Raw genomic sequence first — 72,089 nt, forward strand, 5'->3', positions numbered from 1 at the left:
AGGTTAAACAAAAACCACTCTCCCTTTACACCTATACAAGCAGCAGGCAATGAATGCTACAAGGTCTCAGGTCAGTTTCCACAGCAGTTACCTCTAAAGGTTTCCTAAATGTGCATGAATGTCAGTAGGTATTTGTTGCCAAAATGTTCAAGTGTGATGAGGCATTGAGGCGCTTGAATGTCCTGATTGTGTTTCAGTGAAGTGAATAGCAGAGCTGCATGTTGTCTTAGTCTGTCTACATGAAATGTATAGTTTCTCGGAAGCAACTGAGATACACGACCTTGTCCATTTTTATACTCAGTAATTTTTTTTTCAGCATATAGAAAAGATAACTTTAATAATGATCAAATAGTGCTCCCACTTTTACAATTGGCTTTCCAACATTAAATGTGTACTGAAAGAGCAAGAGAAGTTAATGAAACAGTGAGTGCTTCTGCTGCACGCAGAGCCCTGCTGAGTGGACAGATGGTTGTGAGGATGGTGGCGGAGGGGAGGGTTTGGTGTTGTAAATATGTTTGTAGTGGAGGAGCATGTGTAGACAGGAGTGTGACTTGGTGCTTTGCATTGTGAAAACCAATATTTCATTTCAGTCAGGAAACCTAAAAAAAAAAAAAAAGAAAAAAAAAGAAAACCTTTATTACAATTCAAATCAATCAAAAATATGTATAGATGGCCAAATCATAATGGAGTTACGTCAGTGCACTTTACATATAGAGCAGTTCTAGACCAAACACAGACACAACGAAGGAGGTGGTGCAGAGCTGGGGTGAGAGGCAGCAGTAAAGCAGTCTAAAGTGATGGACTGAATATGTAGGAAGGGACTGGTCTTCTGGTGAAGGGCTGGACTGACATGCGATCAGCTGATATGGGCAGGCTGAATTGGGCTGGACCACCCGCGAGCCAGAGCTGAATAGAGTTCGACTACATGGCCTGCCTGAACTAACACAATGCCCAATTGATCGCAGTGAGAGCTGCCGTATGCTGGGAAATATAGCAAGAAAAAAAAAAAAGAAAGGAACAGAAACCATCATGACTGACAGTAGAGCATCCTTCACAGGCACGGAGATAAATTCAGGAAGGACTTTTGGCACAGAAAGGATTTGGGCATACAGTTCCATCAGCGAAAAGGCTAAAATGATGTTTGTTGACATGAGTGCTGGTGTAAGAGTATGACAGACCATGAACCTGTTAATTCCAAACAATCATGGTTTGAATGCCCTGGCACATCTGAGTGCTGCTGAGCATACTTTCTAAGGCCATTGTCCAAAAGTCTGTGGACGACAAAAAGGGTCACCTCAGAATACTGATGAACTACAGTCACACTGAGGGAGAGATGTGTGTTATAAATAATGGGTGTTAGCACCCAGGGAAAGCCTGTAGCAGAGCGAAGGTGGCTGAATGTCTCACAGGGAGCTCACCTCCATTGGTGATTTAAGTGTGGATGTGCAGCTCTTAATTTCACACTCATTTACTATTCAACCACGAGTACAGTAGGGAGCAAAACAAAAACCTCCTTGCGCCTGCCCTTCAAACACCAGCCATCTCTGTAAGAATTCACAGCACAGGAAGCTCCCAATGTTGCCCTCTTATGCCTCTATTAGCAATACAAAACCTCTTAATCACACACACACTTGTCCTGCAATGGGACAACCACACTAAAGAGAGTTAATCAGTTATGTCTTGTTTGGGTTGCAAATGATGTATGTGGGATTTTGATACTTGCTTGTATTATTTCAGTGATTATGATCGCCACAAGGAGAGCAGAAGGTGCAGACCAGATCAAAAATGGCATCAAACTCTCGGCCTGGTTAATCACGAATTTGTATAATGTCCTAATGCAGATTTAATTGCTTCTACCTGGTGGAGAAGCACAGGGAAGGTGAAGTGGGCGTTTTGTACAGAGCCGCCTCCATCCATGGTTCCACAGATTGTTATTTTATGCACTAATATAAGGAATAGGGGAAAAAAAGCTTGAATGGTATAGCCTTGAAATTTTGAGCCTGAAACTGTGAGGGAAATGTCCATGAGAGTTTCTGTAGCTCTATAACAACATCCTCCCCAGTTTTATTCAGGGAAGCAGATTTGTTATGACAGAATGTCAAAGAAAAAGGTAAACTCTGATGTATTTCTGCAGCATTTCCATTCAACAAAGGATGGATGGCACAAGGGGACCCCAGTTATCGATGTATTGTTTAATTATGTATCTATTGCACAACCAATTAACATCCACCTCACTTGTGACACCTGAATGTACATCGTACTTATTAAAGCCATTCTGCACGCTATCATTCTTTGCACATTACCAGTCTGCTGCTGTAGACTTCACAGACTATACCGTGACATACTGTGTTTTCTTAGTTATTGTGTTACCTTAGGAATTCCTCTTGCTTTTTCATCTTTTCTTCTCTCACTGTGTTTAGTTTAACAATAGTAATATTTTTTTCTCACTGTGTTAATAATATGATCCCCTCTTTCTTAAACCTTTCACTTTTCCTTAATTTATCTTGTTAGATTTCATTTATTATTGGTTGCACTGTACAAATTTTTTGTTCTTGTAGCAATGCCGGGTCCTGAGTCAAATCTCATTCTCATGTCATGTAAATGCGACTGGAATGACGATAAAAGCTCCTTGAATCCTAAAGTTTGTTACCAGGTAGCAGGAGTACCATTCATGCCTAGTGAGTCCTTCAAGTTCAAGCCTGGCTTGTGGCTCTTTGCCGCATGTCATCCTCTTTCTCCCACCAGATTTCCTGTTTCTCTTGCCATGATGTATAAAGTAAAAGGGAGCCTGAAAAAAACCAGCTGAAATAAATACGACTGAAGAAATGGATGAAGCTATAAAGGCCCAGGCTGACTCCTGGGCTACAGCAAGTGTATCCCCTGCCGATCACTCTGCAGTTCAGGTCAATATTATTATTATTTTTCAATTTGCTATTGATGATACCTGTTGTCCACATAACCAAGTCCCCTTTGCTGACGAACAGGGAGAAGTCTGTGATGTTGGATGGCAGTGACAAACAGAACTGGTGTTCTGTTATGATATAAAAGATGTATCACAGTATGTAGTGTTATACTATTGCAAAAGAACAAGGAACCTAACAATCCTCAGTGCCAAGAAAAGAGGTGAGTGCCCATTACCAGGCAGGCCAACGGCAAGTAAAGTCCGTACCCACAGCAGTGACTAATTGTTTGTTATGTCAGTGCTTGTCGTGCCCATTTGCCTTTAATGGAGTGTAGTGAGGTGATCCATCAGACTGTCGAGCAAGCCCCATGTCAGTTGAAGTGGCTGCGTGTCAGTGGGGCCAGCGTGCAGTGCAGATGTGATTTACTGCCCTGCTTGTTGCACCGTGTTGTGCCTTGCCTCTTAGCCACGCATTGCAGCCCACTCCCCTCTTGGACTCTTCTCCTCTTTTCCATGCCTCTCACCCCAGATTGATTACTAGCGCAACTAGCTCATGACACTCGCCATCTTCTGGCAACCTTTTAGTGCTGTTTTATAGATGGTTAGTGCACCTCATTTGGTTATTTATACATCTGTAAGTGGGCATGAAATATAGATTTGTCTTGATGGGTGTCAACATTGGCGTTATGGAAGCAGAGCTCAGTGACACCTCGTTATTTTAATGGTGTGAGATGAAGAGGCCGCATGACAGGAGCAATTTTCAAACATGGCTAAATGATACTGTTTTTATTTTCAGTTAATGTTTGCACTCATATTTTACTCAAAGCAACAGGCCTATTTCTTGCTACGTTTCGCTGGTGCTGAAGGATAGAGGTGACTGCGGATGGAAGGGAACATACTACCCCTCCCACTCGCACTCACACACATCCTCATATTCTACGCCACATATTCTGTGTGAATGTCAAGGTGGTACAGAGAGGGAAGAATCCTTAACAGTAACATGATGTGTGACCTGTCATCCACACACGTACACACACATGCTTATTTTTCACTCCATTCACAGGCAGGGTCTCATAGGTAATTAGGTGCTGGCACCCACTCAGCACGATGTGCTGGTTAATTGAATAGTTAACACATCAGAAGCAGGCCTGTGCAGATCGGAGGTGACACCTGTCAGAAAGCCGTTCTCTGCCGACCTAGGACATTTCCTTCTCTGCCTGATACATATGTCATCTCTGTGGAAATACCAAATTAGGGCCAGGCAGCTGAGTGAGTGCAGTGCAGCAGGTGTGCAGATAGCTCGGGGGTGGAAGAAGGCAGGTGCCTCTCTGCTCTGTCCTTCAAGAGGATTTGTAAAGCTTGGGGCACCTATTTTCCCTTTACCTTGGGCCATTTCCATGGCTTTGTGACAGGAAAGTGACAGCACTGTGTGTTTTTCTGTGTGTGCATGCGCATGCCTTCAGCAGGCTCTCTCTCAGGCCCCGGAGCAGTGTGCTCGAGGCATCTACGAGTACAGTCTGCATCATGTAGAGGTGTCCAGATTTAACCAGCTCGGGGACAGCTGTCTGGTAAGTAGACTGGCATTCACAAAAAAAAAATGGATGCTTTACCAAAATGTACTTTTCATTTCCACATTGTAAAATTATACGAGCCTACATACGTTTACTTTTCCTGACTGAGTGCTAGCATTTTTGGCTAGAGTGTGAGGAGCTGTACTTTCAGGGGTTAAGAGATTGGCTGTAAACAAAAAATCCTGTTAGGGGCCAGAGTAGTCAGCAGGAGATAACAGCTCTGGAGCAGAAGGTTACCACACCAGAGCAAGACCTGGGCACGAGCACTGAGAGGGAGCAGCTTCCAGCTGGGCCATTTACTACATCTATGGTTAGAAGGCATTTCCTACATTAAGCTAAAACATACACTCTCACACACTTCACTCATTATGTCCGCTCATCTCCTCCACAGCAAAGTACTAGATGGACCACTGCATGTTGCAGAGGTGGATCTCTTAAAAGCAGAAATCCTGTACAGAGGCTTTGTAAGCATAGCAGCAAACAGTTGGAAGCCAACACGTGTAGGGAAACAGTAAAGCATTGCCCTGAAATTGGTATTGGTTTAGTTTATACCTATCATCACCTCACTATCACCTTTACAAACACATAATTTTATCCCCATCTTACATCCATTATCATTCTTCACTCTCAGAAAAGAAATGTCCTGAATCTGCTGAAGGCGTTTTTTTATGAAAAAGTCCTTAGATGTATTTCCTTTTTTTTATTTATTTATTATCTTCTTATGATGATGTTATGTTGTTATAAATGTGACAGTGTCAGGTCAACCACAAATCTATTGCTGCTTTCAATATGTAGCTATACAATGTGGCAGCTGCCTCTGAGACTCACCTACAAGGAAATTTACCATAAGTTTACAGCTCTAGATTCAATCTCTCTGAAGAAAACCATTTGGCCTCATTAGCATATCAAAAGAATCCTAACGTATTGATGCACATCGCAAAAAGAAGAGAAAAGTAATATAAAATAAACAGGACTAAAGGCTTTGAATTATCACTTAGAAACAGGAGCAGTCAAGCAAAATACTGTGCCATTTTAAAACAGGAAGTGTACTTGGTTGTGGCCTGAGATATTTTCCTGAATACTTTAACTGTGGCAGGTGTCCCCAGGGAAAAGTGCACTGCAGAGGCACATGTCTTTGTGTGAAAGTCCATTACGCATATATACGTCGGTTTATGCACAAGTTTCATTTTCGTTGTCAGTTTTTGTCCATGTACAGTGCATTAACAAATATTCAGGCCCCTATAGTTTGTTAATTTATATATTTTTTTCTGAATGCAATGTATCCATCCATATATATATATATATATATATATATATATATATATATATATATATGCTGCAGTGTTATGCATTTAATGGTGTCCTTGTGAAAAACACCAGGAAATCATCAGACTGTGGAAATGGAGCTGAGGCTGACAGACACAACAAGTGACTGAAAGATGATTTAGGACTGCAGCTTTGGTGTCCTGTGTCCTCTAATTCCCTTTACCTGTCCTGTTCTTGCCATTCCTCACCATCCATCTCGAATGTGTGTGGGCCAAGCGGTCAATAGGCAAATCATCTCAGGTCAGGGCCTCGTGTGAAATCAGATGTTTAAGTGGCCAGCTGAAGTGGGACTGGAGCATCTTAACCAGCACCTTGCCAAAGGTCTCGTGTTCACTCAGCCACCAGGGCTGCCGTGAGTGCACTCGCCACCTGCCAATAGGCATTAGTGAGGATTTAGTAATTAAGTGATAGGCTGAGGACTAAATTGGGTGTTTGCGGGCTGGCGAGCCACCCCGAGGTCCCTACAGCCATGCAGATAGGGGATTCTAATTGCCAGGAATATTGATCAACCTGGCACAGGGAATTCACTTGCCATCGATTAGCTGTTACTGCATCTCACTTGTCAATGGAAGAAGGAGGTGAGCATTGGAAGGGCTATGGGATTTTCCCAAAGTACCCTTCATCACCACAACCACTAGTTCCTGACATGGATGCGTATAGTCAGAGTCAGTGACGCAGCATGTTTTGATGAAAGCGACCTCTAAAGTTCCTCCATCATCCTCCCGTATTAATGTGAACCAGTTTTACTTTCTTATAGGCCGTTGAGAGGTGAAACTAGGGACAGGAAAAGGGCATTCCAGACGGATGGAATCACCAGCTGTGTTTTTATGTACCTGCAAAACTTCACCCTCCATGCAACCCCATATTTCTCCCTCCATTGCGCTGTTTCCTTTTCCTTAAAACTTGGCCCTGTGAGTAAGGGCTCTGATCCATGGCAGTGGGCTTAGTTCAGTGAGAGATGGAACTTAGCCCGCCCTCTGATATTTCATTATTTTCTCCAACTTGCAATAAATAGACCCTGGTGTTCTTACACACACAAGATTTGTGATTCCTGCTCTATGCTTTGGTGATATATCGCCTCAAAACAAACAGTAAAAAGCTTGTTCAATGTTAAAGTTTGCTTGGTCTAACTGAAACTGTCATTCATCCACAAGTTAATCAAGGGTTAGGGTTCAATTTCGATTTTAATAGCTTATAGGAGGCAGTAAGGTTGAAGTTAGGGTTTAGAGCTTCATAAATAGAAAGTTTGTGATCAAGCTTAAGCTTCATTTTAACCTTATTAATATTTCTTGGGAAGAAGAAAAAGGAGAGTAGCATAAAACATATAAACAAATACAAGATGGAATAGTTTGGTCAATCTCCAGAATATCAGACAGTTTTGACGAGTACAGTATCACTCCCACAGATTTCCTATGTGTGTCATTTGAATAGCTGAAACCGTTTTGTAGTTTTTTCTGGTTGTTTGCCTCAGTTTAGTTTTTCGTCGCCATTCTAGATCGTGTTTTATAAATGTGCTAAAATTAATTGCGGACACATAAGCAGCGATCAGCTTTTCTGCACAGCAGTCTTTAACCTGAGTCGTTAGAGCCTATTACAAAACATCAATATATTGATTGAAGTAAGTGTCTCCATGCGCTGCTCTGTAAACACCCACTGGTTCACATGTGCATGGTATATCTGCCTGAATCTTATCAGGTTTAAAATCTTTTCATTTTCGATTCACTCAATCATGCCACTGCTGACTTATGAGTTACTCCAACAGTATTTGTTGATCTGATACCTAATAAGAGCTAATGCTAACCACAAACTTTTGGTTACTATTGCAATATAATGAAGTCCACTTTTTCATTTCATCTAAGTACAATGCCATATACATTATTGATTGCTACTGAGACCTTGAAAGAGAAATTTTTCCACCTAATATAATGATCTCTGGGGCCTTGGTGTCAGCTTCACTCCACTGAACTGAAACATGTTGCAACAGGTTAGGAGGAGCAGACAAATAATTCAATCAAGACAGCTCACATCTAGGTCAAAAGTAACTTACAGAAGCGCTAGTAAATGTAAAAATTTTCTTTTCCTGTATCATATTATTTTATTTAAGAGATGGGTAAGACACTCATGCTCTGCCACATCCATTATACATAGTATAAATAAACAGCCTGTTTGGTGGTTTTTCAGCTTCCTGGTGAGAAAGCGATCTTGCCAGAGTTTATATTTATGACATCTGCTCACACCAGACTGCAAGGTTAGCCTCTTGATTTGAATCAATTATCCAATCTGAGTGTCTGAACTAGGCAGTTTCCAAGGTCATTTTGCCATTTCTGAAGGGGGATTGTTCCCCCATGCTTGTCCTCTGATTGAAGCCTAGCTACAACCGTTTATACACCACTCAGAGTCACCCTCCAGCCATGCTCTCAAATTGAATTAGTTTCAGTCTGAATTTGTGTTTCAAAACTAGTAATTATTTTTTAACCCCAGAGGAAGCCAAGAGAAATGAGTCAGATCTTCACAAGTCATGAAATTTGATGATATATGATTTCACACCAACCAAAGGGACACAAGCCTGAAGCACAGCAATTTACCAACCATTCATCTGTTAGCAAATTAAATCACACCACATTTGACATCTTTTAGAAAGTTAGATAAATCTGATTAAAAAGTTTCTCTCTCAATTACCATGTGAAATTAATCTCCTTAATCCCAATTTGATCTCTTTCATGCATATAAGGGGTATCTTTCATCTGCCCACCTATGTGCTTTAAATCTCCACCACAGAGTTAAGATGGAACGTGACTGTCAAACTTAGTCCTACGTGAAACTCTAGCCCCCATGCAGCTGTATGAGATGAGAGCACTGATTGGAGGAGATGAGGACAGAGGGGCATAACTGACAGCCATTCATTTTCTAGATTTGAGGCAATCTGCAGGAGTATTTAATGGAGCTGCAGAGGGCTGTCCAGGAGCAGGTATGGTCCAGCTGCAGCTGTACAATGAAGAGCAAGAGCACAAAATGCATTTCCATCCTAATTTTTTTTGTATCACTTGATTCAATATGAAAAGGGAAATAACACTTTCACAACAACTGTCCACAACAAAAATGTATGTGATGAAGTGATTGAAGTCATTCAGAAACACAGGGGGTTAGGGTTCTGTGCCAGTTTACATTTCTGTGTTTGTGATGTGATGGTGCATATACTCTGGTTGCAGTTAGCTGACTTAGACTCTGAGTTTTCCTTCAACTGGGAGAGAAAATGGGCAGATAAAGTCAAGTTTCTGCTCTTGTTGAATAAAGGTAGGAAATGTCCTCAGGTCTTACTCTATCAGTGACCTGACCGTTGGTCTGCCCCTGTGTAACACGAACAAAATAAGATAATTCTGTTAGAACATGGATACTCGGAAAAACTTGTATTGTTTAAAGTTGTACGCTCCGTAATATAAAGAAAAATATGAAGATATGTGCTGGCCATTAATCTGTGAGTTTTATTGTGTGTGAGTTGCAGCAATTTTTCTGTGTCTTGTGTCCCGTCCACTCAGGAGTTTGGGTGTGTCCAGCTGACAGAGGAGAGGGAGGGGGAGCAGAAGAGAACTAACCAGCAAACTTGGTGAGCTGCAGATTCATAAAATTGACTTTGTGTCCCCCCCTAAAACTCCTTTCACCATCTGAGCAACCAGGACCAAATTTGATACTGATCAGGCTTAGTTACACACCAGCTACAACCTCTCGAAGCAGCCGTTTTTCTGAGAGCCATGAGCAAAGCTTTGATGAGAATGATCTTCAATAGGAAGGAAAAGGAGCATCATCTCCTCTCTGTACAGTGGTATTAGTTTAAGATAGCCGGCGCTGGGAAGGGGTACAATGGAAGCCACTTTGCAGAACATTCTGGTCATTAGCGTGGATAGCACAGCCTCTCTCAAGTAGAGTCATAACCTCTGGAGGTGACTCTGTACTCTAATTGTGCACTACAGGCGAGATCAGATTCTGTTGTCAAGAAATGGAAAGACTAGAGTTGCCCTCTCTACGTATCCCTAAAGCTGATTAGATAATGAGGTCTTTTCATGGACTGAAGGCCTTATTTAATGCTTCTGATATTACCAGCCAGAAAGTGCAGTTTTCTCCCCCCCATTTTAGCCACTTGAAGACCTCAGTATTGTGGACCTTGTGTTTTGTTCGTTATACATATTTGTTTTGCTCTGGAGCCCTTAGAATACACATTGTTACTTGCTCTTTGCTGTAGAGTGTCATTTATTTTACCAATGTGTGTGACGGTGCATGCATGATCACATACATGTGTATACTTGGCCTGGCATCAGCCTCCTTAAGGTGCTGTCAGTGTCACATGGTAACAGCAGCACTGCAGCCTCTTAATTGGTTCGGGAAAAACATCCTTGTTGTTTTGCGGTCAGTAAACTCTGCCAGAGAAAATGAAGTCCAAGCTGCTGCCACCTCTTCAACCCCCACATAGGAAGCCTAACAAAAAAATAATGATTATGTGCCGTGTATATTTGTGCGTTCGCTGTCTGTTTTCACTTTTTGCTTTTAGAAATAATTGCTGCTGGTTGTGTGGCTGCATCAGAGGAAGGGCATTAATGATTTCTCTTTGACCGTGTGGAAACACTGCGCTGCAGAGGGCAGGAGGGGAGCAACTCATTTTCTAGAACTAAACATGTGAGCATCTGTGTGTGTACATTTGTGCCTGAATGTGTTTGTGTTTGGTAATTTATTTTTAGTAGTTTCCTCACTTTGTCATGAAATACATATTGTATGCAGTCTACAATAATTACTCTAGCGGTGTGTGCGGAGATGTGTGAGCCTCTGAATGACTTTAATACATGGGCGTGTGTCTCTGTGGGTGCTTGCGTGTGTGTGTGTACAGCGTATGTGCGTGGTTGTCCTTTTGCTCGGATTAGGTGGTGAATGCAGTGAGAGGATGATCAGACTGGGAGCACACCAGGGTTGCTCTGCGATCACACAGGGATTATGGTGCATTTGGAGCTGTAGTGCATTCCAGGGCTGCCTCCAGTCAGGCTCATCTCCGCCACGCTCCCCTCACACACACCACTTTAATTGCCTTTGCTTCTTTCATTACTTTTATTGCCTCTCCTCTGCATTGCGTGCTCCCTGGACTTGTGGAAAGGTCATTGTGATGGCGGTGGTGTGCTCACACCCTCCGTCTCCCTGACTAGCAGGAAATGGCTGTGGAGCTCAAGCTCAGCAATCAAGTGACTCAACAGAGTAGCCGCTGAAAGGCTGCGCATGCATTTTCATCTCATCTTCTATAATGTATCACTTCAGACCAAGGCAATGAAATGAGACTACACTAGAATTATGTTAGCAAAGGCCGCTAAATGTCTGTTTTTCAGAAGAAAGGGGGTTTTCATTAGATGGCAAGTTTAGACATTGATCGTTACTTTGACCAACTATTTGCGAACAAGGGTGCTGAGAACAATGCTAAGTAAGGCAATGCATTGTCATTATTAAATATATCTTCATGACCTGACAAAGGGAGGAACTGGGCAGACGGTGTCCAGGGCATTGGCAATATTGTGGGTCGGAGGCAGCAAGGAGGTTGCGGTCCTTGGATGAGGGACATGTTTGTGCCTTATTGCATTGCCTAAACAAAATACTAAGGAAAATAGAGGTCTTAGAGGTGGTCGCATCCTCAAATTACTTCCCCTTTTGTCTTCCCTGGTGAATTAAAGTCCACGTGTTCAAAACCATCCTGAAGATCTGCACTCTCCTGATCGGTACACATATAAACCATCACCTGGTTTAATACATGTACTATACGCTGATTTTCCAATTTTACCACTATTTGTTCAATTTAATGATACAAGAGATTTCTCCATTTTGCGAGAAAAACTTATCATTATTCTCTAGCCAATTTCTTTGTGGTTTGTCTCCCTGCACCGTTGCATGGCTGAGTTTCAGTGTGGTAAAGTGCAGCTGCCTTTGTGTGCAATGCGACAGGACCAAGTCATTTAAATAAAGCAAGTGATAGTTTCTCCCAGGAACAGCTATAACTTGAAGGTAATTCAGGTCAAGCAATATCACATGCATGGCCCTCATCAATCCAGTAGCAGAAGTAGTCATCTAAATGTTACCCTCCAGGCTCTACTCAGTTCTCTACAGATATGTGGTTATGATTTTACAATTTTTTCTGTCCTTTCTTCCATACGCCTTCTCTCTTCCAGGACAAGTCGGAGATTTTGTTCTCAGTCGGACAAATAACGTTAACAACAAGCTTCCCACTGTCCATTGTCTCAAGTTGTTCCTGGAACATATATATGGCCTTAATACATCCCACAGTACCACTGAGCTCTCGTTGCACTCGGACAGTAATTGGTTTCTATCTCAACAATAGCTAATGCACATTTTATCATATTCCAACGTTGCTGGAGGCAAGTAAATGGAAAAACTGGCCGTAAAAATACAAGCGAAGCAGGAAGATTAGGCATTGCTGCCAAGAAAGACAAATTGGACAGGTGTGTGTGTGTGTGTGTATGCGTGTGTTTATATACATACATATGAATATCTGTGAGTGCCTTCAGAGTTTATATGAACAGGAATCAAACCAGAATGTGGGCATTGAGAGAAGATCCAGTTATATAGAGACGCAGAAGACTCCGACCTGCAAACACTGTGATGAAGGAAGCAGGGTTAGGGTTAGGGTTAGGAAGCATTCGGCACGATTAACAAACACATGATGGGATGGCATAAGACATCACTCCATTTTTCTTTCTAAAGAAACAAGATATTTTCATTGGCATCAACCAATCACTTTTGGCTGGAGCCATTGTTTCTGTTGTGGCACATTCTTTGTTAGCAGAGCTGGACTATCTATTTGTCTGTTAGAAAGTCCACAGTCCATCCTCGATATATGTAATGTAGTTCTCTTGCTCTGTCTGCTATGAACATGTTGATGAACGATACATAGCTATAGCTACAACCATGCCACATTCTGCTGATCTGCCTGATCATTCTGCTGTATCAAACGGTCACCTTCCTGGCAGTGACCCCAGTTCTTTTCCAAAGGAGGGGTGACAAATCAAGCACCTCTCTTCGACTTTATATGCTCCATTTTTGTTCTGGCCGACTCCAGAGACAGTGTCAGTGACAATGCAGCGAGCTTTTAGACGGAGTGTGAGTGTTCCTGGAGTGGGTCAATAAAAACACTCACCAGCACATCACAGACAGTATCACTGCAAAGGACAACTGCTGCATAACTCCCCGGATTTTATTGGCTGTCAAGTTGATTTTTCTTGCTCTGGGATTAGCATAGGCCTTGGTGTGTTTGTGTGACTAATGGTCTGTGTTTTCTGACTGTGAAATCAGTAGCCTAAGAACCCCAAACAGCCTTGCATGGTGTTTGAAGTCTGCCCCCCTGCCCCCTGGGCTGTGCCTCTGGGTCCTGCTGCTAATGCACCCCAGCACATTTCGCTCTTCGTCTCAAAGAGCAGAGACTCTCCTTTACATACAACCATGTTTAGCACTCCTCCCTCTGCACCCACAATGACCCTGGGTTGTAATCTGCTCAACTCTTGCCAGCATGTGTCATCCCCACCTGTGTGGACGAGCTGCGACTGATGGCTAAACCTTGTTAACACTGAAGACACATTTGTGCTGTTAGCTGGGAAATATTGAGGGTGCCTTTGATCAAAGGACACGGTGCAGCAGAGGAAGAGATCTCGACTCCTTGGTGCTTCTCAGAGCTGACAAACTTTTCACTCAACTGACCCAATGACTTTTCTTTTCTCTGGACAGACAGATAAGTGTTCACTGACGCCACATAGAACACTTTAAGTAAACATGTCACTCAGGCGTCACCATGGAAACTTCCAACTTTTTCTAAATAAAATATGAATTGTATGTGTTGTTCAATAAATAGTTATTTGTTGATAGAATAGTGTTCCATCACTGAAGCCATCTAATTTCACTCAGCCAATGCCTCCCTACCTCGTGGTAAGCCAGATTTGTGTTACCTGACATTTGCCTGCAGCACACTCCTATCAGATATCCCCTCAAATTGAAAGGAGGGAAATTGGGGTTGATTGAATGGACAAGTTTTTGGTTGTGGAAGGACAGAGGCAGGAGGAGAGCGAGAGAAGAAAGATATGAACCCTATCCTCCGTGTGTTGACAGTACCGAATAGATTCTTGTGCTAAGAAGAGCCTCTCTATCCTTCATTCCCTCTGTTTACCCTGAGCCTCAACACCTTTCTCAACACAGACATCACTGCAGCCACAACACCCTCCCCTTCCTCCTGCTCACCTTCAGCAATATCAGCTGCATCACAGGAGACACAACTGCTCCTTTGTATGCCACACTAGTTAAAAAGATGGCCGCTACATTAGGGATTTGGTAGTTAATCCATTAGGAAGAGTGGAGTAAGCAGTGTGGTCGGCATTAAGAGATCTGTGACATATCTGAATGTGTGCTCCATTTACAGATGTCTGACAGCTCCTCGTGTGTGTTTATTTGTGGAGACCACTGGAGAGCTGATAAAAACCCAACCCATTAATGACCGCTGGATGACTGGAGCAAAGTCCAAATTATGTTTTGGAGCATTGAAAAACCTGCAGGGAGCCAGGAGTAGAGATGTGGACTGAAAGCAAACCACTGATCCAGGGAATATTAATAAATAGATAGATAAGTGGTTGAAATGGCTGGGGAGAAGCCAGTGAAATATCACATCTATTCTCACGCAGCACGTTTGTTTATTTATGGCGTCTGAAGGCCTGGCTGTATGCTGGGTGGGGCCTAAGGGAATACACACACAGGCCTTCCCTCTTAGAGCCCAGCTCCGTCGCTTTCATTAAGTGTCATTACAAGTACTTTCAGAAAGCTGGCCAGGCTGAGACCTGACATACCCTCTACAGATAGTTGGCCATGCATATGGATGGATTTCTGATCCCTCTTATCCACCGCTGAGGAGGGAGAATTAGGCCAGCAAGAAGGAGAGTTGGAGGCTTAAAGGGTGCTTCCATATCTGGCTTTAATGGCAAGGATGGGGCTATTACTCCAGTTGAGGGACAGTGTTCATGCTTGGTTTGTTGCTGTGTATATGTCACCCAGGTTATCAACACAGTGAGTGTTTCACTTGATATCGTCATTTTCTATGACCATATGGGTCATGTACACCCATGTCTGTACGATCAAATACGTTTTACGCTCTTGGGAAGAATTGTGTTTTCATTTCAGCGAGTTGTACAGTATACCCATAGCACCATTTAAAAATGTGCATTTCCAGCAGCATGGCATTCATTAGCAATTTGTTCTTCCAGTTCACTTCCTTTGAGAATGTCCCCTGATTGATGGTGGGGGAGGGGGGGGGTTCTGTTTATTTGTATATCAGGAAATAAAATATTCATATTGTACGCTTTTCCGAGCAGAAGTTATCTAGATTCTGTGTAAATGGTACTTGGGATTAGATTTTCACAGCAGATTGCTGTTATTAAGGGGGAAAAGCCAACTCCTTTGAGCAGCCATCTTCCTGGGAGGCAATCTATTTCTCTTTCACGCAGCCAGATTGCTGGACCAGGCTCTTAATGCGCTGAAGCAAAAGTGCTTCGGTCCGCAACCTTTCACGCCTTTAGCTCTCCTTTATGTGATTGAATAGTTAATAACTATGAGTCGCCTTTGAAAGCTCTGTGACGTTAGTCTTTCTGAGGCACTTCTCCTCTTTTTGTCTGTTTGGCTGCTGTACCTGCCCGCTGTCTGCTGTCCGCTGTCTGCCTTCGTGTCTACTTGCCCCAGATGCCAAGTCAACGTATACCCCACCTCTTCTCCACCATCCCCTCTTACTTTTATCTTTGTCTCTTGCCTGACTTGCCACTTGTGTGTCTCGCTGTCTGGCTGTCGTAGTCTGTACATCAGAATTTTGAGGGTGAAAGATCAGGTTTTTCATCTCCTACTTCCTCTTTCTCTTCCTTTACACATTCACTCACACAGCTCATTAGCCCATCCCACGCTCACAGCCCTGGCAGAATGTGACCCTGCCTAATTGTGTACCATGCTCATTTGTTCTCCCTGCATGATGTGACGATTGCTTATTTATTCTCCTCAGGGCTCCCATCTCACATTAAAATGATTGACTCATTTCATTCACCGCACATTTTCAAGCTTTATTTGATAAGCTCATTTCCCTTGGCATTCAAATCCCTCCTTTTCCCATGCTTAAAAGTTATAATGGTAGCAAGGCACATTATTATTCATACTTGGGATTGTTTCTTCAGCTAATTATCTGTGTTAGAAAATAATATTGCACGTGTGACTCTGTTTATTCCGGTGGAATTGAGCAGCACAAAAGGGCAGGCATTAAAAATGCAGTCAGAATAGCTAAGGAGCCAACTGTGTACACAAAGCTGCCATACGCGGTCAACAAGAAGCTTAAGAGGGATTGGGACACTGCAGAAAGACGGCCAGAATAAGCAGAGCAAATTTGCATTCTATTAGAATTTACATCTGATTAGAGAGCTGTTATACAAATAAAAAGAAAAAAAAAAAAACAAAACCCATCAACCTCTTTGTCCAATCGTGTAATGGGGGAGTATTTTGAAGAAAGGAGCATAACAAGTGATTTCTGATTGGGGATTTAGACAGCATTGGTAAAGGAGGGTTTTAGCCTTGTGATCTCACCAGCTACTGTATATTGACCAGGATTCAGTGACACAGCAGCTGCTGGAGACCCGGCTCACTTTTCTGGTAGGTCAATTGAGATTCAGAGCGGGGATAGTGACAAGCACAAAAAGTTATGATTACCGCTGAAACGCTCCTTATCTGGCACCAACCAAATTGTGGCAACTGTGGTTTTACTTATTTTACTTGTACATACTTTTTTCCCCCTTATTCTCAAGAATTCTGATTCATAACATCTAACTTCATATAATTATTTGACTTGTATAAGAATGAATAACTCATTCATTCATCTGCAACCGCTTATCCGTTTCCAGGTTGGATGGGTGAGGGCAGTGTACATCCTGGACAGATCTAAAATCTACAAAAATTCCACATTTCTCCAAATTGCACCTGAATACTGGCTTTTATTGGGATTAAGATATCATCAAGATTATTTTGTTAAACTTGTTAAAAAATAATATTCCTCCAGAAATCATTGCAACAACTTAGTACTTACCATCTGTAGAATGAATAATGAATAAATGTAGATGTAAATGTAAATACAGCTGTTTCAGTGGTTAAGCAGCTCAATGAAATAAAAAAAATGTCAGAAAAGGCATCAGAAAAAATGTTTGTGTTGGAATAGGAACCAAAACTTAGATACGAAGATTAAAAGTACAAAAATGTAGCAAAATCCAGCTCCAGGCATCAACTGGTTGTTTTCCATCTATTCTCTGGAACGAAGTCTGTCTTTTGTTTTTGCAGAGCTTTGTCTGTCCAGACCTTTGATCCGTCCAGCAGAGAGCCGACAGAGGAGCCTCTCCCAGCCCATCTGTCCTACCAGAAGCCATGTTTGCTGCAGAGTTTGGATAGCTTCTTCAGAGCAAGTGGAAGAAGGACATTATCAGCTCAGGACATTACTCTGATTATTTGGGTGATTATTATTTATTTGGGTCCCACCATTTTTTTCCCATTCCTGTGAAGAATTATCCAATAAGGGCATCTCTTAAACCTCTCCAAATATGCATGAATGATTTCAGATTCCGATGAAAAATAACTTGTGGTGTCACAAAAAGCTCTATTGATTTTCAATCCGTCATTCAAGTACATTTGTTTTCTTCTGTTCATCTTGAGACACATTTTATTTAAGGATATAACACTTTCTTTACAGGGCTGTGATTGTTTCAGAATGTTCAAAGTTGAACTAACAAAAATTAACTAATTTTACGTGTGGTAGAATTATCTCTTTTAAAAAACAAAACAAGAAACAAAACTCTGTTTCTTCAGCTGAAAGCCTGCCCTCATTTTATTAATCTCATCAGTTTTCAGCTCATGTAAAATGAATATATGGTGAGCTACAGAGAATAGTAATCTATAATTTATGATTAAGTTTCTTTACATTGATTTCTGCAACACAGGAGTGCTTGATGTGTTTGGAGTCACATACAGTAACTAATCCCGGACCCAGAGACCCCACAAGCCAATGTAGCCAAAATCCTAATGAATATGGGCACGGAGACAAAAAATTGCAGCCAAATAAAAAAATAATAAAGGCATCTAAATCCTAACAAGCCTGCCTTTGTTCTTCCACTCCACCCACTACAAGTTGGCTGTGTGAAAGCAGGCATTGTTGCAGCTTTGAGGGCAGCTCTGAGAGTTCCATGCCCATCGGCCTTCAATCACAAGGGATGTCTGAATTTGACAGTATAAAGTCTTTCTTCTAGAACAAAATAAGACCCCTAAGCAATAGTGGATGAGCTGTTAGTAACCATACAGTCCATGGGGAGGTAGACCAAGCATGGTAGTACAGTATACACAAAGTGTTGGTTAGGGATAAGACAATGGAGAAGTAAAATCATTACTGGATGCTGCAACACAGTTAAATACCTTACATTTATTTACAGAATTAAATATCTGTTATTGTGTTTACTAAACTACAGTTTTACCAACTAAAAACCCAAAACCAAGTTTGTTTAACTACCGTGGAAGTGTGGAAAGGGCAGTTACTGAGAAAAAAAACAAAACAAAACTATTTATGCTACGTAGTGAAAACTATAATCAAAGCATTCTGTCTTTTGCTTCCTGAAATCATCTTGTATTTAAAGTAGTGTTGCATTGATTGTGTCCTGCTCCCTCACTGGTTGTATACTTGCATCTTTATTCTATATTCTTGCATTGTTCGTTATTCCATATATCTGGTTGTGCCCATCTCCTGTTTCCCTTCACACTTCACTCTCTCAGTAGTTGCTGAATAGCTGTGGGTACGTTTTTTCACGCACTTGCAGTTTGTATGGGTTAATTCCACTCTTACAGGAAAAGGACACCATCGCTTTCTGCCTCCGACAAATCAATAGGCCGTTCTTTCTAGCATAGCAGTCAATACACAACACTTAAGGTGTCTGAAGAAACTAAAGAATGCCAATAATTGTTATTAATGCCTTGGATATGCTCAAGCACTGCTTTTAGAAGCAGTGAAGGCCTATTCTGGTTTAGTGTTTGAATACTTTGGAAAGAAATATCAACACAAAATAAAGACAAATTTTTCTCTAAATTCTGTTTCTGATGCCCTTCAGAGGAAATTTGACCACATTCCGTCACTTTGGCTGAAATTCATGGTTCCTAGATGATGACTCCCAAAGATTCTGGGGATTCTCTTTCTTTTCCCTTAGCGCCACCATAAGGCTGACATTTTTGGTGCTTGACAGAAATCCCTCAGTAGCCCGGGAATGTAGCTCAGTGGTCGAGTGTTTGCTTGCATGCAGGGGCCCCAGATTCAAACCCCAGCCCCAAAGCAAACCAGTGGTAGGCTTGTGCCGGTCTTAAGCCCAGATAAATGGGGAGGGTTACAGCAGGAAGAACATTCAGCGTAAAAACTGATGCCATCATTCATCTCAGCGCTGTGGGGACCCCGAATAGGAAAAAAAAAACAAAACAAAAAACTAAAACCAGCTATTGAATTAATTCAAACCCAGAGGATGATTTGCAATAACTTTGGTTCACTCACTCATCTGTATCCAGGTCACAGGGCTGCTGGAGCCAATCCCAGCTCACAATGGGGCGAAGTACACCCCGGACAGGTTTGCCAGCACTCAAGGACATACAGAGACAAACAACCACTCACACTCGCATTCACACCTACGGTCAACTTAGAATCGCCAGTGCTAACCACTATACCGCGGTGCTGCCCACAACTTTGGTTATTGTTAGAATTGTCATTGTCGTCACATCAGCTCAAAGCACTGCTATGCCAAAGGAGCCAACAGCACATGAACTTACACTTTGCCAAAGCTATCCTCTCAATTTAAGTGATATGAAAGCTTTCTTTCACTTGAAAATGGTTCAGTTATTCATAGAATAAAAAAAAAAATGGATCGACTAAGCACTTTCAGCTACACTGACTAGTTCTTCCCCCATTCAGCTTGATTTTGAACCATTTTTTCAAAAAATCCTCAAGTGTTGCAGGGACACAACACAGAAACAGGCCTTTGTGTATCTATTTAAGCTCTTATGCAAAACCACTCTATCAGTACACTCAGCTATCAAGTGAGAGACAGCTAAAAACAAACACACACTGCTTCCATCATTAACAACATATGGGCTCAGAGCTGGTGAAGGTAAGGGACTTCAGAAAACAGAGGTCAGGGTGGGGGTGTCGCATTCAAAATTCAATCAAGTGAAGGCCATCTCCAGCAGGGTAACGGAGAGTAGAAGATGGGCGGGGGACTCAGCTGAAGTTTCCACTTGGCCCGCTGTGCTTCTAATGCAGCCTTGGATGTAATTGGGTCCCAGAAGGCTGTTCATTATCGGGGGTTGAGCAAAGCAACAAAACAGAAAGGGGTGGAAAGAGAAAGAAAATGTCTCATTCTTTGCTCAGAGCCTCAATCCTGGTACCATTATGGGACAAGAGTTAATTAAAAGAGCAGTTGATGCCTCTGTTTTTCCTCACCAATCTCACTTCTGCTCTTATTAAGTCTGTAATGACAGCGGAGCTTGTCCCCGTCTGCCACCAGACACGAAAACAAAGGGGACGAATGAGAGGAAAGGAACGGTGGGGCAGTTAATATAAAGGACGGCTCATCTCAACAAATCTGTGTTCAACAACTAACATTCACTGTAATCCCTCCGTCCAATCTCAGGGTGAGGACACGTCAGGAGAGGAAAGGCGTATTCTTATGAAAAGCGCTTTTATTTTGGCTGTAGCAGGAGAGCTCATCAAGGAGGTGTGGCTTTTCTCCATAATCCCGTGGCTCCAACCTCCACTGCCTTGGAGGCCATTTTAATTCTCTCCATCATTGCGGGGACCTTCCCTGGAAAGCTTAGGTAAAGGTGACTGCTGACACTGTCATTCACAAGGACTATTTCAAAATGTCAGCCCATAGCTGAGATTTGTCTCATTAAAGTTGGTGGAGTCCATTATATCCATCCCGTCCTCCGCCTGCCACACTCAATAAAGATGACTTAGAGAATCGAGGGGTCAGGGGTACGCTCATAATCACGCTTATTTGCATGAGGGTTACAGTTTGACAGGCTATCGCTGACCAACAAAAAAGAGAGAGGTTGAGGGATTCAGCTGAGAAAAGAAAACTGAGCTGTCGCATGCTGCATTTGAAGAAATCACAGGCAGGCCACTTTCTTTTTGTCTTTCCTCCTCAAAATTGATGCCAGCTAGAGAGACTGGTTTCAGCTGAGAGGCACCAAAAAAAAATAAAAAATAAAAAAGTCGGCATATCCGTGATGAAGACACTAGAACACCATCCAGGCTTTTGTTCAACAGTCTCGTGACCTCGAGATTTGCATACAGCTTCAATAAAGCCAGACCCAAGATCCACCCACACATAGCCTGGCTCTTCATCTAAAGCACATCACCATCTTTACAGCTGAGGCGTTTCAAAGCCCCAGGATCACTCATGTAGATGGGTGACATCTGTGGGTACTAGAGCCTGAGCGAGGGAGGGACAGGCCCAAGCGTTCTGCTTCTCTCTGATCACTTTCGCTTGCCTCTGCTCAAAATTGTGAAGCTGGCGACAACAAGCATTCTGTGAATTTCATTATGCAGCTCATAGGACACGGGTGTGTTTAGGTTGTGTTTTTGCATATTGTGCTGCCATGGTCCTCAAATTGGCTGTAAGAAAAAGTTCATCATATGCAGCAGTTGAGCGCTTCGACATCGGGGATGAAGCGAAGCTTAATCCCATCAACGCCATTGTGTACATTAATATGTGTGATTTGAAGATTTTCTGTAACTATTTTGCAATCAATTAACTGTTGTCAGGTTAAAAAAAAAAAAAAATCCAAAAACAACAACCAGCTCTTGCCAGAATGCAAGGATATTTTTGATTTCTTTGGATCCAGGTTACAAAGACAAACAACAAAAAGAGCAATAATTTAAAATCTGTTTTTGAAGAGTTAAAATAAAAATTGTTAATCTAGAACTAATAGCTGCTCAACAATAATAAAAAAAAAAAAAAAAAAAAAAGTTTGATACAATCGTCAAAAGCATTACCTTTGCAGTGCCTGATTCAGTCTCTGGCTTTAGAAAGGACTGGCCTCTGACGCAGCCATGGGCACCTCAGAGAACATTACCCACTGTTATGTTTTTATATACTGAACACCCACACCAAAGCGCCACACCAATTTGAGATTTTGTTGCCTAAACTAATTTGCATCACTTTCACTTGTTGAGATAGAATTAACTTGAAATTCTTCAAAGTGCCATCATTATTTCAGGCACTTGCAGTGCACAAAGACACATTAGTTACTCAAATGAAATCACCTCCGATTATAAAAATAGCTAACATTATTTTTTTTTTTCCCTTTTACAAAAGATGTTGAGAGAAAAAAATAATCTATTAGCTATCCTTCTGCTGTCTGACTTCTATGAGATAAAAGAGAAAACAGAAAACAGAACCGCTCACTATCCAAACATGGCCTTCACTGGGCTGCTTTGTGGCAGTCAGAAGAGTCTATCTGAAGCTGTGTCATATTCAGATCCGCTGAGAGGGCAGCAGAGGGCAAACATCGATAAATGCACATTGATTACACATTTAAAAGATATGTTGACAAACGTTCGGACAGAACAGATGGACAACGAAAATAAGAGTTGATAATGTTTAATCCAGGGTGTTTCTATGAAGGCAAGTAGTACATCACATTGCTGGAAGAAAAGTAACTGAAAGTACAAGAAGGTCAATTGCTTAAGCCTGCATGAGTATGTTGTGTGTGTTAGGGGGTATTACTATACAAATCTAGAGTGTGAAGACACTCATGGCACAAGTACACTTTGAATAGTGCTTCAGTGTGTCAAGGAGCACTTTATTGTGGCGCACACACTGTTCAAGCCGCAACAGTACAAGAACTAGTCAGAGCATGGACACAGGTAACATTAAAATCAGACCACTATGTATCAGCCTTCCTCTGACATACTCAGGAAGGAAATGGAAATTAAACTGCATGTGGAAAATTGTATGTTTCTAGTGGAGGTAAAATCTTCCTGTTCATCTGTATGTAAAAACAGTTTTCACTAATTACCACATATAAACACTGTATATACAAAAAAAACAACAACAACAACCCAAAAAAAAAACAACAACATGTCCTTAAGTCTTCCTTAAATTTATGATGGAAACAACTGGTTGAAGGTGGAGGGCGGCGTTTTGATGGTCATGGCTTATCTTTGATTCCTGTGCCTTATACAAGTTCTCACTCTAGTGGTCTGCGTATGAACTGCAGTCTATTGTGGCCATGCTGGCAGAGACAAATGGTACCTGTAAGCAGCAAATGTTTCCTTGTGCTGGACCTATCCAAATCTGGTTGAAAATGAGTTTTAAAAACCAGGTATTGTTGGTGGGCTTTCCCGTCAGTGAGGGATTTCACAATCCAAAGCGGGCAGGGGTGCGTCTGGGTGTCATGGGGGTCTGCTCTTTTCTGCCTGGTGTACAGATTTTCACTGCCCTGAGAGGGGGAGAAAAAAAAAACAGAAGCAGGACAAGTTTTATTTGCTGATATAATTCTACCTCATTCTTTACTGCTCTGTTGAATGAAATATTAAATGTTGTTTACACTAGCCAAATGACTGTGTTTAATTTAAAAAAAAAAAAAAAAAAAAGCTATAGGCTTGTCTCGCTGAATGAAAGCAGTGGGACCAGAGAGTGAGAAGACAGACTGGTGTCTCTGTGAAGAGTGTTGGGACATAGAACCTGACGCCTCCGACAGCACAATCTATCATCTTTAATTACAGCAGTGTGACACCATCCCACTGCCCACACGTCCCTCATCTCTTTCTCTCTCTCGCTCTCTCTTCCTCACACACATGCACATGCACGCACGCACAGCAATTACAATCATCAAGCCGTAACCCCCTTCTGTCACTGTGGCCCCTCTCTCTGCTCACTTAAAGAGAAATACTTGTTTCTCTCCATGCATAAACCTCGACACCTCTACAGTTCATCCACAAGTAGTGCTTCGCTTTAGAAAAAAGATTTGCTTCTACCATTTCTCAAATCAGACTATTGTGTTTTTGTCTACAAATAAACTTCTTTCTGTATATGTACAATATGAAAATCTACGTTCATTTTTATCAGCTACATTAATCGATGCAGAATTTTCAAATGAATATGTAGCTAGACTGGGATTACAGTTTAACCTTGACAAATATTCATGGACACTGTGATGGATTGCACAACTCAAGCATGCATCTCCTAATTGATTTTCAACCCACACAGAGATGAATAGAAACATACAGCTGCTTGGAAATGTGTTGCAAAATGACATCTATAAGTCTTTACCTATACACCCTGCAGCCAATAATGGCTAATAGAAATGTGAAACACTCATTGACCATTGTATTATTTGTAATTTGTTTGCTATCATTGATAAGATGTGATACCAAACAGAACAATGATTTATCAGAAATCATTCTGTAAGCAGATGCGTGAGGTGGATTTCTAAACAAATTGCGGTGTAAAATTAGTATAATTATAACTTTACTTTATTCTATGAAATTCTGCCTCTAGATTTGATCCAAACTTTCAGTAATCGCCAGAAAGTCTGCAACACTATCTTTTTCGAACCAATCAAAAAAATAAGTTGATCTTCAATACCCAATGTGTACATTAAGGAGCCAATACGTATGGTATTGTTCAGCAAGTGCTTCATAGAGAACGAGGGAGTGCCACTTCGACTTCAATCTATATAAACTACATTTATACACAAAACAGATGACTGGGCAGTTAATTAATTCACACCACTGATCTGTGCTGCTGAGCAGGGAAACAGGTGATAAGAGGCTGGCAAATGGAGGCATATCAGACAAATGATTTCATTCTGGTCACACTGAACTCGCAGAGGAGAAGCTTGTGAGGCCTGCCGGACGACAAAGGAAGCTTAGAGCCCAGAAGAGTCTTCAAGGTTCATTATCGACATTGAACTTCCCCTGCTAAATCTAATTCTTAATCCTTTACCTCAAGTGTGATTATTTTTAAGAGATCTGTCACTGGCATCACACAAACTCAAGACAGATAAACCAACTGATTAATTATCTATTAAATTTCTTTTTTTTTTTTTTATCTGTCTTTATAACATTATTTCTCTGTGTAAAGCTCCTGGATGGGTATGAAATAAATTTTTTGGTCTAATTTGAAAATGAACCTTCCCCTCCTTTCTCTGCTCTGCTATGGCACAATTTAAATTGCTGTAGTAATGGGGGTCAGCCAGGAGTCAATATTATTTCTTTTTGTCTCGTCTGGAGGGACAGAGGTGAGAAAAGCTCATCATGAAGACTGAGAGAGGGAAAGGAGGGGGAGGGAGGGGTGAGGATATGGATTGGTAGTGAGGTGGGGAAATTAAACATTTCTGACTGTGTGGGGAAAATGAGGACCACAGACAACTATTGGAAGACCATGTGCGAGGACGAACCAAAAGGAGGAGAGATTGTTCCCGACTTACTTTACACTGCTTGTGATGCTCTTCTTCTCCTGTTCCTCTCGACGCGCTCTCAGCTGCTCCTGAGCCAGAGCCATCTCCTCCTCCATGTTAGTGATCTCCTCCTTGGCCCTACGACGGTTCTCCTGGAAAGTAGCACAGAGAAAAATAACACAATCAATCACAGATATTCTAATGAATGCAGAAGATATATCCACAAAGATCATGAACTGCATGACCAAACTACTTGTTGGGCTATCCCAACATGCCACCTACATGTAATGTTTAAACATCTTATTTCTCTGCACTAACATTTTGAGGCTTTGGATTCTTTGCTGTAAGGATCAAAATATTTCACAACAAACTGGGAAAACCATTCTTCATAGATGTGGCTTTCTATACAGGGTCAAAATTTTCCACAAACTGCTGCCACAATATTCGAAGCACACTGTTGCCCCAAAGCATGAGGTCAGGACCCTCAGCTGTGGGTTGTACAGTAATTTCCAGATTATAAAATGCTACTTTTTTCACTTAAAAAACTCAGCTTAAACAACTATGTGGCTAATTTATGGATTTTTACGAGTAACGAGCTTCATGCTGCCGATTACATTTAATGTCAAAGCAGACCAATGAAATTACCCAACAGGTCAGAGTGGACCAATGAAATTGTTTGAGTGAAATTAAACGCACCCACACTAAATTCTTCAGATCAGGTATTTATTTTGCGCTTCATGGACACACCCTTATCATGGAAAACACACAAAGCAATGCATATGATGCAGCTTTCAAGTTAAAGTCGATCAATCTGTCGAGAAGGCGAAATCTTACTGTGTAACATAATTCCTCCCATATTTCCGACACCTGCAGCCCATATACATACAAAACAGTCTTTCTCTTTAAATTTCGCGGGTGCGGCTTATATTCAGGTGTGCTCTGTAGTCCGGAAATTAAAGTAATATACATTTTCAGAAATTGAAAGCAACATAAAATTGTGTTTTTTGTCAAACTAAATTTTCCCCAGTGAAATGCTGAACAGTGACAAGGGTCACTGTCCTTGTAATGGATTACAAGATAAAATGGTCCTAAACCCCTAGAATTTAAGGGCTGTTTTGATTAACTGACTTATTAAAAACATTTCAAATCAGCCGATGCACAAGAGGTACTGTAAACACAAACGTGGTATCTTGCCTTACCTGTCTACTTTTGCCAGCATGTTTGATGCTGTAGAACATGGGCCCCAGTTCTGCTAACCACTCACCATCCACCGCTGTCACACACTGCATGTACTCCTACAACACAGAGCACAGATTGAAGATTAACAACACATATAACAATGATTACTATTTTGTGCTGGCTATGTTCAGAAGTCAACAGAATCTTTACCTTGGTGGTCATGACAAGCTCGTGATAGATGATGTAGTCAGGAGTGTAGCCCATACCAAACAGGGAACTGGTAGGATGGAGGTGGCATGGCATCCCTGTTCTCACGTTCACATATTCCCCAATACCCTGGGAGCCAACAAATGCATAAATAACAAATTAAATGTACAAATTTATGGATGAGGAAAATGGGAACATGTGTGATTTAGTGTGTTTAGTGTTAACTGTGCGTATATGGCTGGGCTTGCATCTATGGGTGCACTTTAAGGTCATCTGGGCTAATTTGATTTCTCACCTGGCTTCAGCAGCAGGAAAATGAATTTTAAGTATATCCAACACTGAAACGATTGCCTGGGTTAGCTGGCACATCATAAGACAAACTGAGAACCTTGATTATATAGCCATGATTTTAAATTCCCTTTCAGATCGTAGTGCTGTATTAATGTGAGGCCAGGGGGGATATTTCACCACTCTGTAATTATGCTGCTATAAATCTGCCACAACCAGTTGCCACTGGCTGTAACATATTAACCAAGGAAAACCCAGAGTGAAGAAAGTACCTTGAGCTTGGCAGCCTGGTGGAAGTAAGCAGCACATATACACTTTCTGATGATGTCCCAGTCCGAGCCACAGGAAATCAGGTTCATTCTCTGCTGTACCATGATGTCCTTTAACTGGGATCGAACTTCACGGACCTGTACAAAAACGAATGAGCATTTTAAGTGAAACAATTAAGAAAACAAGTGGTAGCTGTTACTACAGAGTCCTAAGAGAACAGTTGTTTAACATTTAACAATGGCTTGTTTTTCTCTCAAACTTTTTAAAACAACTGTCACTGAACAAAGCTGCCACATGTACAGATTAAGCACATATATTCAGTCATTCAGCAGGATACTGAACTTGCCTCAGTGCTCATGAACTACATACTAATACCTTAGTAATTGCAAGAACGTAGCCAAAATATTTAAGGGCGTGACCTGCAGGAATTTAAAACGTGAAAAGCATCCAGCAGTGGGGGTCTGACCTTGCGCATAGCTTTAGTGTGGATGAAGTGCTCATTGCACCAAATGCTGGAGTAATTGTTGTTCTTCCACTGCATGTAAACGTTGAGATAGGTGAGGTGGTCACTCTCTGGGACTGAAAACTTCTCCCTCACCTGGTCACTCTCTTCCTCACGACCCTGTTACACAATATGCAATGACATTTTTTAAAAATGTAGTATAAACAATCAAAGAAAGACATACATAAGTATATTATGTTTTAGGAATTTGGAACAAACACTTGCAAGTTTTCATCCAGTGGATATGTAACGGTATTTGGATTCATTTGGAGTTATACTGTCAATTCTAGGCTCAAATTTCTCACTTTATTTTTCCAAATGTACAGCAGCTAGAATCTGATTGTCGTTGCTGTCTGATGCAGGTAGTGTACAGGTACTGCACAGTGGGCTTTTAGTGTTTTTTCACTGAAAGAACTGCCTGCTACAGCAAAAAACTATATGCGAGTTAACCACAACATAAAATTTGTGAGCTGGAAAACTAAAACAATCAGCTGGAAAATGTAATAACACATCAGAGCAGGGAAGAACTGCAGAGACAAATAATTATTTGCACACATTTTAACACAAAAAAAATATATACAATATCAATGCGATTGAAGCCTCCCATTTATTTTACTTTACAATAAGTGCATATTGAACAGTAGGTGTTTCAGATATGCAGAAACTGCACGTACCTTAGGTCTGTAGAAGATAGCCGGCACAGACAACATAGACACGATGATGAGGATGTCAGCACTACACCCCATGTCACAGGACACAATCAGCATCTTAGAGAGGGCAGGGTCAAGGGGAAATTCCACCATTAGACGCCCTGTTGCTGTCAAGGCACCTGAGAGGGCAAAAGAGAGCACAATTACAAGGCCACACAAGTGCATGACATGAAAAATGTAAAATGGACAAGCATAAGCCACGAGATAAGCTTCTTTTCCATCAAAAGCCTGCTGGCGTGAGGGTGAAGCAAGTATAATGTGACACTTATTTGTCTATCACTATGAGAGAGGAGGATGAATTGCTGACACCTGAGAATACTTGTCGAGAGAGAGGAGGGGGAAGAAAAAAAAAAAAAAAAAAAGCAAGATCAAAAACTTTGCCAGTTCTGATTTAAATGATTAGACGACAGAGTCTAAGAAGCTTATGAAGAGGAAAAGCAGGGAAGCAGAGCAGCCAGTTTGGGGCAGGTAAGCCTTAATCAGAGATAATCTGCTGTTAACACACCATACAGGGAATCATCAAAAGTCCCCCCTTATCCCCAAATCCCTAAATCCCCTGGAATCTGGCTAAGGATGAGACAGAAATGAGACCCGACCAGTCAAATCAAACACAGGATCAGTTACTAGGCAATTACTTCACTGGCTGAACCTCACAACTACCTCCTCCAGGCCTGTTTGCAGTGTCTGCATCATCACAGTAGCATCATTTACAGAGGCCAGTCTTCTGTCTGTGTTTGCAGTGTCAGCAACACTATATAGCAGCTCAGCTCCACAATAATCTACGCCACATCCTCATCTCTTACGGTGGATGATTCTGTTGTTAGTCCCTCTTGCATGCAAGTACTGTATTTACTGTATAAAGACTGTTCCAGGCCAGGTACTGCCTACTGCCACCAGCAACACAAAGGGGAGATTTTGAGAAACCATTCTGATAAATTATCAGAAAGTACTTATTTAAATCATTGCTTTATATAAATGTATCCTAACTTGTGCAAAAAGCAATGTAGTTTTAATACACACACAATTTGCACTTACATATTATATAATAATAGATGATTTATTTCACAGTTTTCAACCTATTACTTAAAAAAAAAAAAGAAGCAACTTTACTTAAAGAGTGATTTAAATTGTAATGAATTTCATTCTACAGATTAAATTGATTTGACAGTCCTTCTCTATTGCCATCAAACATAATCAAAATTCAAAACACAAAGTTTACTCTCACCTGACGCAGAAAATGTAAAATCTTCACATTTAAAGAAAAAGATTAGCAAATAATTCATTGAAAAAAGAAAACGGCTCCAAATAGTTGTCCACAAATCTAGTGAAAGCAATATATTGAAATATTCAACATATTGAAAATCATACCCTGCAGATGTATGTATCATATCATCATATTATTATACATTTGGTAATTCCAGCCCCTGCTCTCCTCCTACCCGTGTTATCCAGAGCACCCAAGATCCAGAGTTGGTACATGGAGTTGAGCATGTTGTCCTCAGGTGGTGGATCCATGAAGTGAAAGAGTAACAAATCCTGGACCCCCAGAGACTTCAACAACAGGACTACATTAGCCAGGTTGGTCCTCTGAATCTCTGGAATGGTGGTAGTCAGCATCTCATTTTTGAAAGCACTCTGAGTATAGAGCCTGGAAAGAGAGTAAGGCACAGAGACATGCATAACATTTGTACATTTCAATTAATTTTTTTCTTTTTCAGCTAAACCAAAACACTGTACAAAAATGGATGGAGCATATTCACCATCTTTTTAGACAGACAGCTTTAATTTATTTATTGAACTTTTGACAGCCCAAGTTAACGTAAATGAGTTCTAATGGTTATCTCGACGATTACAGCTGTTTGGTGTTTATAATCAGAGTGATTTCCGTGTGTTTTCCATGGGGAATTACCTATGTATGTGAACCAAAGCAACATAATTCACTCTGTACGATCTAACATTAACATATGCTAAAAGCGATGATAATACCTCAGCTGTGGTCTGTGTAAATCTGTGTAAGTTGTGTAAAGAATGTGAACTAAAATAGCCACTAGATAAAATCAGGAGACTCTCAGTTTGGACTCCACATTTAATGACTTTTGAATTCCAATCTTAATTCTCATCTCTCTTCAATACCTGTAACACTGCCCTGGTCCTGTACGCCCTGCTCTGCCAGACCGCTGGTTGGCATTAGCCTGGCTGATGGGATAAACTTGGAGGGCATCCATTCCAATTCGAGGATTGAAAACCTGTTGAAGGACAAAAATGAGTAAAATATAAATGGTATCAATTGTGTTAAGTGAATATATACAAGAAGAGGATATGTCATGGGCTGTCACAGGAAAACATATATTCCATTCCACTTTTTTTTTTTTTTTTTAATACAATGTGACTTAAGGTCGCGGATTACCTTGAGTTTGCAGTATCCTGAATCCACAACAAACATTATCCCATCCACAGTAAGAGAGGTCTCAGCAATGTTTGTAGCCACAATGCATTTTCTCACACCATCAGGAGCCTAAGAGATAAATGAATGCTTGTTATGCTTGTGTTCGCCATGTGTCATGAGTTGTGCCTATCACATATATCCAAAATACTCAAAAAGTGAAAAATGGAAAATAAGAGAAAAGAAAAAAAAAGTGAAGAGAGCATTATCAGCAGCCAATAGAGACCTTTTGAAAGATCTTGGCCTGGAGGTCAGATGGCAGCTGGGAGTAAATGGGTAGCACAGCCAGAGGTGGCGCATTCTCCAGATCTTCCAGTCGCTCCACAATCTGATCTGATGTCACCTGATAGGACAGAAAGTGCTTCAGTTATCTTCAGACCACTAAATGGACAAATGTTTTCAAAATAAAAAAGTTTGTTAGGTTTAGGTAATTTAGGGTTAGGGTATTCGTAGGTAATGGTTTTGATTAGTTGATTACATTATTTATTGGGGATCGTCAACATTATTCTTGTACTGCCCCAAAAATTTCAAAACAAGACTCACTATGTATGTCCAAGGCAAAAGAAATGCTAAATTTAGGTCAGATTCTGTTATCTGATAAGTTCATAGATAACATGTAGTAGCGTGATTATACCAGCCATGTTCCTCACCTCAATATCCTCCTGCCCAGGCATAAAGATGAGAATGTCACCCACCATCCCACTGAGGTGGATTTGCAGGGCCTGCTTAACTGCTGCCTCCACATAGTCTTCCTGTGGCGTCTACACATCACAAGCCCAACAAAACGTTGTTATGACCCAAAACCAGTTCTTTAAATTGCAGTTCAGACAAGCTATACATTTCGGGATATGTTTACTTTATGTTTATTGACTGTCATACACTATTTCTATAGAAATTGCGATTATTAAAAATAATACATATTTTTCCTATACAATGTCTAGCTTATACATTTCAAAGTTACATAGAACTTTAAAAGAGTAAAAAAAAAAAAATACTGCGAAAATGTTAGGCAAAATATGACAAATTTTATGATTATCTCAAGCTTGCAAAATGGGTAAAGTATTAAAAGCGCAATGTAGTAAGGACATAGCTTAGTTGCCATAACATAAATTTGAAACATACACACCTTACTAAACAAGATGTCTACTGGAAATGTTCTTCCTGGAATATGGAAAATGGGTACGTTGCCAAAAAATGCTGCAAACTTGTCTGAGTCCATAGTTGCAGAAGTAACTATGAGTTTCAGATCAGTACGTCTAGATACAACCTAGCAAGAAACAGAAAATTGTGAAATGTTCATTGAATTGCACATTACAGAGTTTGTCGTCTGGGAAATCAAAGCAAATCTTTTTTCCAGTTTTTTTTTTTTTTAGGGTGTTACAAAGTTGTATACTAACCTCACGCAGCAAGCCAAACAGTACATCTGTATTCAGGGAGCGTTCATGGGCCTCATCCATGATAACAGCGCTGTAGTGGTCCAGGTCAGACTCCCTCAGTGACTCCCTCAGCAGGATACCATCCGTCATATACTTTATCAGAGTTTTCTCTGATGTGCAGTCCTCAAAACGAATTGCGTAGCCCACCTGCAACCAACATCAGTAATCAGTAATCATTAATATATATATATATATATATATATATATATATATATATATATATATATATATATATATATATATATATATATATATACATACACACACACACACACACACACACACACACACACACACACACACACACACACACACACACAGAGCAGCTACTGCATCATTACTGCATCATTACTGCGTCAGCATTTCCTTTTGTTCAAGGCCAGAAAGAGAGATGTTAGAATTCAAATTAGTCCACTAGATGGTGGTCTTACACCATGTACAAAATATTGTGTTTGTGTGCCAATACTGCACTGTATTTTAAAATACTCCAGGGAACAAAACATTTCAGTTGATGGAGCAGCTACATCAACTGAAATGATTAAAACAACTTTCGATGTTTATTATATTGGTGAAACACCTTATTTAAAAAAAAAAAAAAAAAAAAAATCATATTCATAGTCAAATTGCGAACTGAATTCTTTTTGACACATCAAACTTACGATTAGGTCCCGGTGATGACCTACACTTATACATGGAGTTCCATATCAAAGTTTTATTCACACTTGTCTTCATATAAAAGATTGTGCCATTGTGTCATTTGTTTGGTGTCAAACCTGCGTGATGTGTTCCATAATTATTTGACTAATATAAATTTGCACAAAAATCTTGTGAGGAAAAAGTGTGTTCAAAAAATGTATAAAAATAAAATATTTCAAATCTCACATGTCCAGGTAATTTATAAAATTATCTTTCAATGCATAAAATATTATTAAAATTGAGAAGACCATTGTGCTTTCACAATAAATATGAAGTAGCACACAGATGCATGATGATGATGATGATGCTCATACTCTGGGCAGCTGTCTCACCTCCTCTCCAAGGCTGGTGCCAATTTCCTCGCTGACTCTCTTGGCTACACTCATGGCTGCCACTCTCCGAGGCTGAGTACAACCCACCATGCCATAACTAGTGTAGCCATCCTCATGAAGGTACTGGGTTAGCTGGGTGGTTTTCCCACTGCCCGTCTCCCCAACAACAATCACTATGCTGTTGTCCCTGCAGATGACATTGATACAAATCCAGTCATTATGCAGTATAAGAACATTTTTTCACATTTCTGATGCACATACTCTGTATCAATACCTTATGATGTTTAGAAGCTGCTGTCTGACAGCAAAGATAGGCAGGTACTGTCTCTGTTCTAGAAGGCTTTTCTTCTTAGCAAACTCACTGCTGGCCTCTGTCTTCTCCTTCATGTGGTCTGCAAATTTCTGCTCTGCTCTGTAAGGCAGAGAACAGTCACCAAGAATGAACATGCTGGTCAGACAACTTCAGTTGAAAATCGTGCAAGTTAAATCTGGGATCATTAAAAATAAAATGTAAACAAATAATCTAGGATGATCTGACATCTTTCTGCAGAAAAACTCTCCTCACCTGTAGTCTACTTTACCATCCTCGCCTACTACTTTGCCTCCTGAAACATCTTCCTCCTCTTTCTTCTTGATTCCCATGATATCTCCCAACTTGGTACCTGCCAGTTCCCAGTGTTTGTGCTGTGCCTGTAAATTAATGATTGAATATAAAAAAATCAAATATATCATAAAATGGTGAGGACATAGCTTCATACTGTAATTTCATATGCATTTAATAGACAGAAGAGATGATGAAGCATCTCATGCCAGCATGGTTAAGTTGTTAAAAAAATTATCAATCAACTACATAAGGTAACATTCAATAATTAATGTACTAAACTGATGAGGTTAGATGGTACTGGTATCATTAACTGAACAAGTGCACACCAAAAAATTCATTATGTTAGCAGTGCTTCTCAATTATTTTTTGTTACACCCCCCTTGGAAGAAGAAAATATTCTTATCATTCTTATTGTCATTCAAGAAAACAAAAAAAAGAAAAAAGAAAGAAATATCGGTCACACTTTATTCTAGTACGGCAAAAAGGCATGTTCTGTGGGGTCACACCATTTGAAAGTAATACTGTCTATTAATGTAAATCAAATTCATTACATCAGCCAACCTTCTTGCGTTCTTTCTGCTCACGGTGCTTACGGACAAGCTGGCTGCCCTTTCGAGAGATGATGGCCAAGTCAGATGTAGCATCTTTCACAGGAATGACCGGTTCAGGCTGCAGCAGGAAAACATACACACAGACATTTATGTCAAAAACAAATCCTGCAGTTCTAGCAGAGGATCTAAAGCACTGAATTGTTAATAAAATATTCTAGTCTTGGTCACCTGTTTAGTGAAGACTATTCTTCCATCCAGGAAAGGAGGAACCAGGTTGTGAACCAGTAAGTGAACCTTAGCAGCATTGTCTTCCTCAAAATCTTCATCTACCTCCAACCTCTGCACCACACCACTGGTCAGCATACGGTTGGTCTCCCACCGCTCATTATCCTGAAAAAACAATTAGATTTATATGAATCCATGCTAACACAAACAGATGCACTAAAAACAAAAATACATAAAGTTGACATACATGTAGGATAAGTTTGTGCATGCAGACAAACACTTGACAAACACATGATTGAGTTGATACAACCACTACAGTTGTACCTCATTGATTTGTCGCTTCTGCGCAGATATTCTTTTCTGAGTCTGCTTCTGGATGATCTGTTCACGTTTCTTAACATATTCATCAGATGTGGACGTGAAGGGATTGTGGAACTCATCATAGCCTTCGTCCATCATGTACCAATCTCTATCAGCTTGCTGTAAAATAGTGACACAGAACAGGTTCAGAAAAAAGGCTTACTATCAGAAAATATATGATTGTTTCTTGGAGGCATAAATGAGTTTGAACTTTTTCACTCACCTTTTGGTCCTCTTCCCACTGTTCTTTCTCTTCCTCATTATCAAACGCAATTCCTCCTTCACCATCTTCTTTCTTACCTGAAGAAGAGAGAGAGTAAGATATGCTGTCAGAATCACAAATCACACTGAAATCTTGCAAATGAGAATAAAATTGCTTAGTTTAAAAAAGGTTACCTTTTCCCTGTGATAACCGAGGTGTGGAACCCAAATGCTTTCTGTCACTGGCCCATTCATTATACTTATAGGATGGAGTTGGTAGCGGTGTGTCATCTGGATAACGTCCTCGGACTGACCTAAGTGCACAGAAGACCAATTTTATAAAAGCATCAGGTACAATTGGTTTCACAACCATCAAACTGTATGTATATTTTCAAATACAGTTAAAACCTTGGGAGAAGTGGGACAAAAATGTTGACTCAAATACATAATCGTTATTTTACCTTTCTCTCCTCTCAGACTCTCTGACAGAACGATGACTTCGCTCTGAGCGATCTGACTCCCTGTTAGATGGGGAGGGAGACGGAGACTCCCACTGGGAAAGCCTTGAGCTGGCATAGCCACTGTCATCTTCATCCCAGTTGGAACGTGAGGGTGTGAAAGCATCTGTTTAAAATAAGATACCCAAAGTTAGACAATATAATTAAAGGCGTTTTGTGTTTTTGCTATCAAACTGTTGCAAGAATATGCTCAAATACATCAAAAAAAAGTATTTTGAGTATAGTAATAAACAGCACTGCCTCTAGGGCGATGTTGTGGAGTCGGTGGTTCATCTCTTTTACTTCCCCGGCTGATGCGATCAGACCAGCCATCTCTCTGTGACCGCTCGCTCCTCTCACTGCATTCCCCACGCTCTGACCTGCAGCTGCCACGACTATGGCTACTCTCTCTCTCATCTCACAAACAGAGACAAGGAACAATTATTCTCTGCAAACAAAATTGCTTCAAGGAATTTGCTGGCATATACATACATTTATCAAATGCAATCTTATAATAAATAGTTGAATATATATATATATTTTTTTAAAAAAAGTCAACATCAAACAACATATTCAGTGGTGCGTTGTTGTTTAGAATTTTAACCACATTGAAATGCAATTGTTCCGACACAAGTGTCATTTTCAGAATCACCTCTGAGGTCTCGGCCCTTATCTCTTCTCCTTTCTCTGTCTCTCTCTCTGTTCTTGTCCTCTTTGGAGGAAGCGTAGACTCCATGCTCACGTCTGTCTCTCTCTCTCTGCTGGTGTCTGCGTCTGAATGCTTCACTGACCCCTCCAGGGTTCGAGGGCGTCTCTGAGCCAGTCACACGATACTTCCTACTGTCAAGCCATATATAAATTATTAGAAACTAGTCATACTTTAAATGTTAGAACACTACTACAGACAAAAAAATTGCTCAATAAGACACATACAATATTAAAGCAACTTTAGAAGGGAACAAGTGTCATGTTTTAACCATTTACATAGATTTAAAATAAACTGGGAGGTCCAGGGGTAAAGAGACGACAAAGCACTCAATATAAAGTGCGTAGAACACAATGAAATTATTATATCAAATATCAGGTATCAAACTTGATAATAAACTCAGTCTAATTTTTGAAATGTTGTCTGTCGATATATATATATATATATATATATATATATATATATATATATATATTTATTAAAACTTACCTCTCCTTCTGAGTACCTCTGTCCTTATTATTGTCTTCTTCATCAGATCCAGAGTCACTTTTGCCTTCCTCCCAGTCCTTGTAGGAGGAAACCTTTGATTTCTTTCTATAGCTGTCATCACTGGTAGCATCTGCCTGGTCCTTTGTCTCACGCTCTTTCCTTTTCTGGGCTGCCAGCAGATCCAGGCCCAGCAAAGATGTTCGTGGAGTGGGTGCCCGAAAAACGTGGGGCTCTGCAGCAGCACTCTTCTTCTTTACAATTAGACCTCCAACTTGAGCAGTGGGATCACTTCCTTCCAGCCTATGCAGCGACACATCATCGTCCATTATCTGTGAGGAAATAATGACAGTTGCACATGATGAAAATATGTAGTGCTCTTAAACTTTGACCAACAGTTTCCCAGATAATATTGTTTCACAGTCCAATGCTCCGCAGGAGTTGGTTTATTTCTGGTTTCAGAGAAGGAAACTGTGATAGTAACTAACTGCGACGAAAAACCCGTATACAAAATTATTGCACTGTTTCCGATTTTACAACAGTCAAAAGAAATCAAAATGAAACATATGTACCTGAGAAAAAGCCGCTAGCTTTAGCTGAGCCGAGGCCAGCGGCGAGAACAAACGCGTTTTCTTTGGGCCGAAATTTATGAAATTCTCGAATTAAGTAATAGATTAGAGGTCAGCTAACTGTCTGTGAAGTTCACCGGATGAAAAACGACCTGTGACTGTCACTGAAAAAGATTTAAACTGCCGCTTTCGTAAGTACGACGCACATGTTTACATGACAGACAGCAGCCATTGCAATCCCACAATTCCAAGCAGCGACAGGAAAACTTTATTGAAACAGGTCGATCTAACATTGGCACAGCAATTAAATAAAATACAACTAATAAAAAAGAAACGTACAGCTACTGAGAAAGCACTGTTGTTTAAAGATAGTCAATAATAAAATATTTATTTAAACCATAAAGTTAAAAAATACATTACTTAATGGCTAAAAAAGATTATAGTAAAGTAATACTTTACGTTACGTTCTATATCTTAATCACTAAAAATATTGACTTTAATTTGTGGGTTATGTAGTTTCCCATTTGTTGTGTTATCGCAGACTATTAGAGCAGATGGATTTTCAGTGTAATCTGAGGAAATTTTCTTCCTTAAACTGGAACTGAACGAAAATGTGACAGGCTCATGACACATTCCTCCAACAACATGCATGCAAATCGATCATGTATTATACTTGCTTCTTTTTTCTTTGTTTTTCACATGATTTTGCCGAGCCAGTTAAATTAAACAGCTTAAATTGTAGCGATAATTTTCAATCGTTGTTACATAGACATGTGCGTACGTTTGTTCAGCCAGCAGTGAAGATAAAAACAGCAAAAAAGAAAATGCTCAGATGCACAGTTACAGCGCACAGTTGACAAGATGTACAAATTCACCGTCTCGTGATCATCAAGTGGTCGACTCTGATTGGTCACCAGTGAAAAAGCCCTCCACTCATTGGTCAGTTGTCTTGCTCGAGTTTCACGATATTAAAGTATGCACGTCATTGGTCAGTTTAACATGTCTGCTGATGTGCCGGGTTAGGCCGTTTTGTATCTCGTTACACAACTGCGTTTAGCATCTTGAGCGCCGTTTTGTCGTCTCGTTATTTCGCGGTGTCGTTGGGAGTTTTCTTAGCACAGCTGCCGATCTTTAAATCAGGCAGGAAACGGATCCAAAGGCAGTTCAGAGTCACATCCAGCCTGCCCGGGGACAGGAGCTAACGTTAGCTAGCAGCCCAGTTACATTAACGTCAGAATGGGTGAGGAAATTAACGACAACCTCATTAACACAGAAAATGGATGTGCAAGTAACACCACCGGCGAGGAAAACGGCGGCACATCAGGAAGTGACATAAAATATTACACTTTGGAAGAGATTAGTTTACACAACATGAGCAGTGACACATGGCTTGTCATCCACGATAAAGTCTACGACATCACAAGTTTCCTTGAAGAGGTAGGAGACCCTGGTATCTGGAGACGCCTACACAACCATTAACACCGTCTTATTTTTGTGTTTTTGGCTGTAAGCCGTTAGTTGATTACCTAATTTCAGCCAAGGGGTGCTTCCTGGGTTTAAATCACGTGTTGCTGTCACGTATTGACGTCTTTGTTGCAGATCTTCGACCCACCTCTGAACCACAACGGTATAAAGTCATAACCAGCGTCTGGCCATTAATTGTTAAATAAGTTGTTTTCCAGCGTTTTTGCAACATTATGGTCAAATTAGCATTAATTGTGGAATAGCCAATAATGGGAGGATCTTTTCTTAACGGGTTTAAAGTATGTAATACAACTGTAACACAGTCACAGAGTCAGAGTAACCAGGGTATAAAACAAGTGATGATCCTTCGCCTCTACTTTAGTAAAATATGTTATCCTATCAAGTTTAAAGAGATATTTATTCCTTTAGAATTAAAATTCTGCATTCAGACCTCTAAAAGTGACTTCACCTATTGCATTATTGTTGGTTTTGTAGATCCACTACACGTTTGCGTTGTTCAGTTCTTACCTGTAGTATGATACTTTTGCCCAAGTACATTATTTGAATAAAATATATTTTGTTTCCTTGTGACAATGAAACATTGTAGCAATGCTTTTCAGAAACTGTTGAATTTTGATTTAAATCGTATCATCGATATGAATCAGGGGCGTTGGTAGGTGCATTTTGGGGTGGCTTCAGCGCCCCTAAAATATTCCTAAACCTTCCTATATTTCAACACAATATCAATAATGTTGGAATTCTCAATGATTGCAAGTGAAAACGCATTGTAGCATTAGTTTTGGCATGGAAAAATTTAAACTGTCTTTCTATTCATTGGCTAGATGGATATATGAAGATTTTTTTTAAGAGAGTAAGTGAGGAGCAGGGGAGAAACAAGGGAGCTGATGTTGAGGAGGCTTATTTATTTAGGCTTATTTTTATTTTATTTTATTTTTTTTACGAAAAGAGGATATCCTGAAGGCAAAAAAGGCAGCAAAGGAAAAGAAAGTGATCCAAATAACATGTTCTGATAAATGTTCTTCAAATAGTGAATTAACTGACAAAGTCTTTCTAGGTGCATTGAAAATTCTCCATTCTCTAAAACACTCCTGAGGCTAAGCCCCCCCCCCATCTCTCAATCCTAGTGACATCCCTCATATGAACTATATATTATGAGTGTGGGGGAAATGAATTTAACAATCTCTGGTTTTAGCATCCAGGGGGTGAGGAGGTGTTGCTGGAGCAGGCTGGTGGAGATGCTACAGAAAGCTTTGAGGATGTGGGTCATTCTACAGATGCCAGGGAAATGCTCCAGCAGTACTACATTGGGGAAGTTCAGTTGGTAAGAGGACAGACCTGGTTTCCTGCCATCTCTCAAGTCAATATCATTACATATCTAATGATCTGAACTATCTATATACTATATATACCATCTATACTAGTTTTATAAAAATGAATGATTAAGATAGATAGATACTTGTTAATCAGTGCCACTTGACCTCTGTGAGAAAAAGGGGTCAATTTATCATACAATGAGTAGCTTGGAGTAACAAGATAGTGTCATATAACAATTTGTATCCAAATCAACCAAACTGCTCAAAGCTGTAGCCCGTGTGTGTGTGTATACACACGTACAAGCTTGCCTTGTCTTTTGATTAGAACATCTTAATACGTAGTCCACATCAAAAGATTGAGCCTATTATTTTAAATTTGGAATTCAATTTTAATGTTGATTTGCCCTGATAGTCATAAGACAATGATCACGATGCAGTTATCAACAAGAACAATCAGGTTGTGTGCACAATTTTCTGTCCAAGTTTGAAAATATATATTATATTTATATAAAATATTATTATATTTGAAATATATAATCAACTTTAAATATGTGAGAAATTTCATTTTATTCTTGTTCATGAGTGTCAGCCATTACTTTCATGACAATTTTACTAATGCATTGAATTTCTTTGTAGGATGACAGAAAAAAGGAGATCACAAAGGTGAGCCTTTATATTGTCCATCTAATCTTGTCTTAAAAAGATCATGGCTATAGTTTATAATAGTTTGAAGATTATACAAAATGTCTGATTTGGGGCTTCTTTTTTTTTTTTTTTGTTTGTTTGTTTTGTTTGTTTTTTGTCTTTTCCGCTCAAGTGCAATGATGTCACAGAGTCAGGACAAATCAGGTGAGTTCTCTCTGAATCTTGGCAGGCCTAAGAGCTTATGGAGGTAGTATTTGGAAGAAAAACGGTGTAAAAGTGACATGCTGTATGCATATATCTATTTTTGTCTAGAACTTTCTTTCTAAATGCTGGTCAAAATTTTAAACAATAGTTAGAAATAACCAAATTCATATCTTATTATTTTATTTTGTGTATTTTGTGACTTTTGCGTCCATTTCAAGCCCTCAAATATTTTCTGTTGCTTTGTTTGTTTTGTTTTTTTTACAAGCAGCTCCTGGACCACATGGTTGATTCCAGCTGCTGCTGCAACTGTTGTTGGTGTCATGTATTACTACTATGTGCTTGAACACAAGTCCTCTTGAGTGCTAGCATCCCGTCTTCATCCCATTCTTTTCATCTGGAGGCCTTGAAACATTTGACCAAAGCCTCCTCACGTTGAGTGCACAGTTAGGATTGTTCTCACTCTGCAACATGAGGAGGGGGAGCAGTTTGACAAATCATCTTTGTTCATCTACATCAAGTGCACCAAATAGACCCTTGGGCAGAGATTTCATTAAACAGTCTGCCTTACTTTGTGGTTCAATGTCGCTATGCCTGTTGTCATCAACGTTAAATGTTGTCTTGCACTTTCATATGCATTTGACCCAGTTTGACCTGTGTATGATCTTCACCCTTTTGCCTGCTCAGATGAAGGTTACATGCACAGCCATCATTACACAGAGACAAGATGGAAACATTTAAGGAGATACAAGTATGCATAATTATGATTCGATTTAGGGGACATGTTACTGATTAAACAACTTTTTTACACAGATTGACTTCTAATACATTTTACTTAGAATTAATAAAGTGAGAAATGTTACTGATAATTAATTCTCAGTAGTAATTGTGAGTTTAGGACATTCTTCATTTCACAGTTCTGCTGTCAAAGCTGCATTGCATTTATCATTTGGTTGTAATTGCAAAATTTTTTCAATTTTCAAACTTCTCTGTTTTTTTTTTTTTTTTTTGAAAATAGTAGTGAATTATATTGTATTAGTGATTATTTAAGTTAAAATTTGTTCTCGCTTAACTTTTCTTTTACAGCTGAAATATCAGGCAATTGTTTAAAAGTTCAAAATATCTGGTCCATGGATGAATATAAATATATGTAGTATGTGATAATACAATATTTTATTACCCAGATATAATAGCTGACTATGAATGATTGCTTGATTGCAAAAAATTTCTGGAAAGCCTCTTTTTACCCCCAGAATTTTGTTTTGATTTAATTAATCTTAATTGACTGTGTTCAATGGCAATGCTTTCTGTCACTGAATGGTTTGTTTTTCTTGGTTGGCTGTTTTAACTGGGGAACTTGCCCGTTGTAGTATTTAGTGTCTTCATGTCAATGCTGTATAACTAATAACCTATTTAGTTACACAGCCATTTTGAATTTTCCATTTTTGTTTGTTGCTAATTATGTCATAGGTAAGAGATGGGCTTTAAGTAGCACTTACAAAATCACTCAGACTAGTAAATATGAAACGTCTGAAATACACAAACCAACAAAAACTGACATTATAACGTGCTGCTAGTTTTACATGTGACTACAACATTACTTGCAAATGTCAAAGTTTAATTGGTTGACTATAAATATTTGCCATTTCTTTGCATTTCAACTGCCATTTCCTGTCTTTGAATAAAATCAATCTTTCAAAATGGGAGAGTGATGAGGTGTTATGTAGCATTAATAAGTTGAATTAAGTTCAAATAAACAAATGTATTGCTTTTAGCACAGCATGGAATGAAGCTGTTAATAGTATGTTTGCCAAGTTAACTGTTTAACCATTTGGAAAGTGTGTGTGCCTTTGGCAACTGTTTGGTTAGACAAAACACATAATCCATCTATCATTTAAATGCTTTGTGTCGGTTTCAAGCCAACATTGTTCTGTGTTTAGACAGCCTTTTATGAAAGGCTGTGGTAAGTGTTGTAGCAGTGCTTGTTCAAAAATGGAAACAAGACGTTTGAATAAGAATTTAAGAAGAAAAAAGCAATATAATAGTGTTTTTTAGATAATTTCACAGTTTGCTAATGAATTAATTAAATATGACAGTTATGGAACAAGGTTGTATTGCTCAAACTACACAAGTAAGCTCAGGGTACACTGGAGGTACACTTTAGTTGATGCCAGCCAGCCACACTCACTCATTACTTTGCCTTGAGATGTAGCAGCAGTTCTGTGTGGTCACCACCTCTGATTGTCTCTCTTAGACAATTAGGGCAAAAACGATACCAATGTCTCGGCATTGGTAAATAACCCTCATTATGTGGTCCCCAATTTCCTTTAAATATTCATGGACCCAATAATGTGTCATAACAGCTCTGAGCTAATTTAAAGAAAACGGATGAAAAACTTAACATCATTGTTAATTTCACTCTGTTTTCTCTCTCCTGACCACAGTAACTGATTGTTGCTGGTGTTTACTCATTTTTAAGAAAATTAAAGCCAATTGCCTGGCACTGTAACAAATTGTCGGAGAGAATGAATGCCTGTCATACACTTTTCATGCTTTACTGTCAGAAGAGAGGCATGAAACAAAATCACTGAATAATGGCTGTACTCTTCTGTCCTTCTGTTAAAGATGTAACCATTGTGTCAGTGTAATTCAATATAGGAAATTGAACATGGGTAGCTGGTAGTGTGGTCATGTAATTACACTGATTTGTTTTTCTTAGGTAACCATTTCATAGTGCAATATTGGCACAAACTCAATAACATTTGAGTCCTGCGTGTGCCTGCTCCTCTCAGCTATTTATCCTGTGGAGCGGAGCAGGAAGCAGTTATTGAAATTAAAACCTTTCCATCTGCAACATCCATAAGAGCCCTCATAGCACACCGTGCCCATGACCAGCAGGCCACAGCAAGCACAACTCAGCGCTCATTGATTTATCCTTTGAATCCTTTGAATCTGGTTGGATATTTTGAGAACCAGATGGCCTCTCTTACCACAAAATGATGAATTGTATAAAAAGAATAAAGACATTAAGTCAGTCTAAAAACAGCTCCATTAGGACAATTTCTTGTAATGGGTCTGATAAATGTACATTCACATAATTTTAGTAGCCACGAGAGAACATGAATAAACAATACAAATACAGTGCAAACTAGACAGTATAAAATCACAGAAATGTTTCCTGTTCAACCAGCAACAACAACCAAAATCTAATATAAATGCATTCAAGAGCTTGTCCTCTTTCCATACCATACTTAGTCTTACCACAAGATGGCGCTACAGCCTAAATATGCGAATGTGTCACTTATTGAATTTGGCCTTCACCAGAAAGAGGGAAACTGTGCAAAATATTAAATTGGCTACGGTGACTTGTGCACCCTCTATAATACATTCATCAAAGCAATCAGACAAATCATCTCCCAGATTTCATGGTCATGGAGCATGCAGTAAATATAACAGCCAATTCTAGTCACACATGGTCGGACGGACACGATGCAATAGCAAGAAAACAAAAAATGCCATGTTGTCCTGATATAGTGTGATAATAATAATAATAAGACTACATTTTAAATGCTATCTAATGACAGTGTACTGACAAAACTGGCATATTGATCATCGGAAACCCCTACACGATATTTCCAACCACACATGCGTTCCAAAACAACTTTGCTCTAGTTTGGAAATAGCGTTAACAAGCAAAAATATTTTAGTTTTTAATGCGAAGGGAATTAAAGTCAGGAAGTCAGGGGCTATTTTACATCTATCTGCCTGCCGTGGCAGTAATTATGACCACGCGGAATAACAAGCTCTTAGGAGAGCCTATTGTATTGGTGGGAGTATACGAAGCCCTCAGATAGACATCATTCACTGACTGAATCACTTGTCATTCCTGTCAGCAGTCGTCCTCAAGGATAGCTAAGGCTGCTAATGTACAGCACTCCATTGTCCTGGGAGACCTGCTCTGCAAAAAATCTCAAATGGCTGGAAAGACCCTTGAGGCTAGAGCAGAAATAAACATGATCTCTGACAAGTAGTTCAAGTTGAAAATGTTTTCAATTCATAATATATGTTTTCAATAATTATTAGATGTTACAGTTGGAATTCTTTTTTCATTCTTGTTAATGTACTAAAGCAACAGAGATGCATGAACCCACCGAACCGGTGTCATATTTTCTGTCTGCAGAGGAAATCCCAGGTGGTTTACAGTGTTGACAACCACTTAAAAGGTTCACTTAAAACCCTCACCTCTTCCCACAAAAACATTACCAGCTTTAGTTTATTCTGAACAACTAACATCCATTAAAGCATTAAATCCACTCAAGAAACAAAGTCAAATTTCACTTTCTGTCCTGACCTGACAGTTTGGTGAAAGCAGCACCACACAATCAATCGAATTTGGATCCATCCATAATGCAGAAGCATCATTCTCTGATGGTATTTTCAATAATGTCCTTTAATGGTATACATCAACCTGTTATCTAACATGGCACCAGTAGGAAGCAATTAGCATAATCAAATTCAGATTATTCATCATAAAACATTTCAACAGATATAAAATTGAAGATACTGAACAATGTTTGCAAACATTAAAGCCACTTGCTGCTGATTCTGTTTTTAATGTGTTTTTAACTTTCACCACCACCACCATCAGACAAATCTTTTATTTTACTGTACCAACTACACACTACCAAATATTCAGTTCTGCTTTGTTTTTCAGTAATGTGGTGTGGTCGACAACTAAACATACATAAGCATAACAAAACATATGTAAACTACCCCCTGCCCCGCATTCCACACACACACACAAAGAATTTGCCCACCATGCTGGTGCCAGCCACTTTATAAGAACTGCTGCTATTGCAGTGGTAACAGCTGTTTCTCAAACAGTGCCACTGCTCATCTGACTTCAATGAGGTGTTAAAGTACAAATAATATTATGCATATAATATGCACAAATTGCACATTCCCTTTTCATTAACTGGATAGCATTGTCTGCATCCCAGTGTAGTGTGTAGTGTTTTCATTTCTAACTTCTATACTTAATTTATTTTGCACTTTTTTTCTCTCTTTCAGTATTTTCCTCTGCCCTTCCATATTCTCCACCTCATTTTCTTTGCTTCTACGTTACACCATAGGGGACAAAAGAGCAAACGTAATTTCAATTTCCTCTGTGTATCTTGTGTGGACCGAAGAATTGACAGTAAAGTTGACTTTTGACTAAATAGAAAATTATGATACAATACACAAGTTTCTTTAACAGCTAAGTTTCATTACAGTTATATATAAAATAGTACTATGCTTCATGGACCAAATGTAAACATTTAACTAAATGAAGACATGATTCTAAGGCATTATACTTTATTTAATTTATCTGTAAACAATACATTATCAAACATATGTTCATTGTTTATAATATTTAGGATTCAGAAACATAACAAAATGTGTGTATCTATATACATACAGAGATCCTTGAATGATTTTCCTTACATACTTTTCGTTTACTTTTTTGGAGAGGACAAGCATTTGCTAATGCTCAGCCTTTTAATGACTGTGACAACAAGCAGCAATCAAGGGGCTAAAATAACTTGACTTTCTGGTTCATTTGGATATTGCTGGAAAAAATATGCTCTTGCTAAACCAATCATCAGCACAAAAGGGAACTTTATTCAGACAAGAACGGCATAGCTATTGCCGAGTTGAATCCATATTGTGGTAGATGATGAAGAGCGAGATCATGGGCTAAATATCTTTAAACAAACAACCACAGCCTCAGCAGTTGCCTAAGTTATCTTTTCCCTGCACAAATACAGTGACCTTTCCACAGTTCAGCTGCTTAATTACTTTTCCCCTTGCATACTCTGAAATGATTTGACTTAAAGGTTAACTTCTCCCAGCTGTTATATGCCAAGGTCATCAGCACATAAAATGAAGAAGTAGATGGCCTCAGCTCCTCAACAGTTCTTCTCGTCAGATAGCAATGTTACTTCAAAATGTCTCATACGTCTATTAAATGTTATTTTGTTTTTAACTCATAGGTTGACCTCAAATATCAGAGGTGAAATTTGTTCATGTTGAACTAACCAACAAATCTTAACACATAACAGATGACACGATTAAAAGACTGATTGTGCAGGTGTAAGCAGAATAATGCTGGTTTTTCTGGGACACAAAGCTGATGGATAATTCTAAAACAACTAAAAAGTGATTCAAGATGCTATCTCTGACAGAACATCAGATATTTTTAATGCTGAATGCATGAGTTTTTAAAAAAAAGAAAGAAAAGCAAAAGTTACAAATCAAGCCTGTGTTTTAGTCATCTAAACATATTCTTAAACTGAAAATGGATCAAAAATAAAACTAAGGAAAACTCAAATAAGAAACTGTGCATGGCTGTTTTAAATGCCTTCCATCATACCTTTGTATCAGTACATTTGCATTGTAATTAATGTAAACCATTATTCTGGATATTATCCATAATACCTCTTGTAGGAACATAAATAACTTAAATGCCAGACAATATGAGGTCACTGGCCATGTATTTTACCACGGCAGTGATGTTCTTCAAATGAAGACATCCTAAGCTAGGCTCAACAAGGTGCAGGTGGAAGATACACTGGAAGAACGCTCATGGACAATATTGTTATTATCCAGATATCCTGAGTCAAACTGGGCTTTCGAAGTGCTACGGAACAAGAGGGAATTAACCAGTCTGGGACAAAGAGACTCAGCAAACTTCTGTAGGACGTAGCGGAATTTCCTGCGGAAGCTTCGGTTTATCCAGAAGTAGAAGATACAGTTGAGAAAACCATTGGAGGTCGGCAGCCATACAACCACAAACTCAATCCACTCTGGTACACTGCTACCTGAAAGTGCTGTGGGGGCAAAAAACATGGGGACTGAAGTGGACAAAGTATCCAGAGCAAGACAACAGAGTTAAAACAAGACAGTAGAACTGAAGGGGTCCTTTTCAATTATAAAAGGTCACAGATGAAACAAACACAGCCTAGCTAAAACTGTCTACAATGACCATTAAAAATATGACGTGCCCCTGATAATAATAATAGTATTTTAGAATTGGTAATCTGAATTTGATATATAGATATAGATATACTGATAGATTTTGTGGAATGGAAGAAACCACTTTAGAGCACCATTTGAACAGAAACACTGTTTGAAGATGAAATTCAGAATTGTAGCTTAGTTTTGCAGGGATTTTCATCCATATCAGATGAATTACAACTCTTTTTGGAAAAGCCGTCATTTCTAAAAGTATTCAGCTTTGACCCCACTTTCAGTCTTTATTACTGCCAGACTGGGGTGAGTGAGAAACTGTTTGAGAGAGAGAGAGAGAGAGAGAGAGAGAGAGAGAGAGAGAGAGAGAAAAAAAAAGGAGGTCAATCATAAAGCTGGCCTTCAGTCAGTAAATTCATGGCTAGCAGTATAAATAACTGTCAGTCATTTCAAAGCTGAAATTGGATGAATTTGGAAAATAAAAAAATAATATTAAGTGAATACTTCTGCCAACAAATTAATCCCAGATAATCTTAATTGTCAAATGCTCATTCTCAAGATACCTTTGACTTGAGAATAAAAAAATCCTGCAAAATCATTAAATCCTTGGTTGAACTTTGACTTGTTTTATATTTTCCCACTTTTACAATGTGGCTGAAACAGCTTAAAGCTAAAAGTAAGAACATGTCATTTCCTATACAGTATGTGTTCAAACAGCCAGTAATTTAGCACTTCTTCAGTAATTGCATCTTCATGATACCCTTTCTTCTAAAACCCTTGAATGCTTTGTGTAATTAGGGAAAAAACTGTCAACACAAGAGAAGTTTGTGTCATCTAGTTAAATGGCACATTAACATGATAAATTAGGTACAGTATTGTCTCGTACAGCATTTATGGGTTGCAGTTAGCTGTTGCTTTCTCCAGATGGAAGCTGAGGTTGTTGCAGTGGCGCAGGAGCAACGTCTATTTTGAATTTTTTAGGAGTCATTTCTTTACTTATGTGAATCCCAATGGAGTTAGATTTTCAGATGTGGATCATGATGTGAACATGAAGTTGAACATCCTTGTTTTGATGTTATTTGAGTAAGTATATGGAGACAAGACAGAGGATCAATGGGGTTGTGGTTTTTTTGTTGTTGTTTTTTTTTTTTTAAATCATGATTATTATAATTTTTTTTTTTCATCTTAAATTTGTTCTTTAATAAACGCACAGACACACAGAGAGAGAGAGTCTAAGGCAGGCCCCTGTATGCCTTGCTTAAGAGTTGATTCCTGTTAGAAATGCTTACCATTGTAGATCATGGCTGCCATGCAGGGCGTCCAGCAGGCGTAGTAGGCTCCCATCACAGGAACCAGCACTCTGGACGCCACATTGTGCCTTTGGCGACGCGCACAGTAGAATTTGCGCAGTTTCATCCTCTGCCTCTTAGCCACGCACCACACGCTCAGGTTGGTGTAGGTCATTATGAAGGAGCAGGGGAAAAATATGACGCAGGCCAAACTTAAAGAGTACCCGACATTGGTAGAGTAGGCTGGGTTGCAGACCAGAGACGCGGTGGAAAAATGAACGGCGATGATCCCGTCTGGGAATAAAACGGGCAGCAGCAAAACGGGAGGGAAGCACCAGGCGAAGGAGATGAGGAGCAGAGTCCTCTGCCGGGTCAGGATGGTGCCGTACTGAAGCGGATAAAACACCGCGATGTACCGCTCCAGGCTTATTGTGGCCAGCGTGTACACGCAGGTGGAGTAAATGGTGGCGTTGCAAAAGGCCACGACATGACAGAGAGCATCGGGCCCCTCGGTGTAATCCTTGATCAGACTGACCCACAGATTCAGGGGCATCACCAGCAGTCCGAAGGCAGAGTCTGCTGCTGCCAGGGACAGCAGGAAGTACCGGGAGTTCCTGGACCAGCCCGCCACCGACGAGGTGATGACCAGGAGGACCGCGATGTTTCCCAAAGTGACCAGAACACCCAGGACGATGATGATGCTGATTTTGACCGGCCGGTGAGCCAGGTCCTGCAGCCTCTGAGGGTCCACACCCGACAGGTTGGACTCCCCCAATGATGACAGGTTAAAAAGAGTGGTGTACATTTTCCTTCACGGTGACATGAGGGCCAGAAAATCATAAAGTCACCTGAGGTAAAAACAAAACAAAACAAAACAAAAACAACCTGAAACAAACAAACATGTAAAGAAGTGCAGTTGGAGCAGAGGGACGTGCTGCAGTCTGGAGCTTCCCTGCCACAATCAGCAGCACACCTGAGACAATCAGAGCTGGGCGGTCACCTCTCAACCAGTGCAGAGCCCTATTTCAATATCAACACCACCAGCTTAGATGGTCGTAATATCTGTGATGTTCCTGGCTGTATCTTGGTGCTCTTTTAAAGAATCCAGCCTGATCAAAACGCAGTGCAAACTTCTTTCATGACTCTTCTACAAATGCTGTAGCTGTTATCACTACAGCACAAATAAAAAATTGCACACATCTGCGTTCTCACACAAAATGAGTGAAATGTTAATTCATCCTACGGGTTAGTTTGGGAATGTGACATCATGCCCTGTAGTGTCATGCAAATTTAATCCACGTCCCCATTTGCTCATTAAATCAACTTGCTGGGCTAATACTTAAATTGGCCTGAAAGTTCCCTCTGTGACTTCATTAATTACCTTTAGCAAGGTAATTTCTGTGCTGTGGAGGTTTCATCGTGTAAGGTTATATGTAAGTTTGTTTCCTCCACTGGCCTTAATGAAAGTGCAGATAGGAAAGTATGACCATTACGGTACAACGCATAATTTAATCTATCAAATATATCTTATGATAAAATAATTTGACAGGAACGTTGCAGAAAAGATAGACTGAAAACAAAAATGTGTATATGCTTTCAATTTATTATTATTTGCTATAAAGGAAAACGGAAGCAAATAAAAATGTTACTTCTGACTGCATTCACATCTGGCCATTCCATCAAACTCCGAGTTTGCAGACTACCGCACCATGGCAAGTTTCATCTCCTCCTATAACAGTGAGGCAGGCAGCAATTCATCACAACCAGAAATGGTCCCACAGAAAATGTACAGTATGTCAGCCTGATGTGTGACAGCCGGTCACGGTCCAATTTACCTGATCTCACATCATCAGTGTTCAGGTTTTCCTCCAGCTCCTCTTCCGGTGACAACCTTCACTGCTGAGTGGTAGCTGCAACCATCCCTCCTTCCAAAAAAAAAAGAAAGGAAGACAACAAAACAACAATATGACACAAGGGCAGACAGATTCTAAGTGACCTGTATGCTAGTCCATTAACAAGAAGATACAAACCTATAACGCAATCACAAAGCCCCCCACTTCCTACATCTCCGGGGTCACAAGTACTAATGATTTTTTATATTCAGAGAAGACACTCAAGAAATATCTTACATAGCAGTATTTTACATATCATGACTCCCATTTATGTGACGTGATGTCATTTGTATTTCTTAATGCTAAAGCAAATTCATCCGACCTGAACATTATTTGGGCATGAATGAAAAAAAAAAAACTTATCTGGTTTTACATTGTGTGGAGAACATCTCAATTAATCTAATATTTGTCATGTAATTCAGTTAACTGACTCAGTTAACAATTTTGACTAAGTAATGGCCTCTCCCAACAGAATGATTTAGTCGCTTCAAAATTATCCATCTTCAGTCAGTCGTGAGAATGCCAATAATATTACTATTTTAATGGCAATATGGCCACGACAGGGGGTCATGGGAGAAACCTCTCCTATAAAAGACATTAGCCTGGATGCAGACAGGATATTTTGTAAATATAAACATATAAATCGTGAATGGCCCAAAGGGGCATAGCCTTTCTGCTCTGCTACCACAAGCCCCTCCACCCCCAAGGAAAACTGTCAGCTATCTGTGTTTGATTAATGTGTTCTCGCTGTCCTAAGGAGCAGGTCTCTCCTGGTGATGTCCAACATGAGGCCTGAAGGAGGGGATGGACTCAAGCTCTTAGCTTAATATTGCCCATTCCTCTCCCCCTGCTGTCACACTTCATGTTCATTGTACAGCCACTTGCACGCCTCCTACCTGTTTCTATCTCATTTTGAAAGGATGTAGAAGCACCAGACAGTCACAGTTACAGCTGTTAGATGTCATACTTACTGTAAATAGTTGACCTACTTTTTCTCATAAGGAATTCCAATACCCAGTGGAGGAACTGGTATGCCGTGCTTTCATTAAAGGCAGCATAGCGTAAATGTACTGTCCAATACCGTGCAATGGTCTAAATCCAACAGTAAATGTGCTGACTGGGGATATGATTGGATTACGATTATTGTTCACTTTAATTTTGAGGCTGGTTAAGATGGAAATAACTGCAACTGTAAAATAAACGTAGTGGAGTAAAAAGGACGCTGTAATTGAATATACTATATATAATAAAATAAATGAAATGGTCAAATGTTCTTGAATGAATGGCCTTACTTACCTTCTAGCTAATAAAAAAATAAATCCATAGCTGTAAAATACTTATTGCATTTCTTCAAGGCATTGTCAAATCAACATCCAATAAAATAGCTTGAAGTAGTAGTCGATGTAGGCAAACGTATCCCATTGTGTGGGTTTGTGTGTCTGGTACCATCGCTGCAGACCTCTCACACCCCAGACCCAATTTTTACAGCTCTTCTCGTAAGCCACCTGACATCCTTATCAACATTTGCGCATTGCTTCACTATTGCACTGTTGTATCATATTCCATTACAAATATTTCCAATGTCAATGCATATGTATTTCTTTTGTCATTTTTCTTTCTTTTGTCGTTCCCTTGTCCAAAATTGAAACACCAGAGTCAAGTTCCTAGTATGTTTACACATACCTGGCAATAAAACTATTTCTGAGTCTGATTCTGATCTAGGCGTGTGGGTGTACACACACAGTACTTGCCCAAAGGTGTGTTTGTGTGTGTGTGAGTGTGTGTGCATGTAGTTAATGTGAAGATGAGCGAGCTAGAGAGAGGATAAATTTGCACATGCTTGCAATTGAATATCCTGTGAGTGGGCAGGCTTCTTCATTGGCCACCTACTGCACAACATTTCCTGATGTGGAGGAAGGTAGCCATTGATTTCATCTGTCTGTGCATGTGTGTGTGCGCTTGTGCTTATCAACGTCTGTGTAGGTAGGAACTCTGAAATCTGATTCTCGCAGTGAAGCTTGATGTAAATGCTGATGCACAAGTATAGTGCATCAAACCTCCCTATGTGGGGAGGTTTGCAGGGAGTAGTGTGTAAAGAGTTGATGGTTGTATTGACAGTCTGTCCAGCTGATAACAGGTCTCTACCTGCCAATCTGACAGGTTGGAAGATATTAAAGTACTGTCTAAGATACTACTTGTGCCTACATGCTAATGTGTTTTCCCTGTGGACTCAAATCCAGAGGACCATCCTGTGCTGTGTGCAGAGATAAGGTATGGAGAAGGTATAGTAACTGGACGGCTTATATATAATCATGCATAGCATATTAAAAACAGACAAAATGTAGATGCATCTTATTCTGATTATTGAACAATTGAACAATCATTTACAAATAATATGCATATGGTGCTGCAGGCTGATGAGTTGCCTTTGGAAGAGATGCTTTAACCTAAACAGTAAGTTCAACAATGTTGAGTGCTTTTCTGAAAACTGGGAGAGAATGTGTGAGGGTCCCTTTATGTTTTCAAACAAACTTCGATGTGTAATATATAACATAGATTTATGTTTACTGTGCGATTAGACAGAGGAGACCCAACACAGCAGCATGAGAAACATGGTCTATTGCTACATACAGTGTATGGACTGGAAGATATAGCAATCTGATGCTCTGAATTCCTACAAAAAAAAAAATCCTTGGTAATTTAAGCAGCACATACTGACCCTGTATTACAATGTTTGTATGTCGGAGTGCCTCTGCATTCCTCCCTGGTACAGAAATATCTAAACTGTGGCAAGAACTTCAGCCTTGCATAAGAGCACCACTCATCTAACAAGCATCATTTTACTTGCATTTTTCACCGAACCACCATTGAGTTTTACTAATGTGCCGCTACTGCAACAAGAGCTTAATCTGCAATATTAGAAAAGCGATCAGCTCAAGAGGGCAAATCTATGCATTGAGCACTATAGCTGCTCTGCGTTTAATAAAGTGTGAACATGAGTCTGGTGGAGCTGTTAATGATTCTAATATTAAATGTGCAAGACTGTGATTTTCTTTTTTTTCTTTTTTTCAATTATCTATTTATTTTTTGCTGTGTGCTTATTTCTTAAAACACTCCACATTCCAAAATCTTAAGTTATGTTAACTGTTGGAAAAGCTGCACTCATTGGTTTGGTTTGACCTGCACTCATTGGTTCAACTGTCATGCCAGAGGATGCAACTTACACACAGGCACAGAAGCAACACATTCGCAACATTCTTCTGTGACCTTGCTGATCAGCAGTACTGGAGCTTTATTTTGAGCCAGCTTCTCCCTATAGAACCACAGTGTCAAGGTTTTTCTTTCTAAGGGGTTTTGGACTGCTGGTTTTGCCTACAATGTTCGTCCTTTTTGTCTCCTCTGCAGTTTCTTAAATTGGGAGTAGAACACCCACGGTGATACATTTAAATGATTTTCCAATTTTTATATTTTAATTAATCCCGCCCTCACCCAATGTGAGCTGGGATTGGCTCCACCACCCCCTGCAACCTGGAAATGGATTAGCGGTATAAGATGAATGAATTAATCTGAACTTCTTCTGTGTCATTCCCTGCCTTAAACAACATTGAACAAGAAAATCGATCCTAATGCCGATATAGTTAAACACTTCTTTCAAAATGGCGCGTATGAAAACCAGTGCTTCAAACTAATTGTTTGGTTTATGATCTCTAGGTTGAATTTGTTCTTGTTGGTCAATATAATTAGAGAAGATAACAGGAGGCTCAAAAAGTCAAAAATCAATTAGCGGGATAGTTGTGCACATTAAAAAAACAGGAAGACTAGAAAATAGCAAGCAAATCGGTTAACTTGTTCACCTAAGTCTTATGAGCGGAAAATAATTTCTACATCATATACAGACGCACATCTACATCTACATTGGTTATCAAGTTACCAATTTTGGCAGTAGACTTTGTGACATAGACAAGACATGGACAGATGAAACATAAATCAAGTCCTATCAAAATGAACAGAGGACCGACAAAAGCGTGCTAAAAATAAATGAGGGGCTTCTGACCCAAAGCCAGCACCTGATCCTCAGAGTGTTACGGCTTGGACATTTATGGCTGCCAAATGAACTGGTTTTTTCATCATTTCACTGAATGAGGAGGTATACAGGATCTTATTGTCTGAGATTCAGCCAAAGACCTCAAAATTCTTTGGCTGAAATTTCAGTGCTCCACAGGAAATTGATCTTAAACGGACAGCCAAAGAAACCAATTAGTTAGTTGGAGTAAAGAGGTGGACTATCCAGGACTGGCTGGGTCGCTCATGTAAACCCTGACTGAGCTTTATTACAGCTGCTGAAAACCAGATTAAAGGCTGAGTGACCCCGCAACAAACAAGATTTGTAGGTGGCTTCAGTTGAGGGCCTGAGAGGACATAGCCAGGGATGATACAAAGTGTTGATGTTTTCAACACTGCAAAGGTTGCAAAGGTTCTTCCACTTTATGTTTACCTTCCCATTTACCTTTGGACCGAAACTCTCCCACACAGTTCTCTCTATACTGATTTTTTTTTTTTTTTTCTTAAATGATCCCAATACTTTAGGAGTACTCGCCTAATATGGTTACCTTCAAGAAACTATACAGGTTTTGGCCAAAGTTTACAAATTTTAAATGTTTTAGATGATAAAACCAAAATGAATTTTAACTTTTAAAATGAACTAAAGTTAAAATGAGCAAATTGCTATGTGTACAGCTCACATACAGTTAACTCCCAGAATTTTGAAAATATGAGTTTGCTCTGCAAGTTATTGATCTGCTTGAGTAAGCAAGCTTGAATGTGTTTGCAGGTCAAGAAGTGAGGTTATGATGGTCTCAGCGCTGAATATTTGGTTGTCCAAAATGAAGAAATACCATTAAATATGAATCTATGGCTGTATGAACAACGCCAACACTTTAAACTGACCTACAGGTAAAAAGGTACCATCAGAAACGGCGCACATGCTGCAATGCTGAACTATCACCCAAAGAGAGCAACAAACAAGGCTTCACTTCCAGCAGAATGCATTCATACAGGTCCAATGGTCCAGGACTGATTATAGTACACACGTATCACACACATAAAGGGTGACCACTTTGCTTACTCTGCATGAGCACTGTTTCTTTTATGCAAGTATGGCATCTTCTTTAAAAACTAATCTTGACACAAACTAGAGAGTCACAGATAGACAAGTTTAAGCATGTTAAATAAAATTAAAAGATGTATGTTGGTTTAATATCATAATTGAGGCAACAGTCACTGCATGGCTTCAAAGATCTAATGTTGAGCTCTATTCATTTTGCTATCCATTTTAGATAAGACTCCTACAAATGGTCACTGACAGTGCTCTATAAATCCATTTCCATTAACTCCCCCTCAATCTTCTGTTTATTTAAGTAGGGGCAAGTGCTTGCAGAAGAATCCCGCAGGATTTCATCTTCATATGATGCTTGTTTACCATTCACACATTGCCATGCTGTTAAGTGTCAGTGTGTAGTCTCTGTGTGTAGTATAGAAATTGTGGATGGTGGATTTATGGTATGTTAATATTACAAAACAGCATATTCTGTGAATAAAATGAGAACTCATATTCTCCTGCTATCATGTGGTTAACAGTATATGGTCCACATATATTACTGAGTTGTCACCCCCTCACAGAGACATACGTTTTTACTTGTAGGTCAAACGAGCGATTGTAATCCGTCACATTTTTGTTTTTATTTTTTTGTCAAATTCAGTTCATATCTCCTCACGACTGCTCACGGCCCATTTTGTGTTGTGTTGTGTTGTGCTGTGATAGAAATAGGTGGCTTAAATCTGATGAGCTGTGTGGACCATTTGAATGGGATCGAATGGAAGATTGCAGACTGCAGAGACTGGAGGTGAGGATGAGTGCTGGTGGAATTTCACATAACTGCATTAGAAAAGTCAAAGAAGGCATGGTCACTTAATAAAAATGGAAAAAGAAGCTCTGTGAACAGACAACTCCATAATCATTAATAATGCATTCCTTTGGTGGAGACTGCACAGTAACTGGAGATGACCTGGTGGAGTCTTTAGCAGCTGCACCCAAAATGGCAGGCATATAGATTGGACCAGGACAGAAGCAAATGGGAATAACAATCAATCAAACTGTATTTTGACTGGACACTGACTGACCAATGTGGCACCACCTGGTATTTCCCACTAAGCCAAGGAGAACTGGAGGAAGGTGACCTGGTCCGTTAAAGCATTTCCTTCTTCAGAATGTGGCTCTAATGATGGCCTGAGAGACATGAAGATGGATGGATGAATGCAGAGTGTGGTCTGTTTCTGCTTGCCGATACAATACTCGATCTTATAAAAAAAAAAAAAAAGAACTATATGAGAATGGTTGTTCTGTCCAAAGATAACCTTTTAGAGTATTTTTTTTTACTGTGGTGAATGAAAGAAGCTACATGAGAATGCTGAGGCCCATTTAATGTTATCACACACTAACACAGGCAGTGTTAATATTTTACTTAAATTTTCTCAAATTAATTTTGGCAAGTATTCACTCAAATGAGGAAAGACTTCGCAAGTGCAAAGTTCTATTCAATGGGGAACTGTGTTTGGATCATTTTAGAGAGCTTTTTGTTTGTTTGTTTGTTTGTTTTTTTGTTTTGGTACTGTAATATAATACAATAGTTTTTGCAACAAAAGATTGAACATTCAGGGATCTAGGTGGCATCTAAAGCAATTGCTTAAATTACAGTTTGTAACAATGCAAGCCATTGCTGACAAGATAAATATTGCTAAATAAAAACAGTGCAACCAAATTACTTCCATTAGGGGGGGAATTAATCACTGTCAGGATTATAATGAAGATCATAGATAATGAGGCAGTGCTCTTTTCTTTCTTTTTTTATACCCGAAAAGAATTAGGTGACCCATTGAAATTGGATTGGAAAACCTTCAAAAGCCCCCCAGGTCTCACACTGATTGGGCTCCTAAGTCAGATAATACATCAGCATCACTTTATCTGGGGATAATATTTGAGGTCATTTTTTGATAATAGATTGCTCCAGTATATTTGGATGCAATTACAATGACTCTATCATGATTATTGCAATGGAAGAAAAGTGTTACTTCATCATGAACCTATGGATAGGCCATGCAGGGAACATACAGTATCTAACTCAAGATAAAATGTAGGAACCACTACTTGAATTCATTAAACTATTGCTCTTTCCTTTGCTCTTAGATTGCTTTAACATATATTTTATTTTCAAAGTCAAGAGTTTTTTGGAACAGAGAACGAACAACTCAGAAACAAAACAAATCTGGAAACTGCTTTTTCTATGCATACTAAAAAAGTGACAATTCATGTAGCTCTTAGCAGGGTTAAATTCAATATACTTTTCCTGTTTTATTGGTCTCAGCTGTCCATTAGTGAATCATTAAGGGCTGAATTGTGGCAGCCGTGCTGATAGTGAATATGGAAGTAGGTAGCATCATGACTTTGAAATAGAGACCTCAGTATGGGCACATTGGCACACAGAGTGAAATATATTTTTTGGCTGTTGCTGCATCCCATGTGTCACAGACTTCACAACTTTCCTTCATCGCCTCCATTTACTGTCGTTTCCACTTCTCTGATAAATCAGGGCTGTGTTGGTCAAAAAAGTATGAGATTAAGAAAGTAGTTTACGTACAGTTGGTGTGATCATATTTTATAGCTGGCTTTTAGAAATGTTTATTCGCTTAGCTTGCTTGGTTTAATAAAAGAAAAGGATAATTAATATTACTTTCATGAGGACCATGTTTTCAAACCTTGAGGGAACAAAACAAAAAAGTCATGAATAGAAGCCAACATCCAAGGATAACCTTTGATTGAAAAGTATTTTATCTTCATTTTTCGTTTTTTGCAAAATAACATGGCTTTTAAAACTGTCAATATTATGAGTTAAAAACTTTCTCAAACAATCAACTGAGCTTCATCGTATCAAAAAATGTGTTCTCTCCCACTAGTTTCATTCCTCCATGTAGTTAAGAGAAAAGCAAAGTTCTATTAAAAGTATTTAATCAAAGGGAGACAGTATTGAGTATTCTGCTATTTAAACTGGACACTAGTGTGTTTTGTTATCGTTTTTACCATAAAACCTCTTTTTTGCAGTTTAAAATGGCAGACTTTTCACTCTGTTTATTGCATTTTGCAATGCTGCAGACTGAATTCTGCAGCATAAATGATCTTGAGATTGATGTAGACATTGGCCTAACCAAGTTGCATATTTCTGATGTGTCAGTCTGTTTGTTTGTTTGTTGGGGCTAGCCCCATTTAGGACAGTGGGAAGTCTGCAATGTCCAGTTAAATAAGAAAACCTAATTTGTCAGAAAGGTCGCAACATTGCTGTTTGTTTTTCTCTCTCTCATTTTTCTTCAAGAGAAAAGTGCAAAGTTTACAAAAGGGATCATTATCTTCTGATAGGAGACTTTCACTCCAGCTTTTATTGCCCTTCCATAACTGAAAGCTTTCTAAATTTGCTTCAAGGCTTCATATTTATTCATTATTTTGGAAGCTTTTTTGCCTGCTTAAAGACAATGTATGTATATATGAGGGCATGAATACTAAAACAAACAAACAAAAAAGAAAATCCCAAAACAAAACAAATTTGGTCAATTGCTATGTAGCAAATTCACAACCAAAACAATATAATTTTTTTGTAGGGTTGCAGGTAGAAAGAGGCGGCAGGATTGGATGCGCCTACCACCAATTAGGGCATACATGGATGATGCGACGTTGAGAACTACAATGGTGCCATGTATGAAAAGAGTACTTGAGAGACTTACTAAAAACTTAAAGTGGGCTAGTATGAAAATCAAGCCTAGTAAGTCTAGAAGTATCGCAATAAGCAGAGGGAGATTAATTGATCGAAAGGTTGTAATAGATGAAGAGGAAATTCCAATAATTAGGGAAAAACCAGTAAAGAGTCTAGGTAGATGGTACAAGGCAGATTTGCATGACGGAGAACAGGTAGTGCAGTTATGGAAGGATGATGCTGAGGGACTGGATAGAATAGATAAATCAGGACTTCCAGGAAAGTTGAAGCTGTGGTGTTTGCAGTTTGGATTATTTCCCAGGTTGATGTGGCCACTGTCGGTATATGAGATTCCAATATCTGCTGCAGAGAAAATGGAAAGACTAGTAAGTTTTTACATTAGGAAGTGGCTTGGGGTTCCGGGATGTTTAAGCACTGTGCCACTGTATGGGGAAGGCATACTTCAGCTCCCAGTATCTAGTCTAGTGGAGGAGTTTAAATGTACTAAGATTAGGACAGAGCTCCTGTTATCTGGGAGTAAAGATGTGGTAGTTAGTAAGGTGGTTCCAAACCCAACCAAGGGGAGAAAATGGAATCCAAGAATGACAGTGCAGGACACCAAAGCAACTCTTGGGCATACAGAGATTGTATGTAATGTACAAATAGGCCAGGGAGGCTTGGGGCTTGGTCCAGGCAGGTTCATAGACAGGAGGAAATATTAAGGAGTGCGAGGGCAGTGGCTCAGGCTAAGCAGGGACAGTGGCTGAACTGGGAAGGTGTAGAGAAGAAAAAGCTTAGTTGGAAAGAGCTGTGGAGTATGGAGGAAAGTAGGATTAGATTTTTGATAGGGGCAACATATAATGTGTTGCCAACTACCCAGAACCTAAAACTCTGGGTAAATGGAGACCTATGTTCGTTGTGTTCAGGTACTGCAACTCTAAAGCACATCTTGTCAGGTTGTAAGGTTAGTCTGTCACAAGGACGGTATACAGTACTGGCCAAAAGTGTGGACACACCTTCTCATTCAAATGAATAGGAAAGTGTGTCCAAACTTTTGGCCTGTACTGTACGTGGCGACATAACCAGGTCTTAAAAAGCTTAGCTGCAGGCATTGAAGATATACAGAGGCAGGCAAATTTAGGAGAGTCTAAGACAAAGAGAGTTGCAATTCAGTTTGTTCAAGAAGGCGGGAAAGTTAATAAGATAACAAGGAGGCAAGGCGGCTCAGAGGATGCTAGTGACTGGGAGATGCAGGTAGATTTAGGAGGAAAGCTCGTTGTTCCCCAGGAAATAGCCTGTACAAAGCTAAGGCCTGATATAATTTTGTGGTCTAGGAGTAGAATGAGAGTATATTTCATAGAGCTGACTGTGCCGTGGGAGGATTCAGTTGAAGAAGCATATGAAAGGAAAAAGCTCAGGTATGCAGATCTAGGTAAAGATGCTGAGCAGTGAGGATGGAAGTGGTTAGGATTTGTCCAGTGGAAGTAGGATGTAGAGGGTTTTTAGCCAGATCTGGTGTTGCTTTGTTGAGGGAGTTAGGAGGAAGCGGACAGAGGGTGAGGAAAATAGTGAAGGAAATGTCAGATGAGGCAGTAAGATCCAGTCATTGGATTCGGATTAGAAGAAGTAATAGTAGCTGGGGGCCCAGCAGGGGGAGCTCTTAAGATAGCCAAACTCCAGGAAGAGGAAGTGTATTTAAGTGGAGGGTGTGGCCTGTTTGAGCCTCTTTGAGACTAGGCGGTTAGTCCAGGTGAGTTGGCCTGTGTTGGTTTGATTATAGGACTGTTCAGGTGACTTTGTTTGCTGAATCTGCTAATGTAGCTTGTCCTCCACCTCCTGCACCCTCTATACTTTCATGCCCCCCACCCAAACCAGGGCCTGTATCCCCACCCCGCTTTCACTGGTCCAGTTGGTGAGATGTCAGAGTAGTTGACTGCAGTGTTGTGTGAGATAGTTGTCTTTGTGTGAGGAACGGTGATGGCTGGCATTAGGGGGTGACTCTGGGACGCCAGTGATCACTGTCTAGCCTCCTGGAGGTGTCGTGGGACTAACTAGACGAAACACTGGTCAAAGGAGGTGCCCACCTTATGAATCCAAGGACATCCAAGGACACTGCTCACTGGCCTAGTTAGATATTATCTTTAGGGCACATAGGGCAGGGCAAATGTTTGTTGTTAGGAGGTTAGTCAATGAGTCTGGTCCATTTTTTTGTTGCACAAGTTTCTTATGTTTACTCTAAATTATTCTGCAACTTGCCAGTGCTCACTCTTAGATTGCATTAACACTGGCACCTCAAATAAACAGGGTCCCTGGTTTGAATCAGAGATGGGGGCTCGAGTTTTAGACTAGGACTCGAGTCGCTCTTAAACTACTACGCTATCATTTACCTGTTTTGGCTGGTTTAGCTAGGGATAGCTAACATTTAAGATATTGTAATATCTCTTTAGTAAAATAATGATTGCATTGCAAAAGCTGATCAGTCCAATAACAGGTTGAGAGACGTGACTGAGGTTATGGAACGGTTGTGGTTTGATTAGCTTCATATATAAAATCTACTTGGGTGGGTTCAGGGAAGATTATTGCTTTAACCAGACAGGTGCTTCCAAAAATAATCCAGACTTTCATTTTGATGGTTGTAAAATGAACATACAGTTAGGGTTGTGGTTTTAAACAAAGTGTGATGTGGCACACTAGAAATAAACAAAGGTCTCTTGTCTTATACATTCCTCCTAACCAAATGGTAACATTTAGTGACGGCATCCATTAGTGCATATAACTGCTGTTTCTAACTGTTTAGTGAGTTAATGAATCAAGAGAGATGTAGAGTCATTTTCTCATAGGTGTCGATACAAACCTCTGTTTGGAGACAGTGTTGTCGTCCCCTGATGGTCATTAGATAAAATACAGTTTTAAGGCTCCTCAGTCGTTGTTCCAAACAGCCTGTGTTGCTCTTTAGATCAACAGTCGTGTGTTGTTCAGGGTAAATGTCTGTCTACAGGTTGTTTAGATGTTGAGACCTGTCAGTGATAACAGGTTTGTGTTTCGAGTTACTAAGTATTTTAAATGTATTTATTTTTTTTACTTTACTACTATGTCTAACTATGGTTGCAACTTTTTCCAATCATACCAATTTTCTATTCTCATCAGGCCCTTAACGTTTTTTGACAGGCATTCACATTTGGGTGTTGCCTTGAGACAAATTTTCTGTGTACACTGTAGCCTCTGTGAACGTTGGGAGCTTTCACCAGAGAAGCAATGTTGCAGTCACCTCAGAAAGAATTACTGGAGACTGAATCACCCAGCTAAACAAAAGACATGAAGGACAAGGTTGATTGCGAGGGGTCCTTGGATTCCAACAAGTTTACCAGGAACCCAAGGGACTGCAGAGCGGAAAAGATTGCACTAAATGAAAATAGGAGTATAAGACTAAAAGTATCCTTGTGAAAGATTAAAATTTAGACAGAAAGCTAATGTGCAGGGATGTAGAAATTGTAGGAGTTTGAAATACAAGCCCAAAAGAGATGGGGAAGCTCTCAGTTATCAAAGCATTCTGAAGATTGCCACAGATGACACAAATACAGCTAAGAAAAAAAAAGTATAAAACTATATAAAAACTGTATAATCATTTCTAGAAACGTGGGGTGGTGAAGACTGTATAAGGATGTCAGCATTAAAAAGCGATAAATAAAGGGGAGGCTGAAATCTACAGAGAAACATTTAAGTAAGTGGTATTTTACAGAAAGACAAATGCATAAAATGTATCAGTCCACCTAAAACATGAAGCTGAGAATAGGCCTGATGGCCAAGATGTATGAGCATAAAATATATCCCGAGTTTCCATCTGAATACATCCCGCTTACTCCATTCAAGAAGGTCTCAACATGGGGAAAAACATTGTTCAATTTCATGCCATTGAAAAGAAAAATAAGATGTAGCAGGGAGAATCTGGCAGCATGTCAAGAATCTAAAAGAGCTGGATATCCTCATCAGTAAAATGACAAAAAAAACCCAGACCATTCTTAAAAGGATGGAGTTTTCTTCATCACCATCTCACGTTGATCTACTCAGCATATTAATATATTTCTTGTTTCGGGGGCAGTCAAAAATAAAATGACCTTAACAGAACAATGCAGCAAGGCTGCATTAAGAATTTAAAATACAGGACGGATACCCATTACTCTGACCGACTAATTATTACTATTTTACTTATTCTTTGTTGCAATACCCCATATTATAAAATAAATAATTGTTCTGTAAATAAGAAAATTAAAATTGCCTATTAATTGCCAATTTAAAGGTGCCTTAGATAAAATCTTAGATAGGAAAGTTCATGCAAGACAGGGGAAACATTTTTTTCTCACAGATAATCCAGCCTTGTTCCTTTGCCTTTATGTTCCTCAGCTATTCAGGCCAAAGCTTAGTGTTAAAAGGCGGGGTGTGATTTGTCTACAGCAACTGAAAATCCATGGCTGAAGTTCTCTCTATTATACTCTCTTTGGCACAAACCTCCACCCACGCCTTGCCTCATATCGATGGGCATGACATTTTAAAATGTTTGACTGACACTTAATCAGAACCACAGATTTTGTCTAAAGAGATTATGCCATTTTTTAGAATACTGAGATGTGGAATATGCTGCATTTGGCCAGAGATCAAAATATACTCTCCAATGACAAAGGAGTTTAAGATGATTCATTATTATGTTTGTTGTTTAGAATGCACATTGTTAATCCATGTCTCTTTGTAGATCTCTACTAAAGATGCATTTTTCAAAACAGTGCCATCAAAGTAAGATTGAATGGTTTGCAAGCATATTGACATACCAGACATGAGCTGACCTAACTGACTTAAACAACCTATGTGAATATTTCTTTTTATTTGAAAAGTTTGGCATAAATGTTTGGGGGGAAAAAAATAGATAATTAATAGACATTGTAAAGGATACTTGGTTTTGCAGCTACAATACAAATCTGCCCCAGGTATATCAAAGGTAATGGTACATTAGAGAAGTTTAATTCAGCTTTAATGTGTGCCTTTGATCGTAACAACTGAGCCAAAGTTTAATCTTGTGAAGTCCCTAAACCCTTTGATAGCCAAATAAAGGAAAATAAAGCATTAAGTACTTGTTATTTATCACTGCCAGTGCTACAACCATTTTTAACTTTGAATAATGGAGTTGCCTTGGGCTGAAAAACAACGAGTATTTTTCCATCACGCATTTCCGAAGATTCATTTCTTAAGTTGGGTTTAAATGAAAATTAACAAAGTACAACGTTCTTCTTGGGCAAATATAAATAAAGGGAAACTGCATATTTCAAGCAAATTGAAGTCTTTATTTTCGTTTCTAAAAAATTTCAAACAATGCTCATAAAAGGCAAATTGATCATAAATTTCTGTAATGAAATTTTAAGTTAATAAGATATTATACAAGCTATGTTTGTATGTCCTTTGAAATATTACTGCATTCTGATTTGACAGGAAATGTTTACAAGAGCCCTTCCCATCAGATGGGAACGTGTTATGCATCAGCTATCTATGGGAGTCTTTCATGCCTGTGTTAGACAGTCTACAGGAGATGAAAGGAAATGAAGGGAGAAATGGGAACGGCATGCAAAAAAGGCTGCTGGCCAGGCATTAACCAGAAATTCAACACTCTCTAATTCTCAGGCTTTTAGGGCAGTTCATATTTGCATACATAAAAATTGGGGCTGTAAAACTGTGAACACTTTTAGTCAAATTAATCTCATTGCCACTGTGGATTAATTTAGATTGATCATGATTAATAATCATTCATTATTAATTGTTTCATTTTGTGGAGGCAAAAATACTTGTGAAAGAAGGCAATAATGTGTTTATTAAAACTAAAGAGCAGATGTGGTGTCCAGATTGCAATATATAAAACATATAAAAAAAAAGCATATATAAAAAAAAACCAAAATAAAAATAACAACCCCATCATATTTAGAAACCACTTTTTCTTTCTTTTTTTTGCAAACAAACAAATATCCACATTAATGTGGCCCTCTTTTTCATCTCTTCGGTAACTACTAAGACAGACTCACTTGTTTACTTGTTGGTGAGGAGACATGAGCTCTTATGTACAGTCTTGGACAGCAATTTATGGCAACTCTGCTGAGACAAAATTCATTAGAGCACTACTAATGTATTGCCAGACCTTTTTTTCCTGGGATTTTTATCAAGTTAATCACGCAATGAATCAATCTGGATTAACACATTAATTTTGACAGCCCTAATAAACATATTATATATACATTTGGGATGCTGTGAGATTTAAAAAAAAAAAAAAAATCAATTTGTGTCTACTGGGTGAAGGAAAAACTATTTGCTAGTTCTGCTTTTTATACTCAGAGGTACATATCTCAGTCAGTGTTGTGGCAGTTTCTCATGCAGTGTTTGGTGTGTGTGTGTGTGTTATTCATTTTCACCATAGATACAGCAGATATGTTCCGAGTGGCTATGAATCATTCTGCCAGGCTAAATGAGTTGTCTGATAATTGAGGTTACTGCATCATCATACAGCCATTGGTCAGTGGTTGACAACAACATGTCTGACTTCCCTCTTTCCCACTCCCCATTTTTGTTATACCTTTTTGTTTGTTTTTGCAGGTTGCTCCAGATGCACATTAAATGCAGTCATCTGAGAAAAGCATTTAGCTCTGTTTTTCTGAGTGAACAAGACTAATGTGACAACATCATGTTTGTCAATATTCCTCTTTTTTGTTTTTGGGACCTTTGGGGGCATGTTTTTTCCTCAAATATCCATACAGCTTAACCTTTGATGACAATGCTATGTTTCATCCTTGACCGGTTGCCAGTATATCTCTACTCTGCCATTAAGCCACAAACAAATATTGGCACTTGCTTTTAAACAAAGTGAGAATTTGAAGTCCCGATTCACCAAGATGCTTTATGGAAGCTGGAGAACCTAAACGGAACTCAAGCAGGTACAAGAACTTGCAAACTCCACACGTTCAAACCAGAGGTGTTTGTCTTTTTTTCACGTACAAGTCAAGCCTCAAATCTCTAAAAAAATAAAAGTCTCATGTCTCTTCGGGCTGTAATGAGCGTTCTATCATCTATCATCCAGTTCAATAGTAACCTGACAAACCTGTAACATTCATGTTACGCGGTCAACAATAAACCTGTAACCTGCCTGTAAATCAAATCAAATCAGATTTATTTGTATAGCGCCAAATCATAACAAAGTTACATCAAGGCACTTTACATATAGAGCAGGTCTAGACCAAACTCTTTATAAATTTATTTAAAGAGACCCAACAGATCCCCCGATGAGCAAGCATTGGCAACAGTGGCAAGGAAAAACTTCCTTTAAGAGGCAGAAACCTCGAGCAGAACCAGAATCGGGGGGAGCGGCCATCTGCCTCGACCGGTTGGGTTGTAAGCTGACAGTATAACTATATATTTTTCTCTGTTTATATATGGTGGCAGCAGAACGTAACTTTACCCGTCCATTTTTTACGTCACATCAAATATTCAGCTACAAAGCTAGTAGTAAGCTATGTTAACGTTACATCAGCGGTCCCCAACCTTTTTTGTGCCACGGACCGGTTTAATGTCAGACAATATTTCCACGGACCAGCCTTTAAGGTGTGGCGTATAAATGCAACAAAATAAAATGATACGATCGGCATAAAAACTGTGCTATTTTCTAAATGTCATAATAAACGTGAATCCACTGTGCACTCGTATGCAACTTTATGAGCAGCGTCATCGTAACATCCTCTCTGCCCCCTAACCCCGAACCTAAATGCAGCTTTCTTTTTCATGGAAGTCTCAGGCTCTTCTTCTGTCTCCTCACTGGGCCTTTTCCCCTTCACAAAGAAACTGTCCTTTTTTAATCATTTCGCTAGCTTGTGGGTTTAATTTTAGCGGTAACGTATCACGTGACCGAGACAAGCTCTCAAGAGTGAGTCATAGACGGATGTAACGGAGAGAATCAGGTCATTTTTCAAAATAAAACATAGCTCAGATTCAGATAATAAATAAAACATAAATAATGTATGTTATTTATTCTTTCTGCGCGGCCCGGTTCAAAAGACCCACGGACCGGTACTGGTCCGCGGCCCGGGGGTTGGGGACCGCTGCGTTACATAGCTGATGCTAAGCTAATCATGTTTGCTAACCGTCCATATGCGCTAATGTTACCGTAAGTTACCGTTCGAGTTTACAAGTGCCTGTTAAAATTTTAAACAGACGTGCCGGTCGCCATAGTTACCATAATCTGAGGTACGAGTGCGTCAGGCGCACCGTGACGTAAAGGAGGTAGTGATATTAAGCACGTCAGACGTTTCTAAGTTTCCTCAATGTTAATACGCCAGAAAAAGAAAACATGATGGCTGTGTCCCAAACCACCCCCCACCTCCTATATAGGGAGATGAATGTAGTGGACTATAAGGTGAACTCATTCACAAAATGAACAATCGCTGTCGGACACTACTTTTGGCCCCTTAATTGCGTCATCGCTATCGCGCAATTTAATCGTACATAACTCATGGTTAAAGACAAAAATAAACCAAAAAACTTCTGTTTATCACTGCATTTTGTTAAAGGCTTTTGTTAATCTGGCACTGCATTGTAATCTTTATTCTCGTATTTGGTCTGTTATTATATTTTTATTTTCTATTCTCTTGGATCTTAGGTAACAGATTTTAATTGTAATCGGACGTTACTTGAATGTCTAATTATACTGTGTTTTGCACGATTTTAATGCTCTTTACATTCATGTAAACAGTACGTTTAATTACCTTGTTTTTGAAATGTGCTATAAAATAAACTATGGAATAAACTTGCCTCGCCATTATTTTAATTATTTTTTAATCGCCATTAAACAATTAATATTACATTTTTGCCGTGAGCGCAATGCATCATGGGATATCTTGCATGGGTTCGTGACCATCGACTATTCACTACTTTCGCAATGCGTTGTGGGATACTTTCAGTGCATTGCATTTTGTCACAAAAGAAAATGACTAGCTACCCATATGATGCTCTAATTAGGGATTAGGGAGCAGTTTCGGACACAGCCAATGATTGTTCACGAGTCTGAAAACACAAGTCCAAGTCAAGTCTGTGACTTAAGGAATATTATGTATTGAGCTGCAGCTTTCAATTATTTTTGTAATTGATTAACCTATCGTTAATCTTTCTTTCATCACAATCATCAAATCCTGTACTGATTTTACCAAACAGCAGAAATATTACAGTATACTGAACTAATAATCCACCCACAAAGAAATTGTCTCTTCTCAATGACATATCCATGAGTCCAAACATTTTCATTTGCAAGGCTCATTGGTGCAGGATAGTTCATTCAACGGTGAGTCAATGAAGATCAAATCTAAATATTTCAAGGTGCTGTAGTGCTTAACAACTCTGGAATACTATTGTAATTTCAAACAACACAGAACTCATCCCGTGCTCATAAATGCCACCTAATAAGTAATGCACAGGTGAACATCAACCACACGGCACGTATTGGTCTCATGAAAATTTTCCTCTGCAAAGTTCTATTATTCACGGCAGGTCTCTACGCATCATCCCGCTGACTGTGGGTCACCTCATCCCAGATGGCAGCCTGTCCATAAAATAAAAAAATATATGTATATTAAATACAGTGCAGTGTTGTGGAATAACATTATCTGCTGTATGCTAGTGTTAAGCGAGGATATGATCATTTTATCGCCTGTACTTTCTGTATCATAACAGTTCTTGCACTATAAAATCTCTACAAATGATGTATTATTCAATTTACAGCAGACCAATTTTGTATGCGTTTAAACCATCATGTTACCAAATTTTTACAATTGATTGTTTTCCATCTTACCACAGAGCCAATCACTTATTTCACAGCACCACACTGAACTGCCAGTTTGAGGTATATTTGATCCGTCACTGAACAATTTATCACTTTTCGTCTTGTGTCATATGACCATTCATTGTGTATTAATGTGAAAAACTATTCACAATTGTGCGTTTAAGCGTGTGCAGCTCTTGCTTTACAGAAAGGTTGTTGTTGATTTTTGTTTACGGGGATTGTTACCACGGTATTTGTTTTGTAATCAATTTCATAAAGTAGAATATGTTTCATTAGTCGCACACAATAGAGCTGCTTTGTACCACCAGGGTTTTCACAGTTAACTGTGCAGGCCCGATCCCCGAAAGCACTTGCTCAGCATGAGTTTAGCTGGTTGACAAAGACTTTGGCAATCCCAGCTGGCCGTCTGTTATCACACTGTCCAACATCATGAAGTTGTTTGACCATGTCTGTAATGCGCTCACCTGTGTTACACACCATTCAAATGCAGAATGGTTTTTGTCCACCCATTTCCATCCTAGTTTTTGGGTTGGCCTTCTGCTGTTTACACAGGTTCTGTCTGCTTATGTCCTGGATAACTGCACAATCACGCAACCTGAAATGTATCTGAGCCATTTGGATGCTGCAGAATAGTGTATGTGGCTTTTACACCCTCACACATTGGAGCTTGTCTAATAAAAGTGATAGCTATTCTCCCAAGCAAGCAAAAAAACTGGGGAAGAGTAATGGAAGAGATGGACCAGACAAGGCATATTGAGCTCCTGCCCACATTTGCTCTTCACCACACAAGAAGAGATGTGGACTTGTGAAGAATCAATAGCATTTATAACAGCATTGTTGTAACAGCCAAGGGAATGAACTACTGGACCAGCGCACAGCCTTAGTACTGCTAAAAGTATTAATTTAGCACATAAGCTGCTGCCTCTTGAAAGACAGACAGACTAATTTAGCATGAAATAAAACACAATTGTGGTTCTGACTGGTGAATAATTTTGGAATTTACAATTGACTTTCATTCCCACCTTTAAGCATTTTGTGGCTGACAATACACAAAACCAATCTCTTTGATGTTTTGCATGAAAACCACAAACCCCTTCTTTGGCATTGACGTTTCACTACATACCTGATTCCATGAAAGGGATCGAATGCACTGAAAACAGAACTGTAATAACAATGATAAAATATGGGCAGTCAAAATCTTATTTGTACTTGTCATTTAACCTCTGGTCGGGGAATAAGTACAAAACGCACAGATGCTTAATCCTGCACATGTTGACCAGTGTGATTCTCACATTGCCTGTATCAGCAATGCAGAGCTGGGGCAGGTCTTCTTCCTATCAAACATACTGAGATAAGAAGGAATCTCAACTGGTTGCGTGTCCTCAGTAAGCAGAAATTTGATCCATAAATTGTCTTCAATAAAAGACAACCCAGAAGCAGAGACTGAAGGCATGATAGTGCCAATTGAAGAGCATCAGGCAGCTGATAGAGTTGCATCAAGCACCACACACGGGGGAAACCTTATGATGGATGTGTGTTACTGAGGAATTGAATATCTGGCTTCCCCTCTTTTCTCCTTTGGCCTTCTTGCTCGACCAACTGCCACATAAGTTAAACATTATTTGGGCCTTTGATGGAAATGCATGCAAACATGCTCTCAATGACAATACTGACATGGAGGCAATGGAAAGCACAGTTTAGTTTGGCAGTAGTATTTGCTGATAGGCACTAAACAGTACAGATAAGACAAATTGTTTTTGGAAACCAAAGTATTAGAAATTCAAAACTGAACCCATGGTGCTACCAGAGAAAAAAAGCCAGGACATGTGTTAGACTGACCTGAGAGTTGAAGTTTATTTGGAATAGATTCTTCTTGTTCATTGGTATATTTGGATCGCCTCATGTCTGTACTGTGCTGATGATCTGAGTGGTAATCTCTAAGGGATGTTGATAAAAACACACTGAAGAGCAGGGCCAGTATCAATATCAGCCAGGTGCTGAAAAACAGATT

The 72,089-nt window shown here is 39.5% G+C and overlaps 3 protein-coding genes across 4 annotated transcripts; 1 reads left to right on the forward strand and 2 right to left on the reverse strand.

Annotated features, from left to right (window-relative positions):
- Window positions 1-22,521: 22,521 nt before the first annotated feature.
- dhx38 (DEAH (Asp-Glu-Ala-His) box polypeptide 38) lies at window positions 22,522-37,819 on the reverse strand. The gene is made up of 27 exons (XM_029498473.1): window positions 37,595-37,819; window positions 37,026-37,354; window positions 36,483-36,670; window positions 36,092-36,247; window positions 35,795-35,957; window positions 35,529-35,647; window positions 35,356-35,432; window positions 35,097-35,252; window positions 34,776-34,937; window positions 34,558-34,665; window positions 33,958-34,082; window positions 33,667-33,804; window positions 33,393-33,579; window positions 32,326-32,511; window positions 32,055-32,195; window positions 31,579-31,689; window positions 31,155-31,271; window positions 30,893-31,000; window positions 30,619-30,731; window positions 29,925-30,133; window positions 28,450-28,604; window positions 27,740-27,895; window positions 27,276-27,410; window positions 26,719-26,844; window positions 26,529-26,624; window positions 25,360-25,481; window positions 22,522-23,367 (listed from the first exon to the last, which is right to left on the reverse strand). The coding sequence occupies exons 2-27, from the start codon at window positions 37,349-37,351 to the stop codon at window positions 23,286-23,288; spliced, it is 3,762 nt and encodes a 1,253-aa protein (XP_029354333.1). The 5' UTR covers window positions 37,352-37,354; window positions 37,595-37,819; the 3' UTR covers window positions 22,522-23,285.
- Window positions 37,820-38,589: 770 nt separating this feature from the next.
- Window positions 38,590-42,948, forward strand: cyb5b (cytochrome b5 type B). Of its 2 annotated transcripts, none has more exons than XM_029498329.1 (5): window positions 38,590-39,028; window positions 40,269-40,397; window positions 41,026-41,052; window positions 41,207-41,238; window positions 41,504-42,948. In XM_029498329.1, exons 1-5 carry the CDS (start codon window positions 38,828-38,830, stop codon window positions 41,595-41,597), a joined length of 483 nt encoding a protein of 160 aa, XP_029354189.1. In that variant the 5' UTR covers window positions 38,590-38,827; the 3' UTR covers window positions 41,598-42,948. The 2 variants fall into 2 exon arrangements, with proteins under 2 accessions (XP_029354189.1, XP_029354190.1); XM_029498330.1 differs by having other exon boundaries at window positions 41,507-42,948.
- A 4,860-nt stretch (window positions 42,949-47,808) lies between these two features.
- On the reverse strand, window positions 47,809-50,337 carry LOC115041148 (histamine H2 receptor). The gene is made up of 2 exons (XM_029498465.1): window positions 49,533-50,337; window positions 47,809-48,104 (listed from the first exon to the last, which is right to left on the reverse strand). The coding sequence occupies exons 1-2, from the start codon at window positions 50,335-50,337 to the stop codon at window positions 47,809-47,811; spliced, it is 1,101 nt and encodes a 366-aa protein (XP_029354325.1).
- Between the last annotated feature and the right edge of the window lie 21,752 nt (window positions 50,338-72,089).

This window comes from Echeneis naucrates, chromosome 3 (genome assembly GCF_900963305.1).
Source record: "Echeneis naucrates chromosome 3, fEcheNa1.1, whole genome shotgun sequence".
In the NCBI taxonomy this organism is placed as follows: domain Eukaryota; kingdom Metazoa; phylum Chordata; class Actinopteri; order Carangiformes; family Echeneidae; genus Echeneis; species Echeneis naucrates.

Bases quoted from the DNA above. Each gene is read 5' to 3' on its own strand.
- cyb5b (XM_029498329.1), top strand. From the start codon at position 38,828: ATGGGTGAGGAAATTAACGACAACCTCATTAACACAGAAAATGGATGT. The intron at 39,029-40,268 runs GTAGGAGACCCT...CTCTGGTTTTAG, and splicing joins TCACAAGTTTCCTTGAAGAG to CATCCAGGGGGTGAGGAGGT. The intron at 41,239-41,503 runs GTGAGTTCTCTC...TTTTTTTACAAG, and splicing joins ACAGAGTCAGGACAAATCAG to CAGCTCCTGGACCACATGGT.
- LOC115041148 (XM_029498465.1), bottom strand. From the start codon at position 50,337: ATGTACACCACTCTTTTTAACCTGTCATCATTGGGGGAGTCCAACCTG. The intron at 48,105-49,532 runs GTAAGCATTTCT...TTGCCCCCACAG, and splicing joins GGCAGCCATGATCTACAATG to CACTTTCAGGTAGCAGTGTA.
- dhx38 (XM_029498473.1), bottom strand. From the start codon at position 37,351: ATGGACGATGATGTGTCGCTGCATAGGCTGGAAGGAAGTGATCCCACT. The intron at 35,648-35,794 runs GTAAAATAACGA...CTGTGCACTTAG, and splicing joins GAGTCTGAGAGGAGAGAAAG to GTCAGTCCGAGGACGTTATC. The intron at 26,845-27,275 runs GTACTTTCTTCA...GTTGGCTCCCAG, and splicing joins ACCAGGCTGCCAAGCTCAAG to GGTATTGGGGAATATGTGAA.